General features: G+C 38.5%; 2 protein-coding genes across 3 annotated transcripts; one reads left to right on the top strand and one right to left on the bottom strand.

The window, feature by feature from the left end:
- The first annotated feature begins 1,249 nt into the window (after positions 1–1,249).
- ppfia3 (PTPRF interacting protein alpha 3) lies at positions 1,250–48,805 on the top strand. Of its 2 annotated transcripts, none has more exons than XM_038295263.1 (31): positions 1,250–1,439; positions 5,506–6,159; positions 12,233–12,334; positions 12,448–12,675; positions 12,762–12,821; positions 15,426–15,554; positions 17,851–17,943; positions 18,338–18,390; positions 18,468–18,561; positions 18,747–18,881; positions 22,816–22,899; positions 23,162–23,293; positions 23,806–23,868; positions 23,957–24,036; positions 24,491–24,656; positions 27,528–27,712; positions 27,980–28,217; positions 29,764–29,897; positions 29,981–30,135; positions 30,234–30,333; positions 30,706–30,787; positions 30,858–31,058; positions 37,405–37,470; positions 37,910–37,936; positions 38,104–38,279; positions 40,006–40,103; positions 44,766–44,941; positions 46,111–46,179; positions 46,267–46,429; positions 46,801–46,865; positions 48,687–48,805. In XM_038295263.1, exons 2-30 carry the CDS (start codon positions 5,815–5,817, stop codon positions 46,854–46,856), a joined length of 3,690 nt encoding a protein of 1,229 aa, XP_038151191.1. In that variant the 5' UTR covers positions 1,250–1,439; positions 5,506–5,814; the 3' UTR covers positions 46,857–46,865; positions 48,687–48,805. The 2 variants fall into 2 exon arrangements, with proteins under 2 accessions (XP_038151191.1, XP_038151192.1); XM_038295264.1 differs by having other exon boundaries at positions 46,804–46,865.
- Positions 48,806–58,085: 9,280 nt separating this feature from the next.
- On the bottom strand, positions 58,086–68,024 carry LOC119790000 (beta-nerve growth factor). Its single transcript, XM_038295281.1, has 3 exons — positions 67,589–68,024; positions 59,523–59,936; positions 58,086–59,438 (listed from the first exon to the last, which is right to left on the bottom strand). The coding sequence occupies exons 2-3, from the start codon at positions 59,915–59,917 to the stop codon at positions 58,640–58,642; spliced, it is 1,194 nt and encodes a 397-aa protein (XP_038151209.1). The 5' UTR covers positions 59,918–59,936; positions 67,589–68,024; the 3' UTR covers positions 58,086–58,639.
- Between the last annotated feature and the right edge of the window lie 4,065 nt (positions 68,025–72,089).

The raw sequence follows: 72,089 nt of genomic DNA on the forward strand, positions 1-72,089 counted from the left end.
AGCATAACTATAGAGATAGCTCAGGATAACCTGAGCCACTCTAACTATAAGCTTTATCAAAAAGGAAAGTTTTAAAAATAGCCTTAAAAGTAGACAAGGTGTCTGCCTCACTGGAGAGGGGCCTAATCTATGAGGGTTTAATTTGTTTGGTGACCCTCAATAACCCCCCCCCCCCCCCCCCCCCCCAAATAAAATAAAGATGTATACAGACCTTGTCAAATATAAACGTGATTCCGTTTAATTTAAGAGCGCATTTAACTGAAGCGCGTTTAACTCCGATATCCAGATTGAACAGCAGGGGGCGTAGCTATTCCATTTATTAGTCAAGTTTTAAACATCAAATGTTAAACAAAGGGGCGAAAGCAGATTGCTGTGGTTCTTCTGATGCTGTGTTTCAAAGGTTTCAGTTAAGACAGAGACTTAAAGCAGAATATAATGTGATCATTGAGGATTTGGCTTCAACCAACTCATTTCTGCCAAGGTTCCTTTAAGATCCAGCATCTTCACCAGGATCAGGAACGATGACGGGAAGTCGTAAAGTTGAACAGAAACAACAGGAAGAAAAGCGGAAACGCAACTGATTGACCTTTAAAATAAAGACTGGATCTGGGGTTTTGTTCCAGACTACTACTGTATATATAAGCTAAACTAAATGTATATAAACCAGCTCTACTCTAACCCTATATAAAATTCTCCCTTTCTCTAAATTAGTAAAAACAAAGTTTTTTCTTGTTCAAAAATATTTGACCTGTTAGGGACTTAAAAAAAATTAAAGACATTTCCATTGATTAGCTATTGTGAAAACTAAAGATATTCTCATTAAATATTTGTTAGATGTTTTAAAATGAAGAAAATCCACCATGAAAAAAAAACTTAGAATTTATTTTTGGCGGGAAACAGTTACTTTTATGTTTTATGTAGAATAATAGTTATGTGTGAATCTGTGGCCTTAATAATAATAATAATAATAATAATAATAATAATAATAATAATAATAATAATAATAATAATATGTACCTTCAAGCGAGATTGAATTTTATTTTTCTGTTTTTTTCGATTTCTTGTTTTTTTTTTTGTTTTTTGTTTTCTTTCATTGAAGAAAATCTGTTCCCCTAATTAAAAAAACAACAACAACACAAATGATTTGTTTGATTAGACTTTAAAACAGCTACAGCTGTTAATTCTTTTGTTTCTTTATTCTTGTGAATTGGGTGAAATGTTTCCTGCCGGATGCGCAGTCCTGCGCGCTGCGTGCGGCTTGACGCAGCGGCTGATCCGAGCCGTCGCTCCAGCAGCTCAGGCAGGGAGGGGACCGATCCAGGACAGTAACCGGGCTGTACCGGGGATAACCTGCAGCCTCCATCCCTCAAATGCTCTGATGGAGTAAACCGGCCGACGATGCGCTTTTATTTACCCCCTCCGCATCGATCATAGAAACGGTAAGACGCGCAAACAGATGTCAGAAGATGTAGCGGCGTGTTTGAACGTCCAGCTGTTTTTATGGGTGGGGGTGAAAGGGGTGGGGGGTGGGGGGGGGGGTGTTGATGGGTAATATGCACCTTAATGTTGGAATAAATGCAAAGCTGCCACTTACATAAATGTCATCCGCACAGATGAATCCAGAGGTGTGACATCTTCTGGTGTAATCTTATTAATTAGGCCTGCATCATTTACAGCATGATTGGCACCTCCCACCATGATGTGATGTTCGGCTACCTTCCACGGAAATGCACGATGTTTGTTCCGTTTATTTCCCACAAGACAGCTTTTTTTAATTTTCTTTCTCGTCTCTCCGTAGAATAAAGGCCTGCAGAATATCTTTACAGATGGATGCTGGGAACGTTTGAAATGGGTTCAAATAGGCTTGAACAGCCGGTAATTACAGACACCACTGTTCCCTTCCATCCACATGAGCGCATATTTCTACCCTAACCTGCAGGCCTGACAGTTATTCTGTCTTTGCGTAAATGATTTCATCATGCGCATTTATGAGTATGGAAGCTGAGATACAGAAGGTTCTGACAACCAAGATAGTTCATCAGTCCAGAGTAATTCAGAGAGAGAGAGAGACAGCCCTGCTGCAACAGCAGTGGTTGTTCTACCTCTGATGGTTTTGGGGGAAAAGGGGAAATGTTTGGTTCCTTTTGGTATCACAGAATTGGATGGATCCACATTAGGGAGGAGAGGTAGGTGGTATAAGAAGCATTGCTTCATCAGTTCATTCAGTAGTCTACCATCAACCTGCAGCTGGATCTATAAATAAACCAAAAGTTATTCCAGGGAAGTTATAGGGAAATCAAATCAGTTTCCATGGTCTATTTCTGCTTATCCACAATGGGGATGGAGGTGCATATATCCAGTGGCCATGAGTGAGAAAGGTTGCCAGTAAATCACACAACAACACATGATAAACCAATACGGACAAACATATCACTTCTAAGTGCAATTTGAGCAACAATCAGGGGCAGACCTAGGGAAGGGACATGGGGGCCATAGTCATCCCTAATCAGTAAGCATTAAGATCAGCCGAATGCAGCTTACTTAATTTATCATAGGAATATTTTCTTGTTCTTCAGATGCCACAGTTCAGATCAATATTCCAGCCAACTATGAACCAACATCTGTGCTCTTAAAAGATTTTTGACCACTTATGCTTACACGGACACACAGTATGGAGACCAGGAATGATAAGCTGTACCCTGGTATGATTATATAATATGTGAAATATAACATACACTATGCATTCATTTGGAACAAGGTGGTAAATGTGCACACTTATTTTCTCAAGAACCCCAGGAAATACTCATAACACCTACTTCTAATACATATACAGACCTCCTCTGGAATATGAGGACAGGTTGTGTATAAGTTATATGTATACATTGTGAAAGGAAAAATTGGAAAGCCTGTTAATTGTAGGTAGTGTCTTGAAAAAAGACTTTGTATGGATCTCATCCATTTACTCTGTGTATAATTTAAGCACATGGGGATTTAAATGAGAATGATCCATTCTGGTCAGTGGGCCGAGCCACAGAGCTAAGCTCAGTCAATTGGGCGGTCGTTGGGTAGAAAACTTCGTGATGTCACGCCTCTAAAACACATCATGAAAATCTGCTCTGTTTTTAATTATTTATTTGGAAAATATGGATGTTGTTCATCTTGGTTTTTATGTTGGTTCAGTGTGATCAGTATAGATTGACCCGAAACTGTTTTTGTGTTTGTCCCTGGGACCTCTCTGTGCAAATCAGTCCCTGCCAGGCCACCCCAATTAACATTTTCTAGAGCTGCCACTGGTAGAAATCATTGGATTGTGGGACAGTGGTGGTTCTAGAACAGATTTACCAGAGTGGCTCTGCACAGCAGTTTTTTTTTTTCCCCATGGGGACTCTGAGCAAATATACAAAACAAAAAGCCAGGGCAACAGTTTGGGTAATTTTTAAATCATAAATAAAATAAAACAGTACAAATAATAATGAATGAAATTGGTTCAAGGGACCTATTGGTTTGTAGTTTCTCTTCCAGTGACTGCATATCATAATAAATGTATTATCAATTTATTTAGTATTATGTCTTCTGCACATGGCGCCATAACAAGGGCCAGGACCAATTAAACAGGGGGAGTGGCCCCTGTTGGCCCCTGTCTAGAACCACCCATGCTGCAGGATGCAGCTGGGGTACTAGGAAAACACATTCCTGGATGTTCTGACTGCAAGGTAGCAGTGTTGATGCACTATGCTTCAGTAAAAAAAAACAGTTTTACCAGGACTGACAGAATACAAGTCACTGATAAAGCAAATTAGATCAGCTTAGTCCTCAGCAAAACTATCAAAATGTCCTCATAACAGTTACTATAACAGTCCATTCAAAAATACAGAAGAAAAACCCACAAATCACTGTCCTAGAAACACTCTCTATGGTTCTGAGAGATTCAAATGCCACAAGTTACAAAAAAATCTATCCTTACAGTAAATTCTGATTCTGCCTGTGGTATCCTGCCCAGGGAACATGGCCAGAAAAACTCCAAAGCTCCTGAAGAAGCTGTGACCAGATGCCTGAGCCCTCATAGCCGGCTCTTACGATTGAATAATTGGTTTCAAGTTACAATGAAAAGCTGATATAAACAAGTAAAAATATTGTCAAGTAAGTGAATTTTCCCTTTAATTGAGCAGTTAGATAATCTGGTCTTCCAAAGGAATTAGGATGTTTTTACTTAAAGTAAGATCATTAAAAATATGTAATTGAAAAATGGTAATGGAGATGTTTTTTGTTTTCTTATTTTAAACATTGATCATTTATTCCATCTATAGTTTATCTTATGTTATTCTCTCTGATTCGTTCAATGTATATTTTGGGAATATTTAACTTTAAAAAAGGAAAAAAAAAGGAATCAATCACAGTTTTTAACAAAGTTTTTTTCTAACTTCCTGTAGCAGCTGAGCTACAGTGCTAAAGCAATCAGTGCTTTATTCGAAGCAGTGTTCATTTTTTCCTCCTCTGTAAGGGCTGATGACACTTTGCCTCCATCTTCTGTTCAAATAGCAAAAAGCAAATAGCTTACACTGCAAAGACTGAAATATATATCAGTCCATTGTTGTTGAAACAAGTGCATTTTCCCTCAATTTGAACAGGAAAGTAAGACAATTTCAAATGGGATAAGATGATTTATGCTTAAAATAAGACAAAGTAACTCCATTATCTAATTTGAAATGCATAATTCAAATCTGTTCAAAAATAATTAATCCCAAACAGAAATTAAATAACTAAAATCTGTTTATCTTATTAAATGGAAAAAAAATAATTTAAATGGCAGATTTTCTAATGTACCTGCACAAATTAAATGTAAATGCACTTATTTGAACAATTTCCTTCTTTTGTTAGATCATTTTATGTATTTTGCACTTTTTTACTAGTTTTTGTATAATTTGTAAGTGACGTGTATAAATAAGTTATATAAGATATAGAAATAAATTAAATGCTTACTTAAGTCCTTCTTTTTCTTTTAAAGGTATTTTTGCATCATTGTTAATTAGCTTTATGTTTATGGAAACAAGCAGCATCTTAATAACAGCTGTAATATTTTTTGTTTCTCTGTCATCATTTGCCTAAACTGAAAATAATATGGTTAGCATTGGTTAGCCTCTTGGAATAACAAGAATAAATTTTAATGCTTATCGTTGAAACAATGGAAGTTTTAAACTGCTCCTCTGCTGCCTAAAGTCAAAGGTTTTTTCACCAGAGTGCAGAGCACTATGCAATGTTGAAGGACTTTTACTTAGCTATATCACATTGTAGAATAGTTGATATGTCAAAAGTTGTCAAAAGTTGTTGTACTCTGGATGACTTAAACCACGAATCTTACTGTCCAATATACAAAACGTTGCTTTGGTGTTTCAGTGCATATAGGATATCAAGAGCAATGCTAATAGTATAACATCAGTCACTGCTTTCGCTCCTAATGCTTTCTGTTGTTTGAAAATAACTAACCTTCGTGTTTCTTCTTTCCAGGTTCATCTGGCACCCCAATAAACCTTGGAGCCAAGGGGTCAGAGGTCTCTCACTAAAAACCCACATCTGTCCCTCTCATCCCTGCTCCCCACTTCACACTGATTCCCAATCCCTAGTCCTCACACTCTTACCCTTCTTCAATCCATTCCACCTACTTTTCCTCCCAAATTTCCCTCACACCCTGAGAGAATAGCCCCCCCAGCAACCAAGAGATACTGGCTGCTGCACTTTTCATGAGGAGAAAGAAGGTCTTCAGCAGACCATCCTAGACATCCCCTGTGACATCTCCTCTCACTCCCAGGCGTCACGATGATGTGCGAGGTGATGCCCACCATCTCAGAGGACGGGCGCGGAGGAGGAGGAGGCTCGTCCTCTCCAGCAGGTGGTGCAGGCGGGATGGGCAGTGGGATAGGAGGCTACGGAAGTCGAGATCTCCGCAGTGGAGGCAGCGGCGGTGGAGGAGGAGGGAGTGACGAAGGGGGAAGTACGGGCAACTTGGAGTCGTTGATGGTGAACATGCTGACGGAGAGGGAAAGGCTGCTGGAGAGCCTGAGGGAGACGCAGGATAGTCTGGGGACGGCGCACCTTCGTCTACGAGAGCTTGGTCACGAGAAGGAGTCCCTGCAGAGGCAGCTGTCCATCGCCCTGCCACAGGTAGCTCACACTAATATTCCACATCCTTACAGGAAATTTTTATGTCTGAGGAGCAACACCTGCTGATAGTGTTTATGATAAACATCTGTGAAGAAATAAGTCTCTATGGAGAAATAATGACCCAGTCTTCTTTGCAGACAATTTTAGATTAAGATACACTGAAGGGTTTTTGAACACAAACGGTCTGGAATCAGTTGGATAGGATTTTAGAGTTCGAGTGGTCGCTACCCCTAAACCCTCTTTTTACTTTTTTTTTTGTTTGTTTTTTAATCCTGGAGTCATTTAATGGTGGACCTGGTATTCTTTTGATTACTATCCTTCAGCAAAACACGTGTGCATGGCGTGTCTCTGGTAGAAAGAAGAGCTCATTATCAGTCATACAGGTCCTGAACTACACCACCATGTTTTATTCTTTGCATGACACTACCTTTTAAACTGCCATATTTATTTCCCCAATGGCCAGTGAATTTGAATTCAGCCTTCCAAAAGATGTAAATTACATTTATTTTAGGGTTTAAAGCAGGAGATTTAGTTGTTTTACACACATAGGTTGGTTTGGATAACTTGATACTCTGATAAGTAAAATTATAAATGAAAAACAATTGTGTCATAAAAATACAAGAAGAAAAATACTGAAAGGATGCAAACATTTATTCACAGAGCTCTATCTTTGTTGAGCAAAAAAAAAAAGCTTACAGAAAGAATGAAGAACTATTGATCAAGAGCAATTTAAATGATTACTGGCATGTAAAAAGTAAGGAAATGATTTAAAACCTTTACACAGTATCTTAGATGTTTTCTTATTCTATATAGACTCAGATGAACTCTTAACAAAGCTTGTTTTCTGGTTGCTAATAAGCTCATTTTGATACAAGAACTTAATTTTCTGCAATCAGTTAAACTACAGTCAGGCTAAGATTTAAAGTCAGGATTCAACTTTTTATTGATTTAACCAAAGCTTTTGAAGAAAAGTATTACCATCCATTTTTACAGAACCTACAAACCGAGGTGAAGAGAAATCTTCACCCTCATTGATTAGATGCTTGCAGTTTAAATGAGAAGTTTAACAAATATAGTAAAGATGTACAGAAGGACGACAGAAAACGTTAAACTTAAAAAACTAAAACCAAAATCTCAATCTGCCTCTAAAGCAGACAGTTAGTGTCCTTGTTTTTAAGGATTGATTTTGTGTTGAATTATTAATGCATCAATCTGTAATCAGGATGTTATTGTTGCAGCTGATTCAGGTGGTGCAGAGTCTGTCTGGTCCTCTTCTACTAAAACTATAACAGGATTTACCAATTAATCAGCCTTATCAGAAAGTTTATTAGCGAGAAAAGTCATTTAGCTTTTTTTTTTAAATATGTATTTTTATTGATAAGTCAGTGGTAGAAGCTACTTAAATACAGGACTTGAAGGTAAAAAGGTGTTATATGATATGTTAGAATTTCACCTTATAATTGTTTTAAAGATTTGCAACTTTGTAATATTCTTTCAGTTTAAATTGATAATGAAACAAATGTGTGATATTCAGTGATTGTGTTGAGGTCAGAAAAAGATTCTTGTTTGAGATCTAGTTAAAAGATTAATATTTTGACCTTTATTTGTGATAAATATAAGAAAAAAATACTTATGCACACACACACACATACACACACACACACACATATATATATTCAAATTTTTGACTCAATACCATTTTAAGCCACTATGCTCTGTATGTAATAGACAAACTAAATGAAATCATGAAAAGGAGTCTGAAATTATTATTATTTTTAAGTCTTAATGCCTACATTTAATTATTTTGTATTACCTTGTTGATATTTGTGAGAGGTTTAATTTGTATACAGTCAGATAATAAAAAACATTTTCCCCCCTAAATTCAACAAAAACTAGACTGAAACCTTTGCATTAAGACAATTTAAAAGTGAGTAAAACAAAAAATCTTCCATCTTTTTATCATCTGAACTAGAAAGGCTGCCTAAAACAACACTTAAGAATAGAGAAACAAAAATATACCTTTTAAGATCTTACTAAAAATGTAATAATTTATATTCATATATTTTCATTTTAAACATTTTTATTGCATATATTTTGTAAGTGTTCATACAAAAATAGATATTCATAATATAAACTTGAAATAACTACTTAATTGTTTAAAAAATATTGTCTTAAGTTACTCTAGAGCAGAGGGCAGACGGCATATATATATATATATATATATATATATATATATATGCCGTGATATATATATATATATACTGTGATTGAATAATTCTGTGCACTTTTCAGTTTCAGACTTTTTTGTAACAGTTGCAGCTGCTGAGAATTATTTTTGTTTCTTAACCGGTTTGGCTAGTGTCATTGTTATGTGTGCAAAGCATAGCCAAGGAAGGAACACTTAATTTAAATTTTGTAAGTTTTTTATCAAGCTTGCTAAATACTGTGCACAGCAAACAACCTCAAAATGTTGTTCTTATTGTTTATTGTATTTATTTATTGTATTTTAATTATTAATCAAAATATTTCTGTTGAAATTTTATCCTTGTGGTATCGAAAATGGTATCGAGTATCGAATATTTTCCTTAATATCGGTATCGAGTTGAAAAGTTTAGTATCGTGACAACCCTAATATATATATATATATATATATATATATATATATATATATATATATATATATATATATATATATATATATATATATATATATATATATATAAACACTCATCACTATCTACTAATTTTGTATATATTTAGTATATATATTTATATATATATATATATATATATATATATATATATGTAATTATTATTATTACTATTATTTTTCTTTAAAAACTGACCACTATAACTATTTAGAATTATTTTATGCAGAACTGAATGTTTATCTCAACCCTTGATAAAGAATTAAAACAGTGCATTTTGGAAATTCTTATTGCTCCTCCAGTGTTGCTTTTTGGTAGATAAAGAATTAAATTAAGCAAAAATAGCCAAATAAATAACATTAACTAATAACATTAAAAAAGTTGTATTTGTTTATTATCTAATTAAATAAAAACGATTACATGTTTGAAATTTAATCCCTCCCAAATGCCATTCAGAGAACTGCATTTACATTTAACCAGCTGCTGGTAGCCAGGAAAGATCGTGACAAATTAAAACCAAACTTACTATACTTTGATATATTATAATATACTATAACAAAGATTAAATAGATAGATAGATAGATAGATAGATAGATAGATAGATGATAGATAGATAGATAGATAGATAGATAGATAGATAGATAGATAGATAGATAGATAGATAGATAGATAGATAGATAGATAGATAGATAGATAGATAGATATTGCAAAAGGGAGAGTAAATCCGCACTTCTCACTTCTCATGTATACAAACATACACACCTTTACACATATAAACAAGATGGAGGCAAAATGCTCCACTTGCAAATATTATCCCACATTCCAGAGCTAATCAGGTTGTAACTCCACTTGGGGCAGAAGGACTCCATCTCTATTTTCAGGCAGGAGTCTGATGCCTCAGGCCGCGATGATTCCTCCTCGTTGTTTGCACCTTTTTGTTACCCCCCCAATCGCCCTCACCCCCACCCCTGTCGCCCCGCCTGAACGATCAAAATAACATGGTGCCAAGGTGCTGCAACACCGACTGACCCGACATGAAAGGGGGCCATACTGCCTCAACGAGTGCAGATCAATACACAGAAACACACGCACACACTCATCCAGATGGAGGAGAACATAGATGGGTGTAATACAAAGATGAGTTCATCGAGTTTGTCTGTGTGCAGAGTAAGCTGCCAAGACAGGAAACCAGGACAGAGTGATGGAGAGAGACTGCAAAGCCCAGAAAGATAATATAAATGATTGATAAGAAATAAAATCCAGCTCATTTGCAGACAGCCACATGTTTATAATAACACAACTTTAGATGTATATCTACAAACTGGGGGTGGGGGGTCATATGAGATGTATGGAGGCCGTATAACGTGTTTCTGACCAAAGAGATAGTGATGAGAAGAGAGGGATGTGTCTAGTATCTGTGGTCTATCTCACACCATCTTTCCCATGAATTAATCCCAGTGTTATGATATCCTTTGGGCCCAGAACATGCCATCTGCACACAGTGATTTCCTCCCTTCTTTTCAACTGCTTCTCTTCCTCTCATTCGTCTCCCGTCTCTCAGCCCAGCGAGGCCTGACATGGACTGTACACGCTGTACTTTTTAAAGGCTTTTTGGCTGGAAGAGAGTGTGCGTCTCCTGTTTGCTGAGCGTGGGGTAAAATGATCACGTTTAACACATGGAGCAAAGACATCATCAACATTATCATCGGCGACAGCAGCAGCGACGTGAACGCCTCAGTGCTCTTTAATAGCTCGTTTGCATAAGTGAAAACACGCATGATTTGGTGCACACGTGTTCAGATTGGGCTGTGTGTGTCATGAGTGTGTCACACCGCGGTGGCATGCGGCCAAAAAGAGGAATGTAGAAAGAAACAGACGAAAGGCTTGAAAATGTAACACTGATAAGATAGGCACTAAATTATTGTAGAAAAACAAATTGAATGAAGGAATTCTTAATTCCTATGGAGCAACTTTTCCCATAAATTAGAAAAGATCTCAAGAACATTTTTGTGTAATGTGTTTAGCATTTATCAAAGATGATTAGATGTAGTTATGCGGAGGCCTCAGGGACAGATATTTTACACCAGGGCTGGCTCAAGAATATACAGGGCCTTCAACAGAATTAGATTTTCGGGGGTCCCTCCTGCTGCTATAGATACATAGTCACATTGTATACCGATACCAAAAAGACCTAAATCCAGCTATTAAGATAAAATTTGGCTATAAACTCCAAGATTCTGTCCTAATAGTGTTTTGATCGTCATGTTTGGACCTATATAGAACTGACTGAATGAGCTGACATAAACAGACAAGGCGCCATCTATTGGTAGTACTGTCGAACTACCGGAAAGTCAGGTGGTGGCCATTGACGCAGTTGCTTTATTGGTCCCGACCGTTCTGTGGTGCATTGCTAACACCAGTGGCTCCATTAGCAAGGACATGTACTTGCGTGTCTTTAAATTTTGCAGCAATAACAGAATGCTTCCTGAGCTTTTGCTCCAGGTTTAATGAACTTCAACAGTCAGACTGTTTTTCCAAAACCACTCAAGTTTTATCAAATCAAACATCTTGCTTCTTTTGACACTTGATGTTGAGATTTTCCTTTTTTTCTCCAACTATGCTGGAATTCCACACTGGTTCACCTTAAATTTTTTCAGGTTGTTGTTCAATTGTATGCACGCACGGTGGAATAATCCCGGTCACATGATGAGGTTTTGGTAAATATACACAGAAAAGCTTTTATCACTAGCAAACTGAGTAAAAACAAACTTTAAAGGACAAAAATTAGAAATATTACACCAGCAGAACACAATGTAATTTCTCATAAAAAGGTTGTAGGCAAACAGAGTGAATTATTGGTGTATACATGGAAAGAATTGTGACTATGCACGACTAATTGGCTTAGCTTAAAATAAAATCATGGGTGAATGGTTGTTATGAGCTGTGAGGAGTAAAACCAAGCATGAAGATGTTAACATTTTCATTTTTAGCATCATATTGTACATTTGTAAAAACACAACTATCAGAGAGCATAGATGGTTATTTGAACTTTTCCAAAGTAAATTTCCAAATTCCTTCCCTGAATTAAAGATATTTTGAAGAGCTGAAAGGTCAGATGTCTCTGTTTGTGATAACTACAAAGTTATACTTAGCCTGAATAATCTGATCAAATGTATTTGATATACATTTTTTGATTATTAAAATAAAAACAGTTATTAGCATTATTAGAAGAAAAAGATAAATGCAAAAAAAAATGGATGGATGGATGGATGGATGGATGGATGGATGGATGGATGGATGGATGGATGGCCTAATTTCAGCCCTTCATTTGATCTTTTCATAGACTGTCAGTGGTCGTTACAGTTTGTTCAGTCTGAATGTGACCAGTTGTCGTTCAACACCAGCTGCATCTTCTAACCTTTCAGGAGTTCGCAGTGCTGACCAAGGAGCTGAACATGTGCCGGGAACAGTTGCTGGAGAGAGAAGAGGAGATAGCCGAGCTGAAGGCGGAGAGAAACAACACACGGGTCAGTGCTGCTCCGTGCCTCTTCATGTTCACACTGTTTGCTCTGCATGCTCCCATGACAAGCTGTAATCATAGGAGACAGATTTAGAGTGTGCAGACCTCGTGTTCTTCCAGCTGCTCCTTGAACATCTGGAATGCCTGGTGTCCCGCCACGAGCGAAGCCTGAGGATGACCGTGGTGAAAAGGCAGCCTGGAGTCTCCAGTGAGGTGGAAGTCCTGAAAGCCCTCAAGTCCTTGTTTGAGCACCACAAAGCGCTGGATGAAAAAGTGCGGGAGAGGCTACGAGTGGCGCTGGAGCGTGTGGCGGTCCTAGAGGAAGAGCTGCAGTCTTCTTCCCAAGAGGTGAATTTTTTACAGGACTTCCAGGTGTTTTCCCACAAGATTTTAAGAGTTCCAGTAGAAGTCATTAATTGTTTGCATCATTTCAGGTGGTGTCTTTAAGGGAACAAATAAAACGAAGGCAGCAAGGACTAGACAACGGCAAAGAGGTGAAGTACTGCTTCTGTGCAACCATTTCAAACCACCTAGCTTCCCTTTGGACATGCAGAAAGCATAGTTAACAAGACGGCTGCCTCTGTTGCCAGTGAAACATAAAATCACTAAACTGTGACATAATTCTTTCTCCAGTCTGCAGCCGGAGTGCCGATCAGGAGGCTCCTGATTGCCAGAAGCTGTTGCAGCTTTTGCAACAGTCTGCTTCATATTCCTAGATGGGGGGTTTTCAGAGCCATATGGCTTCCAGCCATCAGAGTCGTCCAGTGAGGAGGAAGTTATGCACTATCTTCTATTTTTATGAGCTTAGTTAGAAAGTTCAAGCTTTAATCAGTGAGAGTTGCCCAGTCTTTCCTTTGGGGTAACTGGACAAGATAGAAAACGAGTTAAAGATAGGTATACCCTAAATTTATTGTAATCAAAGCTCTAGGATTAGATAAGACTGAGTCTCCTCAGTCAGTTCAGCATAAATGGAGCTCAGGTCAAAAGTTTTAAACACCAGAGAAAACACTTCACTTTCCTCATTTGTATTAAATAAATAAGAGTTTCCTCCATCCATCCATTTAACTTTCCTGATCTTTGCTGCTTAAAACCTTCACAGTGACATTCCCCAGACTGTTTTTGGGAATTTGAAAGTGTTCCAAGGCCAGAAAGAGCAGATAATTATGTTATTTCTTGGCATTTAACTTAAAAGTGAACCGACAGGAAATGCTGTGAAAAAAGATGTGTACATGTAGCAAAGATCTCTGGGTTGAAAGAGACCTGGAAGGCTTCTGTACATGGATCGTGTGCTTGTATGCGCCGCTGCCTCGCCCCAGGAACAGGGATTTCTGTGTCATATTCTCTCCCTGTGGGATTTATCCAGCAGCTTCTCTCCTCTAAGCTCGCTACAGGTGACAAAGCTGCTCAGCTTATCTCTAACTCAGAACCCAAACAGAAGAAGCTAGTTTCTTGTATCTTAAATCAGGGTTGTTGTTGTTGTTTTTTTCACTATCTGTATCTCATTAGCATAGGTCTGGGTAGGAGCACACTTGGATCTGTTAATTAAAAGCCTCACCTTTCATCTCAGATGCTTCTTTATTTCCACAGACCAGATCAACAGCCTCGGCACTGCAGACCTGTTTATCTTTCCATCACTTGTTATCGACTAACAATGATACTGATGCTGGTTCCTCTAAAATTGGTGGGAAATTTCCCCCAAACCTTGATGGAAACTTCCACCCTTTAATATAATGAATATGTTAATCGTTCCATCCCTAGAGATCCGTTTCAACAGAGCTGGAGCTTTCATTCAGTGATGATTCCCTCTAAACTCTCATATTCATCCCATTATCTTATTTTCCATTAAATATTTTTCCAAATTATGCTAATTAGAAACTGTGATTTTCTTTGTAAATAAAGTTATGAGCAAAATTTTTTCAATAAAACAATAAATACAGCAGAGAAAATGTCTATCTATGAAGGCAGTGATTAAACTAAATAATAGCCTACATGAAGGCTGGCCCCAGATTGTCTCCTTGAGACCTGAGGCCCTTGAAGAAATTTGCCTGGGAGCCCCTGCACTGCAAAAAATATAAATCTCAATAAGTTATTTTTTCTTAAAATAAGTGTGTTTTTCCTTGATTTGAGGAGGTAAGTAAGACACTTTGCCAATGGAACAAGACAATTTCCTTTTAAAATAAGAAAAAACTATTTTATCGTCTTATTTCAAGTAAATATTATCTAACTATCTTATTTTAAGAGTGAAAATACTCATTCCATTGGCAAATCATCTTATTTACCTGCTCAAATTAAGGCTAAATATACTTAATTTAAGCCATTTTTTACTTATTTCTGGATTGTTTTTTCAGTGTGATCTTTGAGTTTTAATCACCCAGCACAGAAAAAAACCTTCTGAAGCAAACACTGACTGTAAAGCGATGTGAGTGTCATGATTTGGAGGAATTAAGATACTGAAATTGCTTTAAATTGGTCCATGAGCTTCAAACAGCGGTCCTCCGCTACTCTGAATGTGGTTTGTCTTTTGGTTGCCGTCTTCTTAATTGAAAATATAAATCATATTTCACATAATAGCTATATTTTAAACACCAATTACGTCATAATCATTTTTTAATCATATATATTTTTTGTCTTATGTTACGCATCTGCATTAAAAAAAAGTCCTGGAGTTTTGGAGTTGTATACATATTTCTCTTATGGGACCAATAATTGGGGGTGGGGCAGGTTATTTCTACTCTTTCAATAGCAGTTAAACAGACAAACTTAAATCTGCACATTCTACTTAAAGCATCCTACAGTTTCAACTCTAACAAATTATCTTTTAATGCTTTTATTTTACTATCTGCACATCTTTTTTTGAATGCTTCACTGGATGAAAAGCAAATTTACCATCTATATTTGCTAAAATCTATTTTTTGTTCCCTCAGAGATGTGTTTTGCAGGCTAAATATTGCTGTTCGTCAATAACTTTTCAATGAATCATCTTAATCTGTCTGAAGCTGGAAACATTCCTCCAAACGGATCTCTAATCAGAGTTTGTTTTGGCTGATCAGAACTTCATCGTTGCTCTATTAATGTGGACCTGGATGTTTTCCCTACAGCGGCTTCCCAACGGACCGTCCTCCATCCTGGATGACGCCGACATGGACCGACAGAGAGAGGGTGAGATCGAGCGGCAGAGGTCAGAGCTGGGGCAGCTGAAGGAGAGACTGGCTCTCATGTGCAGACAGGTACGTTATCTGGAAACAGTAACCAAGCTCATTTGGATGAGACTGATATTCTTATGGTAACTATCACACTGTCTGCAAAGAACAGAAAATCTCTTACAAAGAACTTTGTAAGAGATTTTTTTTCCCTTCATCCAAATATGTATTAAGTGAAACAAATCCTCTAAGAAAGATCATGCATGTTGATTTTGGCTTCTTCCAGTGGATTCACACTCACAAGAGGCCTCTGCAAGTTCGCAGACCTTCATTAAAACACAGGAATAGTTAGCTACCTGCACAGACAGGATCAGCTAAAGCTCACTTTTTATGAAATTTAAAATAATAAAAAGAGACTTAGAAAACAAAAAAGCATTAAAAGATAAAAAGGAATAAGGACAGGAAGTAAATGTTCCTATAAAGGAAAAAAACACGCTCTGAACACAGATAGCTGCACCCAACTTCTGTTACCTTTGGCTAAAGAAAACTAGTGGAATCACTGGCACTGTCACATAAACCCCCTCCCCTCCAAAAACAGAGATAAATCTTCAAAAGTTGGATATTAACATCAGTCAAAATTATCGGCCCGGTTTCACTTATGAGGCTGATACCGATACGTAAAAAAAAAAAGAGTAATATCTGCCTACACCTTTCTAATAGCAGATCAACCTTCTGCACACTTTAGCTTTAATTACAGAATACTAATTAATAAAAAAAAGGTCAAACTCAGACCGCTGAGCTTTGCTTTAGAATAATCATATATAATTTATGGCAGTCCTGAACTGTTGCAAAGAGAAATTTATTGGAGGGTTTTGATATTTATGAAACCAGTCCAGAAACATGACTGTTCGGTTAATTGGCTTCTCTAACTTGTCCTTAGGTGTGTGTGTGAATGGTTGTTTGTCCTGTTTGCCTCTGTGTTGCCCTGCGATGGATTGGCGACCTGTCCAGGGTGTACCCCGCCTCTCGCCCATTGACTGCTGGAAATAGGCACCAGCACCCCTCGCGACCCCACTAGGGACAAGCGTGTCAGATGATGGATGGATGGATGGATGGATGGATGGATGGATGGATGGATGGATGGATGGATGGATGGATGGATGGATGGATGGATGGATGGATGGATGGATGGATGGATGGATGGATGGATGGATGGATATTTATGAAACCAGTTAAAAGCAGTTCTTTCGTTTTTCTCTCTCAGATGTCTTAGTTTTTCAGTTAAATTGTGCCCAATCTTTGTCCAGGGTTTATATAAGAAGGAGGAACTCTAATTTAATGCTTTTTAACGCTCTTTTAAAGCTCTTAGAAATAATTTTAATGCCATCAATAAGTACCCATTACTCTCCAAATGGGGTCAATGGTGCTATTTAAAATCATTTTAAGGTTTTTTGTCACCTCCTGGATTAGATGTTGGCGCACTCATGAAGTAATTTTGTTATTCAGACCAGTCCATGTTTTCATCATGGATAAGTTTTATTGCTCTGGTTTATTCCAAAAATGTCACAGACCTTGTGTGTTTTATAAATTAAGGCATGGTATGCTGGGGTACGTTGTCATATAAGACAGTTTAAATTTAGGCATCTTCTTGATTCAACAGTTTTAACAGCAGTCAGACAATCCATCTGGTATGGAAGGTGAAAGCATGCTCAGCCATTAGGTAAATCAATGCTAACTAAGGAATTAGTAAGGAATATATATATATATATATATATATATATATATATATATATATATATATATATATATATATATATCGACAGGCTGCAGCCAAGTCCCGAATTTCTCGTTTTCCAGCCACTTATGTTAAAATTTGCATTTTCCCATTCTCTAGCTTTTTCTGTGCCTCGAGCTTCTGTTCTAAACATATGGCTTTAGGATAAACCAGGAGCAGTTCCACGCAAACATGTGGAACCAGTTAAATCTGATATATTTGACAATTTTTTTTATAAAGCATTTTAAATGCCATGATAATCACATTTAATGAATTTTAATGCCAATTAAGGCCTTCATTTAAAAAAAATTATAATTTAAAGGCTTAATGATTTTTAATGACCCACAGAAACCCTGTTGTCACATGGTTAGAAAGAGAAAATATAATTTCAGTTTTTATTCTAAAACTTTAGCTATTTTAACAGGAATAGAAACACTTTACTGGGTTTTGATTGTGCTGCTTTCTAAATAGGTTTTACACAATATCTCCTCCAATAAGAAAGCAAACATGACTTGTCTGGTAATTTGAAAATAAAAATAAAAAAGTGACATCTGTTATCTGATTTACTTAATCCACTCTAAGGATGATTTCATCAACTTTTTGTTTCAGGTTGGAGAGATCGAGGAGCAGCTGACATCTGCCAGGAGGGAGCTGGCCCGTTCGGAGGAGGCCAACCAGAAACTACAGAGGGACCTGAAGGAAGTGAGGGTCGCCGAGGGGATGGTGGATGTGTTCCAGTTACAGTGGAGGTTTTTTAAAAAGCTTTCTGTGGCAACAAAGCGTCAGACTGGAAAGCGAACAACCTCCAGCAGCATTCAGCTGCTGGGCTGCAGGCGTTTCTACCTTGTTAATCTGTCAGTGAAGGCTGGTTGAAAGGAACACCAAGTGTTTTAGGATAAGAGGCAGTCCAGCCCCCAAAACTATTTCCATCCACTTCCTGCTCTTTTATCTCACTAAATCGGCTCAATAAAAGGCTGAAATCTGTCAACAGTGACTGTAACTCTTCACCTAACAGCAGCTGTAACCCACGTCCACCTGCAGAAACCTCACACTCATCAAGCTTTCTCAACAACTTTTCTTCTTTTTAATCCCCCAGGCCCTTTGTCAAAGGGAAGACATGGAGGAGAGAATCACCACATTAGAGCGCAGGTTTGTGTTTTTTTACTCCTTGAATTCTTGAAATGGCCCTTCGTGCTCTCTGACTCATCCGTCTGCCATTTTTGCAGGTACCTGAGTGCCCAGAGGGAGGCGACGTCTCTCCATGATATAAAAGACAAACTGGAAAATGAGCTGGCCAGCAAGGAGTCTCTCCACAGACAGGTGGGAAGCCTCTTCATCCGTCTGTGTCCGTGTTGCAGCTGCTGATTGGCAGCTTGGCAGTTTTTCCCACTCTGGCACTCAGAGCGTGTCTCTGAGGCATTTACCTTCCCCTCGTCTGTCGCTTTAATCATGCCTGCTGCCCTGGGCGGTCTACGCTCTCTGAGTCTCTCCATGTCATCCTGCAGAGCGAGGAGAAAAACCGGCAGCTTCAGGAGTGCCTGGACGACGCCAAACAGAAGCTGCAGCAAACCCTGCAGAGGGCCGAGACGCTGCCTGAGATCGAAGCCCAGCTCGCTCAGAGAGTGGCAGCGCTCAACAAGGTCTGTGTGACATCAGCATGTCTAAGCTGGAAACATGGCCTCTCTGTCCCTGTTCATTCAAAAGTAAAGACGCAGCAACAGACTAACTTCCATCAAAACATGTCAATATCTCTAAAAGATTCCTTAATTGAAGTAGTTACTGTAAATCAATTTAAAAAGTTAAACTATTGCATTAAATAAACAGATTTCACACAAGGAGACATCTTTCAAATATTTATTTTTGTCACTATAATGCAGTTAATAAGAAAATTCAAATGTCATTTATTTCTTATAGATTAATTCATTTGAACAAAAAAAAGTATTTAAAAATGCATTCCTTACAGCCGCCTTCAGCTTTCATTACTTCATTCCTTTGCTGTTTGTCTACACAGTCGTATAACTCAGGTAACAGCTAAAAAAAATGTTTTTATTACCAGTAATCCAATCTGAGATCAGACCGGATAAAAAATAACTGATTCTCTTTCTTGAGAATCGGTTCGATGCTTGAATCAATATGCATCCAAACACCCAGGACAGGATGCCCGCCCTTAACGGGTCAATGCATACAACCATGCACACACATACAGTCACACCTAGGGGCAATTTAGAGATGCAACTTAATCTAATAGTCATTTTTTGTAGCCAGAGAGAACCCACACATGTAAACGTCCTGCAGAAAGATCCCAGGCCGGGAACTGAACCCAGGATCGTTTTGCTTCAAGTCAACAGTGCTACAAACTGCTCTACCATGCAGTAATGGCTTTATAAAGATAAAAACAGCCACTGATGGGAAGTTTAGTGGAAGGAAAAAGTGTATCAATATTCATTAGGAATAAACGTACTTGACAGAGGCCATGCATTTATTTAGGGTTGATTAATCAGCTGTGGGCTGATTAATCAACTTTTTTTTTCACATATATACACATCTAAGACACAAGACACCTTTAGGAAAACCTAACCTCGGCAAAGGAGGAAAAGGGAATTTTTAAGTAATCAATATTCCAGTTTTCAGTAAATTACAAGCATTCATTTGGAAAAGAAGGTTTAAGGGTCTGAGGGGAAAGTGAAGAAGAACAGAATCCAAACCGGCTTACTGCAGGTCTGGTGTTAATCGATGTAACTTTTTATTATACAGGTGCTGGTCATAAAATTAGAATATCATGAAAAAGTAGATTGATTTCAGTAATTCCATTTAAAAAGTGAAACTTGTATATTATATTCATACATTACATACAAACTCATATATTTCAGATGTTTATTTTGTTTAATTTTGATGATTACAAATGACAACAAATGAAAATCTCAAATTCATCATATCAGAAAATTAGAATATTACTGAAGACCAATAAAAACAAAGGATTTATAGAAATGTTGGCCAACTGAAAAGTATGAACATGAAAAGTATGAGCATGTACAGCACTCAGTATTTAGTTGGGCCTCCTTTGGCCTGTATTACTGCAGCAATGCGGCGTGGCATGGAGTCGATCAGTCTGTGGCATGGCTCAGGTGTTATGATAGCCCAGGTTGCTCTAATAGTGGCTTTTAGCTCTTCTGAATTGTTGGGTCTGGTGTATTGCATCTTCTTCTTCACAATACCCCATAGATTTTCTATGGGGTTAAGGTCAGGAGAGTTTGCTGGCCAATTAAGAACAGGGATACCATGGTCCTTCAACCAGGTACTGGTAGCTTTGGCACTGTGTGCAGGTGCCAAGTCCTGTTGGAAAATGAAATCTGCATCTCCAAAAAGTTGGTCAGCTGCAGGAAGCATGAAGTGCTCTAAAACTTCCTGGTATGTGGCTGCGTTGACCCTGGACCTCAGAAAACACAATGGACCAACACCAGCAGATGACATGGCACCCCAAACCATCACTGACTGTGGAAACTTTACACTGGACTTCAAGCAACGTGGATGAAGTGCCTCTCTTCTTTTCCTCCAGACTCTGGGACCTTGATTTCCAAAGGAAATGCAAAATTTACTTTCATCAGAGAACATGACTTTGGACCACTCACCAGCAGTCCAGTCCTGTTTCTCTTTAGCCCAGGCAAGACGCTTCTGACGCTGTCTGTGGTTCAAGAGTGGCTTGACACAAGGAATGCGACAGCAGAAACCCATGTCTTTCATACGTCTGTGTGTGGTGGTTCTTGAAGCACTCACTCCAGCTGCAGTCCACTCTTTGTGAATCTCCCCCACATTTTTGAATGGGTTTTGTTTCACAATCCTCTCCAGGGTGCGGTTATCTCTCTTGCTTGTACACTTTTTTCGACCACATCTTTTCCTTCCCTTCGCCTCTCTATTAATGTGCTTGGACACTGAGCTCTGTGAACAGCCAGCCTCTTTAGCGATGACCTTTTGTGTCTTGCCCTCCTTGTGCAAGGTGTCGATGGTCGTCTTTTGGACAACTGTCAAGTCAGCAGTCTTCCCCATGATTGTGTAGCCTATAGAACTAGACTGAAAGACCATTTAAAGGCTTTTGCAGGTGGTTTGAGTTAATTAGCTGATTAGAGTGTGGCACCAGGGGCCATCAATTTTGAACCTTTTCACAATATTCTAATTTTCTGATATGATGAATTTGAGATTTTCATTTGTTGTCATTTGTAATCATCAAAATTAAACAAAATAAACATCTGAAATATATGAGTTTGTATGTAATGCATGAATATAATATACAAGTTTCACTTTTTAAATGGAATTACTGAAATCAATCTACTTTTTCATGATATTCTAATTTTATGACCAGCACCTGTATTATACAGAAGGACTGCTGTACTGGTCAAGTACTTACTACATGTACTGGACAGTACATGGAAATACTTTTAGTTTTATCTGTGAGGCAGAGTCAGTAAATATGTCTAAAATGAGGGATGAATATCTAAAATATACTGTATTTATATCCTTCAGTTGCTGTTCAGACATACAGAAAAGCAGGTTGATTTCCAGAGAAATGACTGAATACAGTAAAAGTTGAAGAAATCTTCCTTCTTGTTGCTAGATTTTGACTTTCATATAATTCAACTCAGTCGGCTGTTTCTTGTGGAATAATTAGAATAATTTTGATGTTAAGGTCATTAATTCACCATTAATTAAATTCAGGATTTATAGTGTTTATCATCAAAACATTCAAGGATAAACATGTCAGCTCAAAAGCATCTAGTAATGAGGAAATAATTCTAACAATAAACTAAAACCTTAAAACCCTAACTATTTATTTATTTGTTCAGTTAATTAAACAGGTACAGCCTCACTGAAATAAAATCTCTTTAGCTGTCGAAGGCAGTAAAAAAATAATAACAAAATGAATTGAAACTAAAAAAAATCCACAAGCAATGATAAAATGATAGACACTCCAACCCTGCAGGTATTCTGACAGGCATGTGACCCAGCAGAGGGTGTCGCTCTAACTGCAACCAGAAACGCAAACTACATGGATGGGTTTAATCTGGGAAGGTTATTAGAGGAAATGGGGCTTCACTCTCCTGAAAATTAAATATTTAACTTCCACAGGTGCAAGCAGTGACTAATGTCTAATCCACAGATGTCAGCCAAATATTTGACAGAGCTGAAGCTCCCAGCTGAAAGCTTGCAGGATCGGCGAGGCTGTTTGATCCGCAACACATCAGGAACCGCACTCGACACAAATTCCTCTTTTCATTGTTAATTCCTGTAAACACAATTTTCACTCATGCCAAAAACGTGTATTGCATTCACCCCCCCACCCTTTGTCAGAGTTTTGAAGGCTAGTTTCGTCTTGCATGTTGAGGCAGGAAGGCTTTCGTGGCAGGATCATATTAAGGCCCCGTTAAGAAGCAGCCAAACAAACGTCCCTGTTGCGCTGTCATCTGCACAGGCATGTAACCAATTAGCACACTCAGTCAACAAGCTCTCTTCCTTTGTGATAATTTGTAAGTGTCGCAACACGGCTCCCGTTCTCACCCCTCTTCCTCGCCGATCATTCAGGCAGAGGAGCGTCATGGCAACTTTGAGGAGCGGCTGCGACAGATGGAGGCACAACTGGAGGAGAAGAACCAGGAGCTACAGAGAGTGAGTCACCCTCTGTTTTTCTTTCATCCTCCTCCTCTTTCTTTCCATTTCTTTTTGTCCAAGCTTTAAGCGACACAAAGGAGCGCTGATTTTCTAAACCCTCTCTTTGACTGTGCACGTTCAGATAGAAATCTTTGTCTAGAGGTCTGAGTCAATCAGAATGCTTGGTATTAAATTCTCCTCCCACCTTCTCTGCTCTCCCTCCTTATTCTGACTGGGTTTTTTTTCCCTCTCTCAAATCATCTTTCTGTCTGCCCCTCAGGCGAGGCAGAGGGAACGGATGAATGATGAACACAACAAGCGTCTCTCTGACACTGTGGACAAACTGCTGTCTGAGTCCAATGAGAGGCTGCAGCTGCATCTGAAGGAGAGGATGGCCGCTCTGGAGGAGAAGGTGATGACCATCTCAGCCCCAACAGGAAAAGGAGACCAGATAATCCCAGTGTTCTCTTTACTATCTTCCTTCTCATTAGGAAAGACATCATTTTATACAATAAATACATTTTCTATATTCATATTCATACAGCGTTCCAACACACCACAATTCTAATTTATAAAAGTAGAAATGGATGGATGGATGTATGGATGGTTTGATGATGGATGGATGGATGATGGATGGATGGATGGATGGATGGATGGATGGATGGATGGATGGATGGATGGATGGATGGATGATGGATGGATATATGGTTGGAGGTTCTATGTATGTCGTCTATTTTACAGTTAAAAGATCATAAGCTTAACAGTCATCAAAACAGATGATCTACCGGAATGTCATGAAAAACTTTCCAGTGTTGCAATCAAGAATATTTCCAGTAATGATGGATTAATGTGTTTAGTAAACAATAGGTGTATTCATTGCTTGTTTATTTTCTCATTCCCTGTCTCCTCCATGCCTCTGCACAGAATGCCCTATCTGAGGAATTATCCAACATGAAGAAACTCCAAGACGACCTGTTGGCTAACAAGGTAAAATCCTCTCCATGTATCATTCATATTCCAGCTCTACACGCCCCATTTTTCTTTTGGACCAACTCTGCCTGGTTTTTACTTCCAGGACCAGCTGATAGCGGAGCTGGAGCGTCTGCAGCTGGAGGTGGATCAGCTTAGAGCTCGACCTGGAGGCTCCTATTCCAGGTCTGCTCAGTGCAAACATCTATACTGCAAAAAGCCCCCAGCTATCTGCCTGACTGTAAAATTTAAATGCTGACAACAGATCACTCTTCATGCTCCACACAGTCAGCAGTCACGCTAACTGGGATGATAAATGTTACACGCTCACTTCACAAACACATGAATTATCTTGCATTTCGTGTTACTTTGCAGCATTTGTCAGGTCCCCCTGCCGATGTGTTGACAGTAATATGTTGTAATGTTCACCAGGGGCCATCATGTAACTTAAAACTAACTATTACTAACGTTTTAGCTCAATTTTTCTGGTTTTATGAGTCATCTTGCACAACATTCCTATACCTGTGGTCTGTTTTTGTTATACTGTCATGGTTAAGTTACCACACAAACCTCATTCACCACAGGGGATAATTACCCTTCTTATCTTATCGGGAACAATCTTTTGCTTTTTTCCTTGCAGCCGTTCTTTGCCAGGCAGCGCCTTGGAGCTGAGGTATTCCCATGGAGGTGGATCCCTTCCAACAGGCTCCACCGCTCACCTCGATCCCTTCGGTAATGCCTCTGGTGGAGGTGTTGGCAGACGCCACAGGGCCCGCTGGAGCACTGCCCATGAGGACTCAAGCAAGGTACAAAGAGTTCTATACATTAAGACACATGGACATATTTTCCAATACTATTTATAAAAAAAAAAAAAGTGAAATATGGTGGTTTTAATTTACAATAAAGGTATGTAAAGGTAAAATATGGAGGGGTGAATGAGACAAAAATTAAATAAAGAAATACAAAAATAAATGTATCATGAAATAAATAACTGTGCTTTGAAATTATTTAATATAAAACGAATTAATTAAATACAGCTTTAGTTCTGCAGATGGAGTTTGATGGGTGAAGTTGACAGTTTAAATGATATTATATTGAATTTTCTTTGCAGACACCATAAAATATAATGAATACAAAGTAAAATATAAAATGTAAATTATTTTTTTTATCAGAAATTACACTGAACTATTAATTTTCATAATTTAACATGTATAAATGTTTAGATACTTGATGCCATATTTCATTGTTTACTTTTGAATTTCACAATTCTTTTGTTAATTGAAATTTTATTTTAAATACTGAAATGGTAGATTTAATTATATGATAAAAACATTTAATTACACTTTAATTTTTTTGATTTTACATAATTTATTTCTTGGTACATTTATCTATTGCTCCCCAAGGTGATTATTATTGTGGAACAATGAAGGGATTTACTTTTACATTTATTTCCTTTTTCACTTAATAAATCATTTTAGTTATTTAATGATGTGCAGCATTAAAAAGATAAATGGTACATTTATTGTTTAATGTCACATTTAATGGTGCATTCATTTATTGGATTTTACGTTTCATTGGTATATAGTACATTCATTTATTTCATCATACATCTATTTATTTAATTTTTTCCTCTTGAACCCTCTATAGGAAGAAGTTATGTTACAAAGTTATGAAAAATCAGTCGTTGGCATTCTTTAATGTTTTTATAACGTTCTGTGTAATCACAAGCATTTTATTGTTCTGGTAAGTTGCGCTCATAAAACCTGCTGCTCCTGTTCTACATGTACTTTGCTGTTAATAAAACTGTCAACACATCATTCTGATCTAAGAGTAAAGATAGAAGATAAAATAGAATGAGTGTCAATCAGGAGTACTGTTAGAAAGTGGAGGATCTAATAACATGTTTGTCTTCCTTACGGTTCAGAACACAGTTTGTTTCCTGAGAGTCATTTGCTTCTCTTGTCATATTCAGAAATGTTGATATCTCTTTTATTCCTGAACGCAGCAGCAATGATGCAGCACTGGAACTAACTGGTATCAGCTCTAACAGCTGCCAGCTTGCAGTCAGCTCTTTCACAGACAAACTGCTCTTAGTTTTGCAAGAACATTTTTTTAGGAACAGTTTTACCTCAGTGAGATTGATAGATGAGCTGTTTATTCACTGGATGTGTCTAATATTTCAACTTAGTTACATTTGTATTTGTTGTAAAAGAGAGAAAGCAATAGAAACCAACCAGCTGATCAGCAGTGTGCAGCCCCAGATATAAGCAGGAGGAAGGTTATGCCACTCTGTCAGCCAGAGCAAATATTGTACACGATGTGAGAGATAAATCACAAGTAATTAACTGATGGAAAAGTGATTTTAAAATGCTGCATTCTTAAACCTTAGTGTAAGTTGACAACCTGCTTGTTCAGATGTTCTATTCTTAACAACAGTGGTCAGAAGAGAAATCGAAATATAGCCCAGGTGTTTTTAGTTTTGCCAAAGGATTTTTTTTTTTATGTTTGAGAGGGAATTATAAAATTTCTCCTTTATTTAAAGAAGTTTTCAGAACTAAGGTTAAATTTTTTTCTGAAAAGCTGCTCAATAATAATCTGTGTCATTGTTGAGAATTTAATGTAACTCCATCCATCCATTCAACATATTCTCATTATCAGTTCGTATGAAATCGTACGAAAAGTTATGCACACTATTTCATACTTTTTGTACGTTTTTCCTCAAAAAAACAAATCAGTGCGCATGCGCAGGCAGACAGACAAAAAAAAGCAGATCCGCGGACGGACGTAAAACTGGGAAAAACAGTGCAATAATTACTTCTTCATGTCTCTAACTACGTTGCTTGCTGCTTTATACCTTAGGGTAAGGGTTAGGGTTAATTGTATGTTAAATTCGAAGTTATTAAATGGTGCGTAAGATGCGCATGCGCATCGACGAAAAAAACGTCCAAAACGTACGAAATTACGGTGCATAACTTTTCGTACGATTTCATACGAACTCATAATGAGAATACACTGATCCATTTTCTGTCACACTTTATCCCAACTGGGGTCGTGAGTGGTGCTGGTGCCTATCTCCAGCTGTCAATGGGCGAGAGCGGGGTCAACCCTAGACAGGTCGCCAGTCTATCGCAGGGCAACACAGAGATAAACAAGAAAAAACAACCATTCACTCACAGACTTACTGCTAAAGAGAGTTTAGAAAAACCAATTAACCTAACAGTCATGTTTTTGGACTGTGGGAGGAAGTCGGAGTACCCAGAGAGAACCCACACATGCACAGGGAGACCATGCTCCATGCAGAAATACCCCCGGACCGGGAATCAAACCCCAAACCTGCTCAGTGGTGCAGTGCTACCCACTGCACGCCTGAGAAGCCTGGATTTAATGTAACTATGACTTATAATTCACAGCAGTGATTCAATACATGATACAACCATAAAGTAGCAAGTCCTGACATAGCTTAACCATACGAATTAATCAAACGTAAACATTAACGATTCAGAGCAAAAGTGGGCATCATAGTTTAAAGACATGATACATGGCGTTTCACAAAAAAATACATCTTCTCATGTTTACTCTTGTGTACCAGGTGTATAAAAATTTGAAAACAGACTTAGCCCTTAGGCAATTCACAGTTCACGGTGTTAAAATCTTCTGGTTTGTTTCTCTTTGCCCAGTACCCAGACTGGGATAGCGGGGCTCTGCTGGGGACCGGGTACGAGCAGAGCATGGACGTGGGCTGCTCTGACGACGAAGAGGACGAACATCGTTTTGAACTGCTTTCTCCCAGCGGACAGAAAGACGTGCAGACCCTGGCCATCATGCTGCAGGAACAGCTGGAGGCCATCAATAAGGAGATCAAGTATGAAAGAGGGAGGCTGAAATAAACAACTCCCTGCAAACTTGTACCAGCTTGATATAATCCTCTACATGATCCTAAAAGCCTTATCAGAAACTCTGTGATACTGCATATATTGGGAAAATGCTGATCGTTAGTTAAAGATTTATAAAAATGTTAATACTGAAGCTCATTTTTGATTTAGGATTAATATATTTTGTTGTGGATTATTTCCTTTTTAAAGTTCTTTAAAGATTTCATGCTCTTCTGCTCTTTTTTAATTAAAACCAGGTTGATCCAAGAGGAGAAGGAGAACACAGAGCTGCGAGCGGAGGAAATCGAAAGCCGGGTCAGCGTGGCGTTGGACAGCCCACCCATCCCTCCCTCGTCCTTAGGCAGAGACAGCACAGGACGAGGCTTCATTCCATCGTCCATCACGTCCTCCACCCTGGCCTCCCCGTCCCCCCCCAGCTCTGGACACTCCACACCTCGCCTGCCTCACTCCCCAGCCCGGGAGACTGACAGACAGGTACCGGTAACTGGCACTGGAATGTAATAATCAGCTCCATTTCCAGTCAGTGTTTATTAACCGTCTTTCCCTGTTTATGTAAAACAGCTCCTCCAGAAAATGAGTCAAGGAAAGCAGGTGTTTATCAAGCTGATCGAAAAATATGAAAGATTTTTTTTACTAGATGGAACAATTGATAGAAATTTGCTTTTAAGCTAATTAGGAAAACAATGCATAACAATCAAATATTTATCAAAACAAGAACACAAAATAGAAAAAACTGGATTCACCCTAATTAATGAGATATATTATATTTTCTATTACCTATATATAAAAGTGTTGTTGTATAGTGTCAAAAGATTAAATACAGATTCTACGTTTTTTTCCATCACACTTAAAGGTACTGTATAGTGGAGGATGTTTTTTTTTTTCTGGGTGGTTCATCAGGTAGTTCTAACCTTCAATCATTCTGCTGATACGTTTACGTAAGGTGGTCCTATGTGATCTTCCCCATTTTCGCTTACTGGTGGCGGGTCTGACATAGTGGAAAAATTGCAAATCTTCTTTTGAAAAATAAGCTGTTTGAGCGATGCAAACAGCAACTCTTAAACAGGGTGTGCTGGAGGAGAATTGGGCTCATGCATGCTCTTGATCTCGTTTAATAGACGTTCCCTTTCGGGGGCAGGTACAGGGTTGTTTATGTGCATTTTTTTTTTTTAGTGGAGAGGGCAGTAGGCTGTGTTGTAGTGTGCAATAGTCCATATGCCTTGCCACATCCTCCTGGTATTGCTGGCATCGTGGAAGAGATCCTGGATCTCAATGCTGCGTTCACACCGGACGCAGCAGGCGCGACAGAAGCAGCGAGTTTACATGCAAAGTCAATGGTTGACGCAGTACAGTCTTCAATGGTTAAAATCACCACCAATGATGAAAACATCCTCTGTGTGTGCAGATTGAAGCTCAGAGATAATCAGCCTGGTTTAGAGTCTTCATGGCCTCTTTTGTATTAGTGCTGGGGGGACATACACAGCAGTGATACTAACAACAGTGAACTCTCTAGGCACACAGAGCCCCCTTCCTCTAGTCTTACCGCTGAGTTTGCTGTTTCTATTGGCATGCTTTCACCTTCCATACCAGATGGATTGCCTGATTGCTGTTAAAACTGTTGAAGCAAGAAGATGCCTAAATTTAAACTGTCTTACATGACAATGTACCCCAGCATACCATGCCTCGATTTATAAAACTAGTGATAAAACACACAAGGTCTGTGTCATTTTTGGAATAAACCAGAGCAATAAAACTTATCCATGATGAAAACATGGACTGGTCTGAAAACCAAAATTACTTCATGAGTGCATCAACATCTAATCCAGGAGGTGACAAAAAACCTTAAAATGGTTTTAAATAGCACCAGTGACCTCATTTCACCCCTTTAAGGTCAGTCATTTGTTAGAGAAAGAAAATAAAAATGGCACCCATGTGGGGAATCATGCAAGAGTTTCATGATAGCAATATCGTTACAAAATGTATGTGCATTTTAAAACTGAGTTAACATTTTACGTTCCAGAACAACAAAGAGGACGATCGATCCCTCGCTCTCCTCGACTCCACGCCTCCTCCTACTCCTCGTGCGCTGCGATTGGACAGAATGAACCTCACCCATCCGGGTGCGTTGCTCGACGACCCCCGGGAGTTTCGGAGGTAAAATCACATTTCCAGAATACCCAGAAAAAAGTGTTTGTTTCTTATTTTTTGCTCTCGTTGATTTCCTCTTAATGTCGCAGCCTTTCTGCAGATGGCAGCAGCTCCAACAGCAGCCAAGATTCTCTCCACAAGTCCAATAAAAAGAAAAGCATCAAGTCGTCAATTGGCCGGCTTTTTGGAAAAAAGGAGAAGGGACGATTGGGTCAACCTGGTCGAGATGGAACCCCTTCTCTCGGTAAAGGATAAGTGTTACATCTGTGTCTTTTTAAACAGGGTTCAGCTGCGATTGCTTTGTATTTCGAGACAGATTTGATCTTTCTATGTCTCTCTCAGCATCTACTCCCTCTGAAGACCTCGGAACTGGAGACGCAATGGGGATAAACAAGACAGGAACTCTTGGTCCAGCAGATAAAGACCGTCGCAGCAAAAAGAAGTATGTGAATTTGATCAATCTTAAATGGTGTCACTGGAAAAACGATCTAGAAATAAGTAAAAATTCCTTAAATTAAGTGTATTTATCCTTAATTTGAGTAGGTTAATGAGATAGTTTGCAAATGGAATGAGTATTTTACTCTTAAAATAAGATAATTAGATTACATACACTTGAAATAAGACACTGCAATTGTACTGCAAGTGTAAATTGTCTTGTTCCATTGGCAAAAAGTCTCTTTTACCTCCTTAATCCAAGAACAAATGCACTTATTTTAAGAAAAAATTGCTTATCTAGATTTAGATTTTTTCCAGTGTATTCTAAATGATTTCCAATTTTCCATATAACTTCCTTTCTTATTGCTCCGCTTGTCAGACATGAACTACTGGAAGAAGCCTGTCGCCAAGGACTTCCATTTGCATCTTGGGATGGACCTACTGTTGTTTCTTGGTTAGAGGTATGTCATCCTGAAGTGGTAATAAATGAATGGACTGAAAGTGAAATTAATCCTCCTAACTTCCTTTCAGCTGTGGGTGGGCATGCCAGCGTGGTACGTCGCTGCCTGTCGTGCCAATGTAAAGAGCGGTGCGATTATGGCAAACCTGTCCGACACAGAAATCCAGAGGGAGATCGGAATCAGTAACCCACTCCACCGTCTCAAGCTGCGCCTGGCCATCCAGGAGATGGTGTCCCTCACCAGCCCATCTGCCCCAGCCAGCACACGCTCGGTAAGTATCTTTCAGTACGTACAGTCACACTTTTTGTTTTTGCTTTCCTACGAAAAGAATGAGATAGTGTCCTTAAAAGTTAAAATCTACACTCACCGGCCACTTTATTAGGTACCCCATGCTAGTAATGGGTTGGACCCCCTTTTGCCTTCAGAACTGCCTCAATTCTTCGTGGCACAGATTCAACAAGGTGCTGGAAGCATTCCTCAGGGAGTTTGGTCCATATTGACATGATGGCATCACACAGTTGCCGCAGATTTGTCGGCTGCACATCCATGATGCGAATCTCCCGTTCCACCACATCCCAAAGATGCTCTATTGGATTGAGATCTGGTGACTGTGGAGGCCATTTGAGTACAGTGAACTCATTGTCATGTTCAAGAAACCAGTCTGAGATGATTCCAGCTTTATGACATGGCGCATTATCCTGCTGAAAGTAGCCATCAGAAGTTGGGTACATTGTGGTCATAAAGGGATGGACATGGTCAGCAACAATACTCAGGTAGGCTGTGGCGTTGCAACGATGCTCAATTGGTACCAAGGGGCCCAAAGAGTGCCAAGAAAATATTCCCCACACCATGACATCACCACCACCAGCCTGAACCGTTGATACAAGGCAGGATGGATCCATGCTTTCATGTTGTAGACGCCAAATTCTGACCCTACCATCCGAATGTCGCAGCAGAAATCGAGACTCATCAGACCAGGCAACGTTTTTCCAATCTTCTATTGTCCAATTTCGATGAGCTTGTGCAAATTGTAGCCTCAGTTTCCTGTTCTTAGCTGAAAGGAGTGGCACCCGGTGTGGTCTTCTGCTGCTGTAGCCCATCTGCCTCAAAGTTTGACGTACTGTGCGTTCAGAGATGCTCTTCTGCCCACCTTGGTTGTAACGGGTGGTTATTTGAGTCACTGTTGCCCTTCTATCAGCTCGAACCAGTCTGGCCATTCTCCTCTGACCTCTAGCATCAACAAGGCATTTCCGCCCACAGAACTGCCGCTCACTGGATGCTTTTTCTTTTTCGGACCATTCTCTGTAAACCCTAGAGATGGTTGTGCGTGAAAATCCCAGTAGATCAGCAGTTTCTGAAATACTCAGACCAGCCCTTCTGGGACCAACAATCATGCCACGTTCAAAGTCACTCAAATCACCTTTCTTCCCCATACTGATGCTCGGTTTGAACTGCAGGAGATTGTCTTGACCATGTCTACATGCCTAAATGCACTGAGTTGCCACCATGTGATTGGCTGCTTAGAAATTAAGTGTTAACGAGCAGTTATTAGTGTACCTAATAAAGTGGCCGGTGAGTGTAAATGTTGATAACAGTATGCATATATGTATTTGAAAAACATAAAATCACCATTGATGTTTTGGTGCTTATTTTAAATGACATGGGTTGACTGGAACGTTCTTGTAAACATTTTCTCAGTAAGGGAGGTGGTTCTATTTACTTCTGCTCCGTTCATCTTTAGAACATGCAGCTTAGTGAGAAGTTCAAACTCGGTGCTCACACTAATGCTTGGCGATCCAGTAACAAGTTAACAGCTGTAGCTATGTGTGTTCACAGTTTGTGTTGAAATGCATCCCCCATCCCCCCACGCTCGGTTACCCGCTCTAGATGTAAATAAATATGCAACTTACGTCATATAGCCAGATCTTAGCAGATAGTTAGATAAATTCACTTTTATTTATTTATCTTTTTATATAAAAAAATAAATAATAATAATAAAAAATAAATTAATTAAATTAAATTAAATAAAAAATTTTAATAAAAAAAAGATAGTCACTTTTATTTTTGTTATTTTTTTTTATATAAAAAAATTATAATAATAATAAAAAATAAATAAATTAAATTAAATTAAAAATTTAAATAAAAAAAGATAGTCACTTTTATTTTTATTATTTCTTAATATAAAAAAAAAATAATAATAAAAAATAAATAAATTAAATTAAATTAAATATTTAAATGAAAAAAAGATAGTCACTTTTATTTTTATTTATTTTTTATATAAAAAAATAAATAATAATAATAAAAAATAAATAAATGAAATTAAATTTTATAAATAAAAAAATAAAAAAAATAAAAAAGATAAAGTCACTTTTATGCTAAAAATAACTAAATCCTAGACCACAAATCTGCCATTAATTGATTTTTTTTTTGCATGAATCAGGTTTATCATAGTTCTTTATGGATATTTCAAGACACCTCTGTAAAAGATAAAATTGAAGAGAAATAAAAGGATCTTAAAATAACTTAAGAATTTATGAACTTCCAATCATAAAATGCTCACCATTATTTTTCTTTTATATATATCTTTATTTTCTGATGGCTCTCTGGCAGTTTAATGACAATTTTCCATGAAATGTGGTAAATCTTACTGAAAGAGGCCACTAACCCAATAAACATTAACTTTATGACTTTCTTATTGAAGACTTTGCCTCAATCATTTGGGATGATGCTTGATGACGATGATGAGGCAATGAAAGACCAGATTTTAGCAATTTGTTGGTAAAACAGCACACATCATAATTCAAAGAGCTCATAAAACTATATTAGGCTTCCATCAATAGAAAAATTACAAGGACTAAATAACAATGGTGAGAAAGACCTTACTTTGAATTATAGTGTTCAGTATCACCTTACTGAATACATCTTTGGACACTGAGTGGGGGTAATGAGATGATTTACACAAATATCATCACGGCTATATGGAGGCCCAAAATACATAATTGAATAAATAAGTGTTTCATGAAAAAATTAAATATGCATCTAATACATGATGGAGATATTAAAGCTACAGTGTGTAATAATTACAGGGATATACAGTCAGAAATGTAATATATTATACATAACTATGTTATTTATCATCATCTACGAGCTCAGCCTCTTAACCTTAATATTTGCGTTGCCTTAGAATTCGTTATTTATAATTACATAGGAGCGGGTCTCGCAGCCATGGAGGCAGACATCTTTGCGCTACGGCAGCGCAGAGCCAACAAACTAGCGATTGCGAGATCGCCAAAACTTCGCAACGATGTAGAAAAAATAACAGGTATATTTATTATCTTAAGTCTACATGAAATCTATACCCTACACAGACTAATGAAATACTATCTGTAAAATTATCTATGTAAACAAACCTCATCACTTGAGAAGGTAGGTGATGCGGACGTCGTGGAAGACATTTTGTCCTGTAACGCTCGCCGTACTGTTGGGGGGGAGAAGTGGTGGGGGGGAGATGTTCATGTTGCTGCAGTCTGCAGTCTGACCGCTAGATGTCGCTAAAAGTTACAAATTGTAGCTCTAAATACAATTAGATTGATAAATATATTGAATTATCGATATTACATTTGAAATAATGTATTAAGTAATTTAATGTCATTTATTCATAAATTAATTAAAAAACTTCTATCCATGTTATTCCGTAAAAATTCAAAAAATATCCACTGGACTTGGTTTTCAAGATTTGAAGACGTTTCGCCACCTCTCCAGGAATGTTAATAAATAGATATAGACTGGAATGCCTGTTTGTGCTTTTAGGGGGTTGCCAGTGATTAACACTGTTATATTTGGCTGAAATGTTTGTGAATCCCTGGTCTAAAGGGTAAATTAGCATTTATTATGTTTTTATCAAACAATTCATACCATTTGCTTCTGGTTGACTGCAGTTAGTGATGCTTTCCTATCAGTCCTATGCAGTTTAAAGCAGATAAAACTATCCACACTAGAGTCAAGTAAATCTTTTCTATCTTAAAGGACTTTTGTGCCCAATATTTGTGAAAACACACTTTGTCTTACTTCACATGTGTTCCTCTTTGGAAACTTGAACCAGTTTTTAACCCGTTTGAAAAAGATGTTTAAAAGCTGCAGGACAGCGGTCTTTAAGGTCCTTCGTTAGAAACTGCTGCCCTGCCTCGTATTGGTTCCAAAGCTGTTCCATAGAATTAAAAACGGCGTTGTCTCTCAAAAGAAAACTCAAGCACACATTTTTTTTTTTTAAGGTCGCAGTTTTTTATGATTTTTAATGATTTAAAAAGAAAAAAGAAGAAAGTTCAGATCTTGAGATAAAACAGTAATTGGGAATTATCAGGAATCTTTAGTTTAAGTTGCTTTATCTCTGAATAACCCAGCTTACGCTCAGTTTCTGTATAAATCCTGAGCAATCTGACTTCATTTGGACAACATTAAATACAGATGTGAATGCTTTAAAGCTGGAGGATGAGTTTAGCCGTCTGCAGGGGGAATCTGTTTTGGATCACAGAAAAACCACCCACTGACCCGCTATCGCATGTCTCAAGCAACAGAAATATTAGCTGAATATGTGGTTTAAAAAATGCTTTCTTTAAACAGCACTGTTAAATTCATGCACTGCTGCTGGCAAACGTCTTTTGAAATGTTTATAATTTAGGAGCTCTATGGTGAAAGACGTTTTCAGCGGCTCTTTTCTGGGATTGTCGTCAAAGGGCCGTCCTGTGTGGATTACCAGAATACTCAGTCAAGTAACATGTGTTTTTGTTGTCAGGGTTGATTGTAGATTTCTCCAGAATTGCAAAGTTTATCATTCACATTCAATAACTTTACAGGGTCAATAAAGGGGAAAACCATTTTTTTTTTACATTGGGCCCTTGATTTTACGTTATTCCATCATGTTCTACTCACCCATATGAGTTTTGTATCATCTATTCCTAAGATATTCAGTTTTGTTATATCCAAGTAACGTCTTCCTGTGGGCAAATGACTTGAAGGCACAAAACTAAACTGTTCATAATTTATTCTTTATGGTACGCCAGCATTTATAACATGCAGGCGAATCACTGTCATCCGCAGACATCCGCGGTTATCCCTATAATGCCGAATGTATCATATTTAATACATACTGTTTCTGAAATGTTTTGCATCTGACACCTTTTGCATAATTTAATGGTAAAAACTTTGCTCAAAATCCTATCGTTCACAATCAGATATACCTGATAACAGCCAGTAGAAGACTACACCAAAAATAATCTTGACTTATCGCATAGTAATAAATTATTAATATCAAAAATGTATTTCTGTTTTTTCCTTTTACATATTTTGTTAAAAGGGCAAATAAGGACTTCAAACCAAAAAAAAGTAATTTTCTGTTTTGTTTTATTCTTGGATCAGGCTTTAAAGGGTTGAATTATTTATATTTATATTTTTTAAAAACAAAGCAGAGTGTGTATGACGTGATCCGCACGTGCCGGCTACCTATTAGTCATCCTGTCAGCTGAACTGCTGCTAGTTTTACTCACATGCTTGGAAGATGTCTAGTGCTACTACCACAGATGATCTCGCTCTCCAAATGGAATTGAACGATTCAGATTAGCTAGAATGAATAGAAGGGGTAGAGTGTAGCCGCCTGTGGCCCGGGCTGCCTGTCACAACTCCATTCTGGCGTACGGATGATGTCATACACACTATGCTTTGTTTTAAAAAAATATAAATATTAAAAATATAACCGCTGATGTCTGGGGCATCTTCCTATAGGAAGACGTTACTTGGATTACAAAACCGAATATCTTCAGAACAGCTCCAAATGACACAAAAATAATATGGGTGAGTAATACATGATGTAATAACGTAAAATCAAGGGGCCAATGTGAAAAAAAAAACGGTGTTCCGCTTTAACATTAGGTAGGAGCATTTAAAACGGTCCATTTGCAGCTAAGTAAGCCTGGACTCATGTTAAAGCCAGGTCTAAACAGGCCCAGTGTTTCCTAAACCTGTTTGGATCTCGTTCACACTTATCTCTGTCGACGTGTGATCAGATAGGGCAGGACACCTGTTAGCACCACGTCGGAACAACCCCCAGGTTATGTACATAAAAAGGGTCAGAAGGTGTGATCGTTCTGCCTCTGGCTTACTCTGCATGTGTACAGAAGGGCAGGGAGGGAGCTGGTTCAAAAGCGCTCCTTGAGCTTTTCATTTCATGCCTGTTTCCCACGGGGCTACATGGAGATACATGAACTTTTTCTCCTCTGATTGCTGCAGAGTTTCGGGCTAATATGTGACTCGGTCGGTCTTGGCTTTACCTCTTCTGCAGTTGTGTTCGCGTCGCTTGTTTTGATGAGTCGTAGGGAAACATCCCTCATTAATTTTGGTTCGATGCCCTGAAAAAGATGCTATCAGTTTAAGGAAACCGGTCGAACTTTTGTTTCATCTTCATAGATGAAGAGCAGTTTACTGCTGTGGTTGATTGATGGCAGTTCTTGGAAAATCTCTCAAGCCGGTTACCTCTGGTGCTCCAGGCATCCGAGGAAATCTGTGTGGATTTTTTTAATTCACCTTACAGCTTACATCCGCTCATTGTGCTTTCATTATTGCAGTCCACCAGTAATGTGTGGATGACCCATGCAGAGATGGAGTCTCTGAACGCCGCCACCAAGCCTCCGGTTAGTGCTCCAGCCGTGTCGTCTTCTGTCTGATTCCCATTTTTATGATTAAAATGAATAATGTTGAGCGTCTGGTCCTGTCTGAAAAATGTTGATGAGTCTCTCCCCTTCCTCCTCTTCTTTCTCTGTATTTATTCCTCTATCCTTCTGTCTCCTCTGTGGGCCCAGGCCATAGTGTTGAGCATCTTCGTCTCTCCCTGTGGTTGCTGTTTCTATGTGAACTGCTTCAAACTAATTACCCGTTCACTAACACACTGTTCCTCACTTTTGTCCTCTTTTCCCGCTGCTGCTGCTGCTGTGACCTCTCCCTCTTCTGCTTCTCTTAATTCACCCTTCCATCCATCCACACCACTTTTGACCCCTGCCTACCTTTTCCCCCACCGATCCACTCGCTCCGTCTTTCTCTCTTTCTGCTTCGTCTTTCCTCTCGGCCTTTCAGGAGCTAAAGGAATTCAGCTGGGATCAGGTGAGAACTGAATCTTTTTTTTTTGGTCAACCTTTTGATAAAGTAAAAAAATGCAAACAACACTTTGCCTATTTGACAGTCCCTTCATCTACAGTGAGTCATGAGCGCTCAGACATAAAATATGAAGTGTGAATCAACGTCGATCATCTGCGCTTGTCCCCCTCCAGATACTGGCCTACGGTGATATGAATCATGAGTGGGTGGGCAATGACTGGCTGCCCAGCCTGGGCCTCCCCCAGTACCGCAGCTATTTCATGGAGTCCCTAGTGGATGCTCGCATGCTGGACCACCTAACCAAGAAGGAGCTGAGAGGACAGCTGAAGATGGTAGACAGCTTCCACAGGTAGAACGTTTTCCCAAACATTTACTGCTGCCTTTTGCAAAGAATGGTGAGGAAAGGTTTATTTTATTCAGCAATTCATCCAGATTTACTTCAGTTCGTTTTAATGATTTAGTCTCACAGCCAAATAAGAGCTGAATTTCAGTTTAGACCGGAGGTCTTCAACGGGGGGTTGACTGAGGTACTGCATGGGGTTGCGAAAGTTTTTGTTGATTAGCCTTTTTTTTTATATTCCCCCCTGCAATTTCTTCCACTAATTGAAATGTCTTTAAATCCACATTAACATGAATTCAACACATTATAGTAAACAGATAAATGGAGGCAGAAGATGTCTTTCAGTCATCAATGCACACATTCAGCGACACAGGAGCTCTTTCAAGCTGGGCACCATTTTATTCACAACACCTGTCCCTTCAACCAGGAATCAGATTTAGAAATACTTTAATAATCCCAGGGAGAAATGACTTTCGTTATTATGGATAGCTTTTCGTTCAATAGTGCGGAAAAAAGTTTTTTCTCCTTTGAAATTAAGTGTTAAACGAAGTAAATAAAAAATGTTTTCCATTTATGTTTTTTTTTTTTTATATTATATAATGGAGAAATCTATGCAGACATACCTGGTATGATGTGAAAAATATGATTGGCCCTTTTTAAATCAAATAAACTCTGATTACCACCCAAAAAAAAAAAGCTTTGGCATTAGTTTGCTTCAGTGACAGGAAATGGGCAGGGACAGAAGCAGGAAGGACCTGTAGCAAAGGGTTTTTAGGTCAGGAGTTGAGACATGATGGTCGTGCCGCCGCCAGGCCTGATCCACTGCCTAGCTTTCAGAATCAACAAATAACGAACAGAACCTGTTTGACATCTTGAGTCCACCTCCTGCAGTCAATCCTATAAAGTTAAAGGCAGCTGAGAAATAAGGTCATTGACGTCTATCAGTCTGGAAACAGTTATAAAGTCATGTTAAAGCTTAGGGACTCCAAAAACCACAGCGAGAGCCATTTTTCACAACTGCTGTGGACCAAAACCAACACAAACAGCTGTCTCAGATTTCCAAGACTTCTAGGAAAATATTCTCTTTAACAACGAGAAAAAAGTGGAACTTTTTCTGAAGTAGAAAACAAACAGAGTTTTAGCAAAGCAACATCATGCCAGCAGTCAAACGTGGTATCAGGGGACCTCGAGCATTCGCTGTTGAAGTTATGAAGTCTGTTTTCTAGCAAAAGATCCTGATCTGAATGTCCCTAAGCTCGAGCTGCAGCAGGATAGTGATATATATATAGGCTGCTCAGTGGCGCAGTGGGTAGCACTGCTGCCTTGCAGCAAGAAGGTTCTGGGATCAATTCCTTTCTGCATGAAGTTTGCATCATGCTATCCCTGAGCATGTGTGAGTTCTCTCCGGGTACTCCAGCTTCCTCCCACAGTCCAAAAACATGACTGTTAGTTTAATTGGATATATATATTCAAATAAAATATCTTTGATGAAGCGAATTAAGTTGAAACTGACTCCCTGATTTATTAAGATGTACTTTTTAAACCTTAGTTGTTTATTTTTCAACCCTCAAACTTACCAGCTGTTGCTTGGCTTTGTGGTGACAATTGACTGCTTGGAGTAGGATCAGATTGAGGTTCTCTGTCAAAAGCTTCGAGTGCTTCAAAGATTAAAAGCGCACCCCTAAGTAACCAGCTTGAACCCGTTTAACCCTCTTGCTCTTTTGACCTTGCCCAGGGTGAGTTTGCATTATGGCATCATGTGCCTAAAGCGCCTGAATTACGACCGCAAGGAGCTGGAAAGGAGGAGAGAGGACAGCGTCCACCAGAATAAAGGTAATCTTTTATGTCATTTTGCTTCACCCTGTTTGCTGGAACTTACATCAGTTGTTGTATTGCTTGAACCTTATTTTAATAATTCTGAAGGCTTACTCTGAGTAATATAAATATACTATATGAGGTAATCAGTTTTACAACATCAATAAAGTGTTTTAAAGCTGTTTAAGTGACCCTTATAAGCATTTCTTTTTAATTTAATATTTTTTTATTTCTCACTTACAAATTTATTTTCCAATATTTTTATCAACATCAATAAAAGATGCTGTAGTAAGTAATTTACCTAATCGGGATTTATATTATTAGATATTGTTTACATCTGTGTGATATTTAAAGAAGTAAAAAATAAAAAATAAATCACCAAAACCTAAATGCTTAAAATTGCTAAATTTTCACGAACTTTAGTAACTACCAAAAAATCCATAAAGGGAGACTTTAATAGGAAATTTAACTTTGGAATTTTATTTTATTTCAACTTAAGTCTCATTTCATCAACAGTTAATTATTTTTTTATGCTAACTGCTAATGTCAATCAAAAGGGGGAAGGAAATAAATCTTTGGAACCAGTTTTTTTTTCTCTCTTAGGGTCTTTTACCAGAAGGCCACTACAAAAAAAGGAAAAGAGATTTCCTTCTTTGTGATTCTGAATCTGCTAATGGTTCATTCATAGACCTGTCTCAGGGTTCGACATTTTTAATTAGGGAACTCGTTAGGTAAGAAAGTAAAATAGTCCTAAAGGAAACCACTTCTGACAAAGAACATATCTTGTTCAAGGATGAAAAACAGAAAGAAAAATGTAAAAAGTAATAATAATTAGGAAAACATGGCAAAGTATTTAGAAGAAACCAAGATTTTTTTTTTTTTTTTATCTGAATCTTGCTGAATGATCAGACCTGCTTCTGAACTTTTTCTGTATATGTAAATTTAAGATTTCTTTAAAGCTGCAGTCTGTAACATTGAGAAGAGAGCAGACTTCGACTGAAAATTTGAAGAAAAACAGGTTTCACGCCACTCCCCCACCCTCTCTGCTTCACTCATGCCCCACCTCCAAGCTCCACCCCTCTCACAGCATCTGCGCGGCTACCGCATGCGACCAGAAGGGGGGGGGGGCGGGATTCAGCGTGTGTGAGCTGTGATTGACACTCCATCATACGCTCCTCTGGCTGTGATTGGTTGTTTTGACTCGTCCCGAATTATTCTTTCCAGATTGAAATACAGGCAGTAGGCGGTACCAATTGAAGCAGTTTTTTTCACAGGTTACATATCACATGTACTGCTGTCTGGGCATAGGTACAGTTTTAGCCAATATGACAAAAAAGTGATTTTTAAAAACTTACAGACTTCAGCTTTAAGAGTTATCATTATGCCTGATTATCCAGAGTGGTCATTGCTTATTTAATAGTAAGAAAAATTGAATAAAAGTTTTCACTCAAGCTATTGCTGCAGATTTAAGTGTCTCCAGGCTTTTATACAATAATTTATATATGATAATTAAATAATAAAAAGACAGATTCAGTGTCATCTTCTAACACAACTGACAACATTAAAAACTATAATTGTTGCTTATTTTCTCACTAAGTGAGCTCTTTTTTTCTTATTACAAGATTGCAAATCATATTTGATTGAATTAAAGATGCCAGGTACAACATTTACAGTAGAATGGTCTTCTATCCTGACAATCCAACATCATAAAAAGAGTATTTAAGATTAGGAAGAGAGGCAGGTCTGGCCAAACCCAACATCTGTCAAGGACGTTCTGAAGGTAACTGAATAAAAGCAGGTGTTGGGTAGTTATGGTTACAACATGTGGTGATTTAAAATCTGTAAGGCAAAAATCGTTTCTGCTTAAAGGTACACTACAGGTGCTGGTCATAAAATTAGAATATCATGAAAAAGTAGATTGATTTCAGTAATTCCATTTAAAAAGTGAAACTTGTATATTATATTCATACATTACATACAAACTCATATATTTCAGATGTTTATTTTGTTTAATTTTGATGATTACAAATGACAACAAATGAAAATCTCAAATTCATCATATCAGAAAATTAGAATATTGTGAAAAGGTTCAAAATTGATGGCCCCTGGTGCCACACTCTAATCAGCTAATTAACTCAAACCACCTGCAAAAGCCTTTAAATGGTCTTTCAGTCTAGTTCTATAGGCTACACAATCATGGGGAAGACTGCTGACTTGACAGTTGTCCAAAAGACGACCATCGACACCTTGCACAAGGAGGGCAAGACACAAAAGGTCATCGCTAAAGAGGCTGGCTGTTCACAGAGCTCAGTGTCCAAGCACATTAATAGAGAGGCGAAGGGAAGGAAAAGATGTGGTCGAAAAAAGTGTACAAGCAAGAGAGATAACCGCACCCTGGAGAGGATTGTGAAACAAAACCCATTCAAAAATGTGGGGGAGATTCACAAAGAGTGGACTGCAGCTGGAGTGAGTGCTTCAAGAACCACCACACACAGACGTATGAAAGACATGGGTTTCTGCTGTCGCATTCCTTGTGTCAAGCCACTCTTGAACCACAGACAGCGTCAGAAGCGTCTTGCCTGGGCTAAAGAGAAACAGGACTGGACTGCTGGTGAGTGGTCCAAAGTCATGTTCTCTGATGAAAGTAAATTTTGCATTTCCTTTGGAAATCAAGGTCCCAGAGTCTGGAGGAAAAGAAGAGAGGCACTTCATCCACGTTGCTTGAAGTCCAGTGTAAAGTTTCCACAGTCAGTGATGGTTTGGGGTGCCATGTCATCTGCTGGTGTTGGTCCATTGTGTTTTCTGAGGTCCAGGGTCAACGCAGCCACATACCAGGAAGTTTTAGAGCACTTCATGCTTCCTGCAGCTGACCAACTTTTTGGAGATGCAGATTTCATTTTCCAACAGGACTTGGCACCTGCACACAGTGCCAAAGCTACCAGTACCTGGTTGAAGGACCATGGTATCCCTGTTCTTAATTGGCCAGCAAACTCTCCTGACCTTAACCCCATAGAAAATCTATGGGGTATTGTGAAGAAGAAGATGCAATACACCAGACCCAACAATTCAGAAGAGCTAAAAGCCACTATTAGAGCAACCTGGGCTATCATAACACCTGAGCAGTGCCACAGACTGATCGACTCCATGCCACGCCGCATTGCTGCAGTAATACAGGCCAAAGGAGGCCCAACTAAATACTGAGTGCTGTACATGCTCATACTTTTCATGTTCATACTTTTCAGTTGGCCAACATTTCTATAAATCCTTTGTTTTTATTGGTCTTCAGTAATATTCTAATTTTCTGATATGATGAATTTGAGATTTTCATTTGTTGTCATTTGTAATCATCAAAATTAAACAAAATAAACATCTGAAATATATGAGTTTGTATGTAATGTATGAATATAATATACAAGTTTCACTTTTTAAATGGAATTACTGAAATCAATCTACTTTTTCATGATATTCTAATTTTATGACCAGCACCTGTATGCAACCGGTGTTGATTTTCCAGCGAGGCTCCCTCCAGAGGGCGAAAGTAAAAGTGCACTGTCGTAAATATGCTCAGCTGTTCTCCTGGTTTCTCCGTCAAGCCAGGCGCGGTTGTTTTGAGCTTAGCAGCGAATGACTAATGCTGCGTTCACACTGGACGTAGCTGGCGCGACAGAAGCAGCGAGTTTACATGCAAAGTCAATAGTTGACGCGCGTCAAGGCGCAACAAAAGGTCCCGCGGCGCGTTTTGAGCACCAGGCGCAGCACGTCTGAGCAGCTGAAGCAGCGCATCGGGCGCGTTTAACGCAGGGAGAGAGACACAGCGCTGATGATCACTCCTCTTAAACAGTTTATTGACGCCTAAATTAACTTAAAATGCAGAAATCTGCTGGCAGAATATGCAGTTTGGATTATTTAGATGAAAAACACCTACCAGCTGCCGCGGTGAACCGCTGCTGATAAAGGGATCCATACTGTCGGCGCCCCGCTGGTATGTGGGGGTCTGAGCGGCTCCGACAGAAAAAATATGGAAGGCAGGATAATAATCTGACTGAACTGACTGCACTGATTACGTTTTCAGGTGTATTTTCTCACTTAAACACATATTAAAACTACTTTATTCCCACTGATCACAGCAAATATAGCTGCAAGGCAGAGAAAGGATAGTGAAGCTCCGCCCAACGCGCGTCAGAGCCACTTTTGCACCGGGCAGCCAGAGCAGCAAAGCTGCTTCAGCCACGCGTCAGAACTAAACTGGTACAAGCAGTAAAAATGAAGCAGCAGACGCGATTTTGCTGCTTTTGCTGCGTGAACGTAGCATAACTGCACAAAGATCGCCACTGTGCTAGCAACGAGAATGCTTTTAACTGGGGGCGTGTAGCAGTTCTCGCCGTAAAGCAAGACTGACTCTCACGAAACTTCTGAGCCTGTGGGTGCGGGTCGGTGCTCCTGCAGTTGCAAGTGCAGTATTTCCCCCACAGACCACCAGGGTGGCCGAGAATACCTTTGTTCAACCTGAAATGACTCATTTAGTCATCCATAACGTTATGGAACACATTAATTAACTGAAAAATGTTGCATAGTGTCCCTTTAAAGAAACTTTAATCTCTACTCAGGCTGAGCTACATCAGTTGATCCTGATGTTTAGAAAGTTGAAAAAAACTGAGGCCGCCTGTCCTTCCTACCCAGATGTGATGGTGTGGTCCAATGAGCGTGTGATGTGCTGGGTCCAAAGCATCGGTCTGAAGGAGTACGCAGACAACCTCCGAGAGAGTGGAGTCCATGGCGCTCTGCTGGCTTTAGATGACACTTTTGACTACACTGACCTGGCCCTGCTGCTACAGATCCCCAATCAGAACACACAGGTGATGGACCTACTGGCCCAAGCAATGGCACGCTTTTTATCCAGAGGCATTACTCACCACAGAACTGCACCAAAAGAAATTAACCACCAAGTCAAACAACTATTTATTATAATGTTGGCATTTTAAAGAAATATTTAATCATATTATAAAAGGTTTCCTCTTACTATCATATTGAGATTAGATACTGGGATTAAAACAATTTCCTCTCCAGCTATATCCCCTTTAGCCATAACCTTTATATCGGGGCAGCCTAAACACCCTATAAGGAATAAAATACTAAAATAAAATACTATAGAAAAAATTCATTGGATTTTAGGGTGTCTATGTGTGCTAACATCTTAAGTCACCATAGAATGTTCTATTTGTTCCATGTGAAATAACCTAATAGATATATAGAAAATTACCCTTAACGTTGATCCCTTACAAGTATGTCCATTGACACCCTCTGTCTACTCTATTAGCACTCAGTAGGTAACTTGCATAGGTATCCATACCTCAGTAGGTATGGATTCCATAGTGGTATTCCATACCTTAGTGGTATTCAGTATTTTCTTGCTATCTGGAAAAATCTTTCGATAAGTGACAGGGTAACAGTTGCTGGTAAATCTTAAAGCCTTCATAGGCATCCTGTAGGAACCTCAAGAAGTACCCTCTAAGTACCTATGTAGGTACAACCAAACTATCCTGTAGTTGACCTAAAAAAAAAAACTAATAGCTACCCATTAACTACTCTATGTATTCATATAGAGGATGTAAAGGAACTATCTAAGTACCCTTTAAGGGTCTCTGTAAGAACCTGTGGGCTACCCTGAAAGTCTAGTGGTGTGGAGTACCTCAGGGCTGAATATTTGGCCAATTTCCATTTTTATTAGTGCATTTCCGGAAATGCACTAATTTTGGAATATTTCTCAATATATTATAAAGCTTTATTTGTTGTGCTGGTGTTATAGAGCTAGTACCTGATGCTAGGTAATCTTTGAGTTGTTGAAAACCGGGCCCTATCACCCAAAAAGGGAGTAAAAAAAGAAGAACTTGATAAACATTTGTTTTTCATTCTAGAAATCATGGTATTGCTTCCAGAAATTTGGGTTAGAGTTTTATTTTAGTGAATTGTATAAACAGTCATTTACAGGTTCAAGGAATTTAGAGCTTTTGTGATTTCTTTGCAGGCTAGGCAGGTTCTGGAGCAGGAGTACAACTCCCTAATCTCCATGGGAACTGAGAGACGACCTGATGAGGTCAGAATTTTTGATAAAGTAATGAAGGCACAAGTTTGCATGAGTATCTGTGTTTTTGTGTCACTCATTCACTGTCATTCTGGGCAGGATGGAACAAAGACGTTTACCCGCTCGCCCTCCTGGAGGAAGATGTTCAGGGAGAAAGACCTCCGAGGTGTGACCTCCGACTCTGCCGAGACGCTGCCCGCAAATTTCCGTGCCTCAGCCATTTCCACCCCCTCCGTTACCCTGAGAAAGGTTCAGAGCGATGGTGAGTCTGACCTTTGACTTCTTGACACTTTAGCTCTCATGTTAAACCCATCCTCGAGGCTCATCAGGTTTTTAAAAGCTTCTACTTGATTTTGTTGAGTTTAACTCACAAAAAGCGCATGTCGGGAATCAGGGCAAGTACAGTCACTACATGCTGTATGGGAAGGCTAAATGTAAAACCTGTTTTTTATGCTACTCTGCTATTAGCTCTAACCTTATTAGCTCTAACTTCCCCCTTTAGCAGAACTGACAATAACAAGGTGCAGACTCCTCAAAGTACACAGGAATGCTATAATACCTCCTTTAATACCTCTAGAAAGGTCAATGCTGTTACATTAATAACCTTGTGTGTCTGTCTCCTGGTTTCCAAAGTAGCCAGCTCTGGTGCCCGGGGTGAATCTGCCTCAGTGAGGACGTACTCCTGTTGAGCTGCTGAGGTGAGAACACGTCAATTAAACAGCCTTAACAGGGTTACTCCTGCGTGTGGGCGCTGACTTCTGTGCTTATGGCTTCCACATGTGTCGAGCAATGCTCTTTGAACTCTGTTTTATGCATATGTTTGCAGTAGTTGACTTGTTTTAGTCTGGGATTTTAGTACATTCCCCTGAGGTCTTAGATTGTGGTTGGTTTAGATTTACAGTTGCTGTCAGAGATTTATGTAATCTTGTCCTGGGCATTTGTGTTAACATTAAATTTGAGCTTTAAATGATATACCTCTTGCTAAAGCTAAGCATTAGCGTCAGCTATTCTCTTTTTTTAGGTGGAGTTTATGGTAATAGAAGAAAATGTAATGCTTCCTTTGCAACAAAATGTTTGGTGCTCAAGCTGGGAATTATTACAGCACTTTTGATGAATATTTGACCAATCTAAGCAGACTTGGTGCCGTTCACTTTGTTGCATGAACCACGGCTTTAAAGTTGTAGGGAGATCATATTTTATTGTCAACTAATACTGGCTTAAACGTTTACATAAATGGACTCTTTATCAGATGATATTGTCACAAAACTTAGAAAATTTCTGTTTTAAAAAAAAATCCTGCCTTAAAATCTGCTTTGTTTTGTTTTTTTTCGTTATCATTAAGTTATACGTCAGCCTGGACACCTAAATTCGGCCAATCATATATCAACGGTCATATGTCAATAAAATGTTTTTGGTCATAGCATCTTGATTCATATGTCGCAGCTAATATACGCAACGGTTGAAATAAGATATAAGACTCATTTACTTTCCCATTGAGTTCCGACCCCGGGGATGGGCGTCTGTGTCTTCGGCAGGCATAGAGCTAACAGAACTGGTAGCGTTGCAAGGCAAGGGCTCAAACATGTACGCCTCTAAGCCTTCTACACCAAACCAAGCTTCTGCCGCCCTGGCGTCCTCTTCCACAAACTTCGTGCCTGCTTTCCTCCTCTAAATAAAAAATGTATGACAGAGGAGACTCATCCGTGACCTCCAAAACAAACCCTCCTCCTCTTGCGTGTTTCCACTGACCATAGCGTTCCTTGACTGTGTCGTTTCTAAGTCACCAATTTAGCGCTACTTGGTTAATTTCCCATTGGGAACCTACTAGCACTAATTTGCTAACTGGTTAGCAAGATGCCCTTGAGATACCGACCACAACCAAAAGTGCTTGCGAACCGTCCACCACAACAACCCCGCCCTCTTGATAAACGGCCGATCAAATTCACTTCATTCACTCGTGTAAAGTCGTGCACAACTCGGGAGAATCCGGAAATGCAAAGGTTAGAACATCCATTTGCCTTTGACATTAAGGACTCTGCACAAACTTTGAGTAAAGTCAAAGTTTGTGTTTTGAGGAGACTATTCCAGAAGTGAACGTTTAGCCATTTAGTGAATGTTTGGTATCATTGTTCTGTTAAAATATCCAGTTGTGTCCAGGTCTCAGCTGTCATACCTGAACTTTTCCCATCGCTCTAAAAGATTGATTGGAAAATACAGAAAGAAGGCAGGAACCAGACGCAGAGGTCCTCTGGAGGGTTTTAGTTTCAGGTTACAAGAACTAAAGTATTTAGAGATAGTGATAAGAATTACAGATTAGTCATTGTGGCGTTCTGACCCAAGATTATAGATCGTTATGGTTGCAATCTGATGCCTTACTTGATGTCAGTTGGATGGTCTTGGAGGAAATCCTTGAAAATTAGGCCAAGTTTTATGTTTCTTACAATAATTGATCAAAAAGAAAAGGATTACTCTGTCTGACATCAAAGTCCTGACTAACTTACTGATGTTTCTCTCCTCAGGGCTCCAACTGGTTTGGGACTGAAGGACCCTCTCACTCATCAATGAAGAAGGAAGCAATGACTTTACTATTTAACCTAAAAGTAAACCTGGCCATTCTGCAATAACAGTAGCGAAGGAAAAGAAAGGGGAAAAAGACATGAAGAATGTATGAAACAGTTCTCAGATTTAGCAATTTGAATCAGATCGGCTGTTTTCTCTCTCCGTCTCTCCCTCCGCGTCCTGCATTGTCGGGTGACTAAAGGACAACGCCGGCGGTGGTTAGGCCTGCAGTCAGTCTGCCAAGGGTTCATTTTCCCACCTTCTGAGGATAACCTCCCTCTGCCGTTTATCTTCTTACACTTTCAAACATTTGAACCCCCGGCTCCACAACAAGGACCATGTCGGAAACCAAACGCATTGTTATGGTGGGATTCAGAGGGTGTTCAAACTTTAAAGCGATTCTGGGAGACAGATAGATGTGTCAGATGCGACACTGGTGCTCCTTTTTCCACTGGTGTCCAGTTTCAGCCACCGTGGCCCTTTTTGTTGGCCTCTACGGTCCCCACCAGGATCGGGTGGAGTGGTTTAACTCTTCTGAATTCAGACCACCATTTATGTCCAACCACATCAGAGGTCCATTGTCTTTTGGCACCTTGAAAGGAGATAGTGCTCTCTTTTGAAGAGGAATCAAAGGATTACAATTGGAGGGAGCGAATTTGGTCTGCATCAGGAAATAAGTTTTAACACAGATGGTACCAGATGCTTTTACTAGTTATCTTCAAAGTATTTCTTTTATGACCCTTCAATTAAATTTTTTAAACTCCATCTGAGGGGAATTTGTGTAAAATAAAGCCTTAAATAGACTATTATTTAGCTGCAGTAGCACATCCAACTGAACAATTAAAAATCCAATATTCTATTTTGTTCCCCTGCAGAAATAAATACTGGCATGCCATGGATCCATCTTTGAAATAGGAAAAACTAGAAAACATGCCATTTAAATAAGATACATGTTGCTTGAGCCTTATAAGCCTAAACCTGCTTGTACAAAACAAATGGAACTGGGATGAAACCACTTTGTTTCATAGCCGCACCCAGTGAGCAGAATGGTCTCAAAAACGTCCCAATACATGCAGTAAAAAGTTGCCTCTAGGGGTAGGGTTCCACGTCTCGATAGCAACCGTTAGTTGACATCTGCATGCCAACTAGCTGTTTGAGCGTTATTGTGTTTTTCCTGCCGTCTTATAACAACTTGAAGATGATAGCTACAAGTTTAACTCTACCAGGCCAGTAAGTGGGACCATCGCCCACTCTGGTTCTGTGTGGTTTGCGAGCCGGTTGCCAGGTCTGTTGATGCTAATGCTTAGCTTTAGCAAACATTTGAGTTGCCTCCAGAAGGAAAGCGGCAGACAGCTGAAGAACATCCGAGACATTCTGTGGATAAAAACTAAAACGTTTAAACTCCCATTGGAGCTTTTTCATGCAACCCTTCCTGTCTGCACTTCATACTGTACCCATTGATAAGCATGGTGGACGACACTGCAGTAACATTTTTTGTTCAAAATATCAAAAGTTTTGAAATTGAAAATCGTATAAGCTCCATCATTAAACTGAAAGTAGTTTTTTTTGGCCAAATCCACACAAAAAGGAAAGTCTCTTTAAATCCTCTCATCATAGGCTACTCCGATTAAAAACTATTAAAAAAAATGTTACTCATCTTTACCATGGCTGGCAAGCGTAGCTTTGTTTAGGAGAACTTACTGAAGTAAAAGTAGAGCAACTCTAGGATGTACACTCTTTTTGATATACCGGTATATATATATATATATATATATATATATATATATATATATATATATATATATATATATATATATATATATATATATATATATATATATATATATATATATATATATATATATATATATATATATATATATATATATATATATATATATATATATATATATATTGCTCAATACAAAGACATCAAAAGCAAGTACGTTTTATATAGAATAACAAATGAAAAATGAAAAGTTATAGCAGTATTATTATTTCTGAAAGGAAACTCAGGACAAAAGAACTAAATATTTCCTAGAGTTACTTCTATTAAAAAGACCTGAAACTGATAAGTAAAGGTTTTATTTTCTTTTAGCTCTCCTTACTATATTTATGATTTATTCTTTAATGACATTTTGTTTTGAAACAAAATTTTAGCTTCTTACGTAATTAGATGGCTCTAATTGTGACATTTGAGCCATCTAATAAAAAGCTTAATTACTGGAAATTTAAACATGCCTTATTTAAATATTTTCAATATTTATGTATTAGTTGATAAATTAGTTGGATTTTTTCCCAAAACGTAGGTTGATTCGGTGGATGAAAAAGCAGTGGCCTGGGGCTTCGCCTGGGCATCAAAGTGTGGGATCCCCTTCAGATAAATAAATAACAGTTTAAATGTTATTTATTGTATGTCTCATTAGGGCAACATAGAAAAAAAATCAAGAATTTATAAATTAGTAACAGACATATTGACTGTTGCTGGGGTTTGTTCTGTTATTCCGCCCCTATATACTTAGAGTTTTTAGCTACAGTACAGTTTGAACTTCTGCCCAGTAAGTGCTGCTCTCACAATCAGCCGCTCTCATTGTGAACTGCTTGCACACCAATTGCCAGGACAGCTAATGCTAATGATACCAATGTCAAAAATTTAATTTTCATTTCATCCATCCATCTTACCCCCTTATCCGGGGTCGGATCTCGGGGGCAGCAAGTTCAGTAGGGAGGCTCAGATGTCTCTCTCCTCAGCTACTTGGGCCAGCTCCTCCAGGGGAACCCAAAGGCGCTCCCAGGCCAGCCGAGAAAAATAGTCCCTCCGGGGTCTCCTGGGTCTCCCCCTGGGCCTCCTCCAGGTGGGATGTGCCTGAAACACCTCACCAAGGAGACGTCTAGGATGCATCCTAAACAGATGCCCGAGCCACCTCAACTGGCTCCTCTCGATGTGGGGGAGCAGCGGCTCTACTCTGAGTCCTCCCCGGATGACTGAGCTCCTCACCCTATCTCTAAGGGAGAGCCCAGAAACACTGTAGAGAAAACTCATTTCATCCGCTTGTATCCGGGATCTCATTCTTTCAGTCATGACTCAAAGCTCATGAAGGTAAGAACGTAGATCAACCGGCAAATCGAGAGCTTTGCCTTTTGGCTCAGCTCTCTCTTCACCACAACAGAGAAGTGGAAACCTCAGTGTGCCTTCTGAGCTCCTTTGCTTTCTAAAGTCGGCACCAACTCTTAAAAGCTCGACAGATGTTCACTCTCGTTTTGCTTCTTTTTTAGTTGTCTTGAATCTGAAAATCTTGAATTTGGAAAAAAAATGTATTTCAGTGAAGAAAAAAAACACTTTTTTCTGCTCCACTCTAGATATTCTGTGGATTTATTACTTTTATAGAAATTTGTAGTTTCAATGAAAAAGTTGCAGGTATTATCTTTAATCAATGGATGAAGTCACGACTGTTTTATTGGAAGCAGAGGCGTTTTGGAAACAGATTTATTTCAATAAGCAAAGCCGTATGTGTATAAAAGGGTCAACTTTTTATGAAGGGAAGTTGATTGTTATAAGATGTGCTGGATTGTTTTAACCGTTAAAGAATTGAAACCTTAAGCGAGCATTTAACTCTTCAGCTTGGAGCTTTTTGATCCTCCTGATGCAAACGGAGCCGAACGGGAGACAAAAACAGTCGATCCGAGAGGAAGAAATAGGAAAAGGAAGGTGGACAGAAGCCGGTCATTTTACTGCACCCACAAGCCATAACAGAAAGGAAGAGCTCTCTGGGGAGGAGGAGACATTAGAGAGAGGGCAACCTGAGGAAGCCCAGAAAACGAAACCTTTAGCCTCTGTGTTTACGATGCATGTCCAGTAACGACGATGACCTAAAACAAAATGTTTTTTTCTTTGGTAATGAAGATGATATGAGGTGTCGTCGAAACAAAAATATATATCTCTATGCTAAACCTACAGGGTGGGGTGGGCTGAGGGGGGGTAACTGGGGGGAATCAAATTTGTAAGATGTGTGTATTTTTTTCAGTTGTATTTTATTATTTTTTTTACGATAACTTTATTTTCTTCAGGTATGTATTGGATAAATGTCTGAACTTGTTCGGTTTCGTTCTTTGCTTCGTTTGGACGAGTTTCAAGAGTAAATATCAGACATTGGAAAAAATGTCCTTCGAATACGTCGATGTGTACATTTTGAAAACAACTTGTGCAACGATTAAACAGATTTCCATGATTCCAGTGTCAGAAAATATCTGAAAATATCAACAAAGAAATAATATCAGTGATGATGATGAAAATGGTGATGTAAAAGAAAAAAATAAATAAAGCAATCCAGGTGGATTTATGAATAGTAACGCAGTTTGTTCTTTACTGGGGGGGGTTCAGGACTTTTATGAATTATCCTCTGAGTGCAAAGAGGCTTTTATAATATTATGCAGACTGAGCACATGCCGATTAATTAATTTTTAAAGATTTGCTCATGTAAGAAGAGGTCCTTATAAGGGAGAGGATGTTTCGTTTGTCAGCATAGCCACATAAGCTCTGATGTAGCTATGAAGTTGAAATCACTCTATAAATCTGTAATTTATTGTCTTCTTGTATCAGCAAAGATTACCTGCAACCGTCATCCCTTCTTAGCGAAGCATCCAGCCAAGAATCACTTCTCTGGGTCTTTAACAAGATATAATGATGGACGCTTCAGGACATCCAGCTCCGCCGAAGCTGCAGAATGGTTTGCCACCAGTTCAGGGCAGAGGAATCATCTCTTTTTCAAAGATAACTAGAAAACTAACATTTAATACTGTTGAGCTTTTCTCAAATGAAATTGTTCTGAAAGTGCATATCTAAACCTGCTGTAGACCTACAGGTAAATTCCACTAATGATTGTTTTGTTTGTTATCTGATCTGATTTTAAGCAAACGAGATATACCATAGCAGCAACAAAATCAAGGTGGACTCCTGTGAACTTAACATATAAAATAACTGCAGTCTGAAGAGTTTCATTAAACTTTAAAAAGCCTTGTGTTGCCTTCCAAGTTTTGAAAAGGACATTTAAAGGCTGTCATGTGACACTTTAAGTCTTCTCAGCCTAATGCGTCTGTTTTGGCCCAGTTCTAGGTGTGAATGCATCTACTGTAAAGCAAGCAAAGAGATTTGGACTAGGAGACTTGGAAAGAGGCCACCTTTACCTCTGCAGTCAGCACAAAGATGGAAAATAGAAGATTGATTAGGGATTACTCTTTTCTTCTGATATATCCATATCTCCTCTTAAAAAAAATGTATTATCTTCAGGAGAAATAAGTTCAACTACAGGTTTTATCTTCCTGATCTACTCAATAAAACGTAAAACATTGGATCAAAACATTTTGCAAAAAAAAAAAAAAAAAAAAAACATCCTTCTCCAACAGTCCAGTGACAGTTTTATTGGACGTTCCATTACAACTGAGCGCCCTCTAAAAAAAAAAAAAATCTCAGTAACTTAATTTACTTAAAATAAGTGCATTTTTCTTCAATTGAGCAGGTAAATGAGACACTTTGCCAAAGGAATAAGATAAGATACATTTAGAATAAGAAAATAACGACTGCACTTTTATTTAAAGTGCATAATAGGAGAAACAGTTAAGGGTTAATATGCTTAAATTTTTACTCATTTCCAGAAAGTTTTTGCAGTGTTGCATGTGAAAAGGAAAAATGACGGCAAACAACAGAAGGTTTAAACCTTTCAAACTTGAAACTAGTCAGTAAAACTAACCATTGCCATCTCCAAGCTCTGGAAAAAAATAAGAATGTGTCACCATCTGTCAGGATTTGGATCAGAAGCTGATAGATGTGAAACTCTTTAAACCAATAATGCATTTGGAAAACAGTCTTTAAAACTTACAAATTTTATCATTCTTCCTCGGTTACCTTTAAAATTTACCTGGTATAAAAACTTTAAATTCTGGACCTTAGCAAAAATCATTTCAACATGTAGTGGAGGTAAAAAAAATAAAAAATTTTTAATTTTTTTTAATTTTTAATTTTAATTTATTAGTGTTTAATGCAAATATGTGCAAATAATGGTTCAATGTGTTATTGGTATTTTTAAAGCCAACATATTGATCTCAGTGTTTATTTTATTAATGTGATAATAAAAGTATTGCAGAACATTGTGGCAATATTCCAGCTATCAGATTAGTCAGAGGGGCGTGGCTTATGCTGCTATAGAGGAAGCAATAGGTCTGAACAGATCAGATCATAACAGGATTCTCTATCTGTGTAGCAAAGAAGATATTAAATTGTTTAATTCTTGTGATCTTTTTGGTCTTTGGTTTGTTTTAATATAAATATTGATTTACAGAAAAGTTTTCCTTTTTTAATATAATGAAGTCTACATACAATGGAATGGAAACAAATGGAAATATGTCTGGTATTGATCTGAGCTCTCTGGCTGTTCAGGTTCATCAGAGAACAGGCCTGGCCTAAGAAGCTCTCTGATAGCTGGTTTATGAACAACACTCTGTAGCCCCATCTGGATTCAGTTCATTCCTTATTTTTAGGATCCCTCATGTTTTTGTTCGTTCTTGTGTTCACTTTCAGCAGTCGTCTGTTGTGGTGATTTTCTGTGGATGTTACCACGAGCTCTGTTTACCTAAATCACATCTCCTGTTGCTTCTATTTTTTTATTTGGTCACCTTCTAGTTAGAATCTCGGTTCATCATTTTAGGTAGAGCAATGTTTCTGATTGGTTTTGTTTTCTGGTTCCATGCTTCCCTGATTCTCTCTACACTCTTCACCATTTATCTCCTATTTTCTTAACTTAACCTTGGTTACCTCAGGGCTGATAGTATTCTGCTAATTAGACCCATCTGTGCTCACCAGTAATCATACTTCCCAGTATTAAAGTCTCTCAGCTCTTAATCAGCTGGATTCTCCTGTTGTTCTAGTTCTACTTCCTGTTTGGATAACATATTTTCATTTTGTTTAAACTTTGACTTGCCATGTGTCACTCTGTCCTTCTGTCATTTTTTTTTCCAAAGACAATAGTTTACAGAAAAAAGTTATTGGAAGTTTTAAGGAATTATTTTGATGTTTTAAATGAATATGTTATGTGGAGCTCTGCAAGATGCTCAGTCATACAGGTCATAGTCATCCCAAAAAAAAAAAATCCACTGAATTTTGTTTTCAAGTTTGAGGACATTTCGCTTCCAATCCAGGAAGCTTTTTCGATCCAAAATGTCAGAATTAGCGTAGAGTTAGAGTGGACCAAAACAATGCCTTGTTTTGGTTAAAAACATGCAAATTGAACCGCAAAAATGGGTCCGCCCCTTAGGAATAAGGAACGATTCCTTCCCGTTATAACAACCCCCATACAGAGGAACCGAAACCCCCCCCCCCCCCCCCCCCCCCCCCCCCCCGTTCAGCCAGGCCAACAATTTCCCCTAACAACCCCCTTTTCAGAGGCATAGACCAGTATCGGGTATTGCAGGCTAACAAATAACCAAAACAACTCCTCATTCCTCGAACCCGTTCTTCCCGTTCAATTTGCACGTTTCCTAAGCTAGGAATTTGTTTTTAGATATTTCTGACATTATGAATTGAAAAAGCTTCATGTAAACAAAGTCCAGTGGATTATCTTTTTTTACTTTTTTGGAACTTGCCCAGGTATGTATCTGAAGATGCGGATGACGATTAAAAACAATATATAAGACTAAATTAAAGGCATATTACAGTGAATAAAAACATATAATGAACGCTGGGGATGAACCCTTCACCAAATCATGGGACTTTGATTGATTCCAGCTTGAGTGTCATCCTTTATGGTTTATCCCTGAAGCAAATCTATCCAGTGGGATCAATGTTGTCTTGGTCCGATATATAGACTTTAATATTACAAATATTTGAAAACCTTTGAATAAATAAAAAAATAATGTCACATTATTGATCTATTGGGAAGCAGAGGGCTGCCATTATGCTGCGCCTTGGTAGCAGTGTGGAGTTAAGGGGTCTAGCTGAGGGACCCAAAGTGCAGGCTGTGGGGATCGAACCAGGTACTTGCAACCTTCTCAGAGCACAAGCGCACTGCTCTAACCACTAGGCCAACACCTCCCTCTTGCTTAAATTGGTCAAAAGAACATGGCTCTATAATTAGTTTATAATTACATAAGACTAGATAAACTCCTAACATTGCTGCATCATTAAAAGATCAAGCCAGGTAGTATGACTTTATGAAGTTCTTACACTCTGGTTGCATACAAAGTCTTTCTGATTTAATTATTGCACCAAGTTGGTTTATTATATCTTGTTTTGTGTTTACACTTTGTTTTTGTTCTTTTGGGTAAATTAATATACACTTGCGCATAATGAGTAAACAAGAAAGAGAACCAACAGGAGAAACAACTAAGCTACGTAAATCCGTAACGAAGTGGAGGTACCGACAGAAAGGAAAAGTTTAAGATCAACTGTTAAAAACACTAAAGAAATATTTACTGCCAAGAACATTAAGACACAAGAAGCTCTGAAATGTACAATATGAGGCTGAAGCTGGAACTCAGATTTCGCTTCTCAGAAAGTAGTCGGCAAAATGGTCCTCAACCGTGTTCATGTCCGATGACCACGCCCCTTCAAAAACCCTTTCATCAAAAAGGACTAAGTAAACACTATTGGGATGAATGCTTAGTATTTATTGTTCGATCTGAAAAAAAATAGGTTTTTCTATGTTTTCATAGTCGTCATGGTGCATGACTAGACATGTTTAAGGTCTTTGCACTAATTACCCAGTTATTTACTCCCACATTCCTTTAGTGTAAGCGATCCAGATCCCTGCAGGTCCTTCATCTGTGAAGCAACTTTCCCTGAGACCCAAGGCAGCTCAGACCACTTATGGTCTGAAAAACGATCTTTATAATAATCTGCATGGTCTACGGTAGCTTGAATTCCTTCGTAACTTCACTTTATCTGAAGATTATCTGCATTTTTAATTACTTGTATTTCAGCTCTCTGTGCATGAAAAGTTTTTATAACTGATGTGCAATTAAAGATTGCATAAAATTTGTTTAAAAATATGTCACTGGATTTTTGTATTTTTAATATTTAGTAATTAGTTATTAATGTATATATTTTAGAAAAGCATCTATAGTTATGCATAATTCTGAAATCTTTTATTATATTACTCGTATATACGTTTTTATACCATTTTATTCCTATTAAAATCTAAGAATACATTATCATTATCATTTAATGAAAGCCATCACCACGTTTAGTCATTTCAATAATTTAGCAGCTATTCCCAGTTTGCATTTTAAAAGGTGCATTTTCTCCTACTTTAAAGAATAAAACAAACAAAAGATATTTTGAATACAAATGCATCAAAGCTGCACTTAAATAATCTACATACAAATTTCTTTTATTATCATATGTCATCAGATCTTCTCTAGGTGCCACATAATTTACAACCCAGGCGGGTCCCACAGAAGGAACCTGTAACATTCACCCACAGCTGTAAGAGTTAGGAGCAGGGAAATGGAATCTCAGTAGGTGGCGCTCTTTGCTTTCAAAAGGTGGCGAACCAGAGGCTGGAATTATCATTAGACACCAGAGAGAGAGCTACAACTGCATAAAGACGTCTTCTATAAATACACACTGAGATACAGAAAAAGGTATACTGGTTTCATGTTGTGGACACATCAGGAAATATATTAATATCAAAGACATGCTTACATACTAGTCAAAAATAACTTAGGTTATGAAAGATAAAACATACAAAAACAGTACTTCTTGATGTAAAATGTCTATGTAACAGTTTTCTCTAAAAATATCTAGCATTGAGGTCTTCTTGTTTTCTGGTAATAGTCATAAAATGGAGGAAGGAGACATTTGAAAATGTGTGGACAGATAATGTCTGAGCTGCTCTGCCGTCCCCTCCCTTCCTTGCTTGTATTAGACTCTCCCCCGTCTCGGCAAGACCTCCTTCCCCCCCTTATTAGTTCTGGAAAGCAGCACGCAGACGCAGGATGAGTCTATTCGGATCCACCTCCATCCCATCCTGTTGTTGGCGTCCTTGGAGAGGGCCCGGACAAACGACTGCCTCGCTTTGCACATGCTCTTCCACTGTTTTGTATCCACGCCCAAGCAGCCGGCCCCAGCCACGCCCGTCCCCGCGGATCTTGACCCCCCTTCGCTCGTGATGCTTGACCCGCTGCGCTGATCGGCCTGGCGGCACCGGGTCTCATAGAAGTACTGTTTGAGAGATCCAGTCTGCGTCTGGATCTCCTGGAGGATGGTGACCTCCTTGCCGTAAGTGTCTATGGCGGTCGTTTTGTCGGTCACCCAAACGCTTTCCGACTCGCACACAGACTTCTCGCCCCTCCGGCTGTCGTTCTGGGGTGACCGCTTGTTCCGTTTAAAAGGACGGTCCTCGTCCTTTCTTCTGGAGTAGTTTGCCCAACTTGGAGTCGTCGTGCTTCTGTCGTTAGCTCGGTCGCCATGGCCCTCGATGCGCCCGTCCGCATCCTCCTGCTCCTCTAGTTCTCCGCCTTCCTCGTCCGTCAGGCCATTCTCCAACATCAGCAGGAGCGGCGGATGCTCTGGAGGTGATGGAGAGGGTGAGAAAAGGACTCTGGGGTGAGCGTCCAGAAACATCTCATCTATCTCCAACAGGCTTTCCATCCCGACCCCCAGACCTAGCCCAGCCTCCAGGGTCAGACCGTCCTCACCAGGAACCATTGTGGCTCCTGTACTGGATGTCGATGTGTCTCTTAGTTGCCCTGAAGGAAGCAACGGTGTACCCGTAGAGTCCTGTTGGGCCATTTTTTTTGAGAACTCCAAAACGCCGGAGTCCTCCTTCCTGCTGGCTTTGTAGTCCTTTGGTAGAGACTTATCCTCCGGAGATTCCTCAGTCCTGAGTGGTTCCAGGCTGATTTTGTCCCTGCTGGCTGAGCTGCTAAAAGTTTTGTAGGCTATCTGATCCTCCCCTCTGGATGTGGAGGTCTCTCTATGAACTGAGAGATTAATGTAATCTTTTTGGCTTTTTCTGCTGCTGTCTGTTCGAGAGGCATTTCCTCCAAGGCCGTAGTCCAAAGACGGAGCCGGGAGGAAGGAGGCCGGGTCACGGCGGTGCTCTCTGCGGCTGCCTGAGCCGGGCTGCGTCGTCGCGGGGTTATGAGGGAAGGGCAGGGCCGAGGCGATCACCATGGCAACCAGGGGAAGCCAGTGCATCACTCCCAGGACGTATCAGCTGGCAGACAGAGAGGAGAGAAGGCGTTATTTCATACAGTGCAAACTGTAGCTTTTCAAGTTAAACAAAGAGCCCCAATTAAGAATGTAAAAAGAGGTTTTATTGGTGGCCCTGCAGCTTTATGGCTGCAGAGCTTCAACTGCTGACGTATGGGTTTAAAAATCTTGGCAGAACCTGTGGAAAAAGTAGAACCAAGTACAGAGAGATCGCACTTATTCTTCATGTGGAGCCCAGGAGGGAATGATGCAGAATCTGCTGAATTAGGAACTGACCTTCAAACAGAGATGCGGTGTGCATGCAAGTCAGTCATTACAGCTACAGAAGGTGGATAAAAGCAAGCAAGAATCAAGAGGAAACAAATTACTGCTTTGATAATCTAGGGGTTAACTTTACCCTATAATAATAATAATTACTATTCAGTTTTTACACAAATTAAATACTAAAGGGTTTCTTTTCTTCCTAAAGGTGATAAGAAACGTAGCATCTTTACCAAAATATCTGTGAGTATTTCCTTTGTATAATAGGGGCAGACTTTATACCAAAAATCCCTAAAGACATTAAAATGTTAAGTAAATATTATGGTTGTGAAGGAAATTTGACAGATGAGACCAACTGGGAAATATCTGGGTGGAAAAAAAAAAAAAAAACAGCAATCTGCATAACGACCAGACGACCTTCTGTTTGAAAAGGTAAACTCCTGACATATTTATCCAAGTTAGATTAAGGATGAGGCTCATAAATGCAGCATTAAGTCTGCAACAAAATTACCCTAAACTGTAAATCTGGGACCTTTTCCAGAAACATTAAACATTTGGACCAAAGCTGGTAAGATATTCTTTTAGCTTAAGCGCAAAAGAAATAAACAAACCTTTCATGATTTGAACTAAGTGGTGAAATTTTTGAATTATTGTAGATCCCAAACATAAAAACAACCTCAAATTATTTAATTCTTGGAAGCCTGGGCCAAAATTCCCCCTCAAGTGACGCTACAGACAGAAAGTCACAAATAAATTATTAGTTATTACAAAGTTTTACATTAATTGTTCCAAAAACAAAGGAGTAACGTCAGCACCTTGCTGTCAGAATTAAGGAGTTGCAATGTAACAGGATTTTAATAACATCTATCAACAAGATATAGATAAGAGGAGATAAACCTCAGGTATCCTTCCTGAACTCACCCGGGGGTGATTTTTGTTCTTCTTTGGAAAGGTAATGACTGATAAATTAGATTGAGTTTCCCGTTATTAAGAGATGGAAACGTAAATAACCTACATGCCATAACCTGCATTGTTCAAACTGCGAGCTCACTGTCGTTCCAAACGAAATTAGATGTAAACTTCTCCTGAATGGGAAGAGACCTTTTAACCATTGGGAATCGTGTGTGAATGAAATCAAGAGTAATTAGGCATGCAGAGATGATTCATCCGAATTTCAGCATGAGGTTGCCCTCTGACTAACAGGACAAGTGTTCCAGTCACCCCGTCCTTGTGGCAGTTAGAATGGGCTGGCATTCAGGCGACGCAGCAGTCGACGTAAGAGCGGATTTGGTTATTTGTTTGCGAGCAGAAAAGGCTGAAATCGGTGGAATGATGGGAATGTCAGCGATGCATAACTTAAGTGGCTCATTCATAGTTTCCTCGGGCATTTGGAAGACAAAAACATAAAAGAAGGCAAATGTGAAAATAAAAGGAAAAGACGTTTCATGACTGAGGGTGTTTATTTCCTTGCGGCTGTTTGAGAGTGACTGAGTGGATGTTTCATTGCTGGCTTTTAGCAGCGAAAATCTCCCTCAGTGACGGGCCACGCCCAGAACACAACGCATCTTACAGTGGGGGAAGGACCAGGTTCGCTCCACTCATAAGTCACCCATCCAGTCACCTTGGGTGCTCCAAGTGCTTTTTAATGCTGACAGTAAATCACATCAAAGTGCTGCAGCGCCCTGAATGATGGCAGGAAAAGGAGCTTGCCAAATTTCTCCTGTGATGAAAGAAAAATTTGCATGTCAAGACCAACTGTTGAAAACTGTTTAACAGTGTAGAAGCATGCAATTTGGATGGCTGTAAACCAGGGTTCCTACATTTTGCAGCTAGAAATTTTTGCATTTTTCAAGTTTTTTCTTTTATGATTTGGAAATAATATGAAAAATGACTGCCCAATAGGAAATACTTTTATTTCTTTTTTCTGATAAGGTCCACATATTATAGATGATTATTCGACTGCATGGTGACTTCTGTATAGTAACTTCTTCTACTATATGGTGACTGTCCTACGTCACAGTGGTTGGTTTTATTTATGCTATTTGTTAAAAAAATATAAAATTACAGTTCAAGATCCTTATCACAGATTATTTTAAAAAAAATGTGACTATGTTTTTTATATTATTTTGAAAAAGTGTATCTTTGTATCATAGATTCATCTTAAAGGGAATTCTGATTCAGCCAGAAATTCTTAATTAGATTTAAATCTGTACTTTAACTAGGCCGTTTTCACATGTAACAAAGCTTTTCTCTCATAAAATTTTAGAGCTGGAAGTTTGTTTACCATCAGCTCGAAGGTTAACTTTCTCTCCAGCTTATGTACTTTACAGCCCCCTGCAATTTTTCTTTTACGATTTCTTCATTTATTTTTCTACATTTTTTCCCAACCAGGTTAATCATCCTCTTCCTGCTTTTTTTTATTATTTGAATGTTGTAAAAACATCCACTTCTTTTTTGTATCTGCACAAAAAATCTATAAACTCTAAGATGGGATTACACCACACTATAAATATTCTTTAAAAGCAGAAGATGCTAGTTTTTTACTCCTGAAACAGTCTGAAAAAGGAGAGAATTAACCCCTTTCTAATTTTCAATGTGTGCATTCATTAATTTACCTAATCAGCAACATTAAAACGAAATTAATCACTAAAGTCGGATAAAAACCCAGGATTCCCTGCAGTAAATCAGATTCAGATTACTTTATTTGCAGAAACATCTAGGTAAAAAGTCTGTTTTCATTTCTTTCTCTCAAAAGATGACTCTTGCTTTACATAAAGGATAAAGTCTGGAAGCTTTAATTACCTTTTTTTGGGAGGGGGACTGTTGGAACATGAGGGGAAAGTGCTGATCTAAAAAAAAAAAAAGAGCAGAAAGGCAGGCTCTGGTAGGTAAGTGGTGTTTTGGTAGAATGCTACAGCACTTTCATCACCATTCGCTACAATGACACGCATCATTTGGCTGCGAAGCTAAACGACATGCACAGCGTGCTTCCACCCCTTCTGGCTCAGGCGGCCTTTGTAATCTCCAAAATGTACAAATCTGGCTTTACTCATCTCATTCCTGATCTGCATATGTTTAATATTCTTTGAAATGAAGGAAAAAAATGTGGGGGGAAATGCCCCGAACAAACAAGCAGATCATCAAGCATAAATCCATGCCAACAGACTAAACTATGACTTAACCAGAAGGCTTAAATTAGCCTCAATGATCTTATCGTTTACCTTAGCACAGACAGATGACTGCAGAATAATTGGATGGATTGGATTTTTTTCTTTTTCTTAGTTTCAGGTGTTCAGAAACAGAAGTTGCAACTTTCTCCCACACTTTGCATTTAAACATTATTTTCTCTAACTCCTTCTTTAAGCCGTTGGCTTTTTGACAACTGTTTGTTTACTGTCTTTTGTATTGGTAATACTCACTTAAATAGCCATATTTATTTTACCGATACTAATCAAACAACACAATCGCACTGAACTTTCAAGACTATTCCAATAATTTGAAAAACACATTTCAGGTGTTTTCCAGTTTTAACCACGTTATAAATATTTGGAGTAAAACATATCTAATTTGAATATATCTTATCTTTTCATTGGAATAGAGAACACAAATAACTTTGGTTTACCCTTATTGCCTATTTAAACATGCATAGAAACCATCTTGGAAGTGGTTTTGTTGCAGCCGTTTAACACATGGTGAAACTCACACCCTGCCGTGACTTCAGTGCACCTTGCAGCTAGTGTTGTACCGATGCCATTTTTGGCCCCGATACCCGATACCTGGCTGTGCAGTATTGGCTGATACCGATACCATACCAATACCATCTGTTTGAAATTGATGTGTGTGTGTCTATATGAAGAACTGCATACTACTTCGATGTAAAATAATTGCAACCATTGCGTCAAGCTGCTGCCTACCTTTGTGAAGTATTGCCTACCTGGAAAGGGGGACAATAGATGAATAATACCATTCTAAAAATGGTATCGGTACTCGCCAATATTATTATTTTAGTGCAGTATCGGGGCCCTGCCCGATACTGGTATCGGTGCAACACTACTTACAACATGATTCATATTCATCAGCTTCCGCATGTTTTCATGGGATTCTACATTTTTTACCGACACAAAGTATTGCATAACCGATGAGCGTTGAGCTTTAAATTGATGCATTAACAAACATTAAAGCGGAATGCGTTTTAATTCAGCTCTCCTGAGTCACCATTTAGTAGAACCTACTTTCCTCGCAGCAACAGATGCAGATATCTTGGGATGCATCTCTACTATCTTTATGCATTTTTACAAACTAACATTTGTTCCCCTCCTTTTCTGCTTCATAGTTCCAGCTCTGTTACATTGGATCAGTCACATGTGTATTTTTGTGGTCTTACTACAGATGAATGGCTGAACTCTAAACTGGACTCACATTATTTTGCACTACCATTGTTTCTGAACTTTTATAATCCTTTGAAATAGGACACACTCAATGTTCTACTGCATTTTGCACCAAATTATTTTTGCACCTAACTGAATGTTTTCATATTAATATCCTTTTGTACCATTTTAAAAAATTGGTTTGGTTTTTTTCCTACATTGTTTACATCACTGCTGCACTTTATATTAGTAATGTTTGTCTGCTCCAACTGTAATATCAGACTGTTGCATGGCTGTATGCAACAAAACTTTGTTTACACTCTGTGCATAAAAAATGGCAATAAACTTTGTCTAAGTCTAAGATTTTGACGACTATTCCGAGGAATCACGCATTGATTCCCAGGTACTTCTATGATTCCCATGAATTTGTTCCTTACACCTTCTAATCGACTCTGACTAGCTGAAGAAAAGCATCCCCACAGCATGATGCTGCCAACGCTTTGTTTTGCCCTGAGGGTTTTGCGTTTCCAATGATGTAAAGAGTTAGTTTTCCGCCTCACGTAGTGTCAACTTGTAGAACAACAGTCAATTGTGACCTCATCTGCTCAGAGCACATACAATTTCAATTTGGCTTCTTTCCTGCCGCCTATCATTGAAGGCCAGATTAATAAAGGGCTTTATATTTATTCTGCGGACAGATTCCTCTAATCTGAGCTGTGGAGTCATTTTATGGTTACCATCAGCCTCTTGGCTGCTCCTCTGATAAATGCTCCTCTTTGTATGTCAGATAAGGTTTGGTAGGTTTGCCGTTGCACCATATTCTTCACAATTTCACCTGATTTACTAGATCAAATTACAGAACTGCTGATTTTTTATAGAAATTTAAAACTGGATGGTAGCACTGGAATTTATTTAGGGTCATGAGTGCAGAAAGAGGGTATAAAAGCACCAAACTTTTAAAATTTTTCTTAAGGAGAAAAACTTTGGAACCATTGCATCCTGATCTTCCAACTTCCCAGCTATGCACTATCCTTAAGACAATAAATCATGATAAAACTCATTGTGGCTGTGGCGTGACAATACATGGAAAAGGTCAACTGGTATGAATAGTTTTTGCAAAGCGCTGTAAGTAAAGGTAATTAGGAGGGATTATGGTGCAGAGAACCAGCGAACAGATGCCCTAAAGCAGGTCCGCACCTGGCAGAAGCTACTGTGCTTATTAGCCTGTTTACAGAGTAATCCCCCTCCTCATGCGTGGCTAATGTCAGCCTGACAGGGAGATAATGCACTGTGTGTTAGTGTTGGGACTGCGCCCCATCCTGTACTAATCTGGACTCTTTGATGTTGTGCAACTCAGGGAGCTGCAGGAGAGTAAAGCTGCCTGGAGCAGCAAGTTCCTCTTAAAGCTGGAGAAACTAAAAATCAAACGGCCAGAGATGATTGATTGATTGATTGATTGTTTTTTTCCCCTGACATGTTAAACATGTGAAATTCTGAAAAATCTGCATGTTTTCCTTTTTATTTCAAAACTAAGAAATCCCCTCATTTTTGATCAAGAAACTGATAAATCTACAGGATCTAATGAATATCCTGTATATTTTAGCAAATACTGTAACACCTTTAGGTTTAAAATAACTATTTAAGCAAAGCAGCAACAGCTCCTTTCTTTTCTCTTTTCTTTTCAATAGAAGAGGAATTTAAAAGAATACAATTTATGGAAACCTGCTGCTGACATTTAAGCTTCAAATGCTTGACAGGTGATTCACTGACTGTACAAGCCCCTCAAAGGTTATGGTTCTGAGAACTCCAGGGCGTGAGCTACCTAAACAAATCCAACAACTTTGTTTTCAGTTTAGCTCCAACTAAACTATACCTGATTTGCAGAAAAAAGAGGACCAACCGGCAAAGGTCTTTGAATGTGAAAAGCACAACCATAGATTTGCTTCAATGATCTGTGGGGTTTATTCATAAAATGCTGTGTGTCATTAATCATTCCAAAAAAACAAACAAACAAAAAACTTCCAAGTTTGAAGATGTTTTGCTTCCCATCCAGGAAGCTTTTTCAATTCAAAACTTGGAAACAAAGTCCAGCGGATTGTTTTTTTTTTACTTTATTTGGAATGAGTTTGAATCTTCTCCAGCATATGTGTATCATTAGAAAAAGAATGCAAGCAAATCAACTTTTCACTGAAAACAAACAAAAAAATAAAAAATTTATTTAACTACTAAAGCAAAAAAATTTATCAACAATATTACCTTCAAGTCAATATTACCTTTAAATACTTTTTTAAAAGTATTTAAAAAATCTAAATCAGACAGGGCCTAAAAATAAACTGATCTCTGCACTTATGCAAAAAAAAAAAATGCATGTTTCAGCAGTTTGATTAAGTAACATGGAAAAACATCCAGGTTAATGTTTGTCTTCACAGGAGCTCATTTACTGCGGCCTAGCTGTCCCGCCGTGCAAACATCCCATTAATTCAACTCTGATTGTTTCAATCCATGTAACCCCCCCTTCCATCCAAACTCAAACTACATAAGGGGGGAAAAACTCTCTCCTTCTCTGTTCTCACTTGCATTTTTCGCTGAACCCATGATACCACCCACAGCGTCAGCTCACTCCTTTATCTTGTTGACAACACAGAGTTAAAGCATCAACACACCGTGTGTGTGTGATCTACCTGCGGGTTGGGCTGGGACTCGGTAGCTCTCACCTCACTTGAGTGACTGCCAAGGAAAACAAAATTTGGAGCAGCTTACAAGCGCAGGATTGCCAAGGTATATGTCAAAAATAAGCAGGATAACTACCTGGAACCTCAACAAAGACCCCAGAGCGCGTTAATGGGAATAAAACACGCGCGATGCGCTTAAGTGTGAGCGCGCGCCTGTGTTTACATGTCAGAAAGTAAACTTTATGAAAACCAAATATGCATGTTTGGATATTTTATCATTGTTTTTATTCCAAAAATAAATAATTAAATGAAATAAAATAAAAGTGTGCGAAAAAAGTAAGGATTTCTAAGCGTACCGTTTAGGTGAGATCCGGACCCCTCGTCCTTCCAGCTGACACCACATTGATTATAAAGTCCTGTCCTCAGCAGCTCAACTGGTTTCTTGGAGGAAAAAAAAAATGAAAATAAAATAAACTCAAAAACAACTTTCACTGGGAACCATTGGATAAGAAATCAAACATTTCTTTCTTCTTTTATTACTCCGTGACATCGCATGCATGAAAAGAAACCCGGGAGCAAGAATAAAATAAGTAAAAGGAGCGCAGTTTTAAGAAACTAGAAGATTCCTCTCCTGCTCAGTGAGCGCTTCCACTGAAAGGAGAAAAAAAGCCATATAAAAAGTTTAAAAAGTGTAACCGAGGCCTGATATATTCCCATATGTTGGTCCTCCGTTTCTGAGAAAGAGTATTTCAGTTCAAATAGGTGAGCGAGTGGAGCTGGAAAGAAGTTCGCTTAATGTTTTATGGCTCCAAACTCCGCCTGAAACCTTAGCGTAGGTTAACAAACCCCCTTTCCTGTTCAGAAATGATTTCAATAAAAAACTGCAGAAGGAGGGTGGACGCGGGGCTTTTATTTTGAAGAGTAAGAAGGTACTTCCGGGGATAGCACACGCTAACTTGACCAAACCAAAATTTTTTTGGGGGGGGGGGTGCAGACACGAAGCCAGGCTTGCAAGTATGGGAGTGTACATTAAGCATTAAACAGAGCAGACAACACAATTTATGTAAACGTGGATATTTAAATACAAAAATTTGTATCAAATTTCCACCTTTAGGATCTTTTACTGTTTAATTTTAGTTTTTCTTCACCAAAGCGATTAAAAAATTGACAAACTCAGATTTTTTTTAAATCAAGTTTAAAAAGTTTTCTTTTCAATGTAAGGTTTCTATACATTTACCCAGATACCTCAATTAGAGGATTAAAGCTCTAGAATTGGGGTGTCTAATGAATGGTTTGGCCCCACAGCAAAGGTATTTGATACAGATTGATGGGTTTTTTTTATTTTTAATTAGGTTAAACTTGAGCAAAAATTTAAAGTTTTTTGACGAAGGAAGGTAATTTTAAGTTAACTAATAATTTATTGACCGATCAGGCTTTTGCAGTTGTAGCCCTAAACTCTGCACCAGCCTGTCACTTAAGTTCCAGTTAAAAATGTTTTAATTGTTTTTAATTCAAGCTCATTTTTGGTTAAATCAGGTCTTTCATTATGTGCTGTCTTCTTGTTAAGCTGTTATAAATTGCACTCCATTTTCTCCTCATTTACCATATTTTACTTTTACATTTTCTTAACTGATACATTTTACTCTTGTGAAGCACATTAGGCAAAATTCTTTCTTTTTAAAAGTGCTATATAAATAAAATTCGCAACGACATACTGATGACCAAACCTTTGTCTAGTAGGAACAGATCTATGCCATGCCTTTTACTCCAAAGTAGACTTTATTGCATTCAAATCTCCTTTTATGTTTCTTTTATTAAACCAGGGTGAATACAGCATGTGTTTGTTATGTAAAAACTGACTAACATCTTGTTCCTTTTGCTTAGAAAACCGAGTCCAAAAGAATGGAGTCTGTTTACGTTGTGGATATGTAGTGAAATAATCTGTAATGACTTTACCATCTATTTCAAACAAATCTGTGAAGATTGTTAAATTGAAATATTGCATGCTTAGATTTTGTTGAGCATGTTAAGCAGATTTAGGATACATTTCTTTGTGTTTTTTTTTTTTTTTTTGGCAGTATATTGGACATGGACACCTCTGCTGTGGATTCCTCGTTACTTGACAAGGCCGACCCCATTAACATCTTATTTGCAATCATACATATATGTTGCAAATTGCAGTATATATAGAATTTTTTAAAAAGGGATTGGGGTACAAGAAAACTAAGGGAACACACTGGAGCATATGTGTTAGCTTTAAGGAGGAGAATTGTTAATTAACACAATATAGGAAAGTCTCTGAGATCCATTTATAAAGATCTACATAATCCAAGATCACAATTTAGACAATAAAAAAAAAAAAAAAAAAAAAAAAAAAAAAAAAACAAGTTGTTTAGATCAACTTCAATTGTTCTAGAGGGATGAGCCAGCAGTCTACCTCAGATAATAGGATAAATTCTAATACCAGTATCTATGTTCACTATGGAGATGGTTGCCCATCACCAAGGAGACACCAAAAACAAAAAATGCTTAAAATTAGACATTTTTACATTTCACTGAAGTTCAGACCAAAATGAGGTCTTTAAACCTAACAACAAGCTCAATTCAGCTTGGATTGATTTAAGAAATAAAATAAACACTGAAAAAAAAAGAATCTAGAAATAAGTAAACATTTCTCAAATTAAGTGCATTTACCCTTAATTTGAGTAGGTAAATGATATGATGTGCCAATGAAATTGGTATTTTTACTCTTAAAATAAGATATTTAGATAAAATGCACTTGTAATAAGACAATGTAATTGTGTTTTATAATTTTAAATGTAAATTGTCTTGTTCCATTGGCAAAATGTGTCTTTTACCCTCTCAATTAAAAAACAAAGGTACTTATTTTTTAGAAATAATGACTTATCTAGATTTAGATTTTTCCCAGTGAATAATTAGAGATCAAGTATGTCCGTGTTTCAGTCAAGCACGGTGGTGGCAGCATCATGTTGAGGGGTTGTTTTCTTGCCCCAGGGTATTAGTACATTCCATAACCCGGGTGGAGTAGTGAAAATGGCGGCACTACCTTCAAATTCTTTCATTTCACAAATCAATCAGTAGGCAGTTAGAAAATGGACACGTTTGGGGCTTCCTGAACAATGGTCACAAACAAAACAGGCGAGCACTAAATTTATGAAAGGCCTTTCCAAATTCCAAGCTAGTAACAATTCAAAAATGTAGAATTGATACCATTATGTTGGTTATGTGTAAGGACAGACAAACATATATTATTTCAACAAATCCCTGGAATAGGGGCAGAGCAGTTGGTGGATTCACATAAATATTAACAGTTATGTGTGGAATACTGATTTGAATGTATTAAATTGCAATCATTTCTTAAATACATCTTGGATGTATGTAAACTTCTGACTGAAACTGTGATAAAAAAAAAAAGTATGACAATAAAGGCTTTTTATTTTATTTAAATTAAATGTTAGCAGGATTTTTTAAATGTTTTTTGCACTATTCCCCTTAAAACTTCAATAGAAAGCTGAGAAACACAACGACCACCGAAGCAGTCCTGGAATTCATCCAAGAACATTTAAATTTTATATGATCTTGTGTTGAAAAACTTATTTCAAACAAGTTGTAGCAAAACTTGAAGGCCTCTTTCATTAAGGTTCCCATCTGCAAGTGTAGGAAGCTGCAACATGATTCCTTTTGGCACAAGCAGACCTGAGGATGTAACCTTGATTTTGATGCCAAACTCCTGCCTGCGTGCAGATTGCTTCCTGATTGCTCCTGCCAGATTTTCGTAAGATCTGATGCTGGCTCCTTATTGCACTCTTGATCGCTATTCATTAGTTATTAAACTCATATGTATGTCTTAAAACTACAAAGATCCTTATTAAACCAGATGTAAAAACACTGTAGAGTGGTTTGTTTTTAATCTCCTGCATGTTATCAGGACTAGGACATGCTTTTCTCACAAATCTTTATTTGTGATTCTGATCAGATCAGTATTCCATGCATGTTTGTTTTTGTTTGTAGCCTAACAGATGTTAATACCCTAGCTATATACTTTTTTTTTTTAAATAGAACGACTTTGGCAGTTTTCTATAATAGGGTACATAAATATTCTAAAGAGAATAGTGTTGGCAGCATTATGCTGTGGGGCTTTTATAAAAATGAGGACTCCTACAATCAACAGATAAATGACAACAACAGACAGAGTTTGTTTTCAGAAATCCAGGGGAGGTGACCAAACAGCTGTTAAGCATGGTTGTGGCAGCATCATGCTATGGGTTGTTTTTATTTCGGCTATTGTTTTTTGTGCACTACAGTGAAGTGGGAATACCTTCAAATTATTCAACCTTGCTTAAGATTAAAGGTGAAACCAGGAGATAGGTGTTCCAACAGGACACCATCCCAAACAAACATCCAATTTGCTTCTTATGTGCTTTAGTAAGGGACATATTCATTTAGATCCAGGAATTGCTTGTTGTGTGTTTACCCCATAATGGAAATTTATCTAAACAACCACTGCAGCCAATTGGATCAGGCAGGAATATTCATCAGGAATGAACCAGATGGGTAAGTATAAAAACTTCTTGTTCCCTCAGAAGGTCCATGTACACTGCACCTGGTTCTGCAGGAGGTTTCTTCCGATTAAAGGCATTTATGCATGCCTGTATGCTCATTTGGAGTCCATTTGTGTGCAAATGTTGTTGTCCACTTTTATGAAAGGAACATATATAGATAAAGTCATTAAGACATTGTAAGTGACTGTCCACCATGGCTAAATTCTCATCCAGGAGGAGTAAATGCTAGCCTGACGTAGTCCGACTCAATTCTAGTCAGAATATGAGTCTGATA

The sequence above is a fragment of the Cyprinodon tularosa genome, unplaced genomic scaffold, assembly GCF_016077235.1.
Source record: "Cyprinodon tularosa strain WSP-4 unplaced genomic scaffold, ASM1607723v1 ctg352, whole genome shotgun sequence".
NCBI classification, from domain to species: domain Eukaryota; kingdom Metazoa; phylum Chordata; class Actinopteri; order Cyprinodontiformes; family Cyprinodontidae; genus Cyprinodon; species Cyprinodon tularosa.

Excerpts from the sequence above, each read along its gene's own strand:
- LOC119790000 (XM_038295281.1), bottom strand. The coding sequence starts at position 59,917 with ATGCACTGGCTTCCCCTGGTTGCCATGGTGATCGCCTCGGCCCTGCCC. Across the intron at positions 59,439-59,522 it reads GAGGACTCCGGCGTTTTGGA|TACAGGAGCCACAATGGTTC; the intron begins GTTCTCAAAAAA and ends ATCGACATCCAG.
- ppfia3 (XM_038295263.1), top strand. The coding sequence starts at position 5,815 with ATGATGTGCGAGGTGATGCCCACCATCTCAGAGGACGGGCGCGGAGGA. Across the intron at positions 12,822-15,425 it reads GACTAGACAACGGCAAAGAG|CGGCTTCCCAACGGACCGTC; the intron begins GTGAAGTACTGC and ends TTTTCCCTACAG. Across the intron at positions 44,942-46,110 it reads TCCCCAATCAGAACACACAG|GCTAGGCAGGTTCTGGAGCA; the intron begins GTGATGGACCTA and ends ATTTCTTTGCAG.